At 35.5% G+C, this 72,089-nt stretch overlaps 3 protein-coding genes across 7 annotated transcripts; 2 read left to right on the plus strand and 1 right to left on the minus strand.

Annotated features, from left to right (window-relative positions):
• The first annotated feature begins 11,786 nt into the window (after window positions 1-11,786).
• Window positions 11,787-13,166, plus strand: LOC127137181 (protein ALP1-like). Its single transcript, XM_051063664.1, has 2 exons — window positions 11,787-12,585; window positions 12,688-13,166. Exons 1-2 carry the CDS (start codon window positions 11,787-11,789, stop codon window positions 13,164-13,166), a joined length of 1,278 nt encoding a protein of 425 aa, XP_050919621.1.
• Window positions 13,167-13,895: 729 nt separating this feature from the next.
• Window positions 13,896-29,649, plus strand: LOC127075198 (probable LRR receptor-like serine/threonine-protein kinase At3g47570). 5 transcript variants are annotated; one of them, XM_051016681.1, is made up of 5 exons: window positions 13,896-14,592; window positions 14,818-14,961; window positions 15,387-15,530; window positions 27,241-28,998; window positions 29,086-29,649. In XM_051016681.1, the coding sequence occupies exons 1-5, from the start codon at window positions 13,899-13,901 to the stop codon at window positions 29,439-29,441; spliced, it is 3,096 nt and encodes a 1,031-aa protein (XP_050872638.1). In that variant the 5' UTR covers window positions 13,896-13,898; the 3' UTR covers window positions 29,442-29,649. The 5 variants fall into 5 exon arrangements, with proteins under 5 accessions (XP_050872638.1, XP_050872637.1, XP_050872636.1 ...); XM_051016680.1 differs by lacking the exon at window positions 15,387-15,530 and having other exon boundaries at window positions 27,016-28,998; XM_051016679.1 differs by lacking the exons at window positions 14,818-14,961; window positions 15,387-15,530 and adding an exon at window positions 24,780-24,923 and having other exon boundaries at window positions 27,016-28,998.
• Window positions 29,650-50,530: 20,881 nt separating this feature from the next.
• Window positions 50,531-51,979, minus strand: LOC127075204 (disease resistance protein RPV1). Its single transcript, XM_051016686.1, has 2 exons — window positions 51,133-51,979; window positions 50,531-50,937 (listed from the first exon to the last, which is right to left on the minus strand). The coding sequence occupies exons 1-2, from the start codon at window positions 51,627-51,629 to the stop codon at window positions 50,652-50,654; spliced, it is 783 nt and encodes a 260-aa protein (XP_050872643.1). The 5' UTR covers window positions 51,630-51,979; the 3' UTR covers window positions 50,531-50,651.
• Window positions 51,980-72,089: the final 20,110 nt, after the last annotated feature.

Raw genomic sequence — 72,089 nt, forward strand, 5'->3', positions numbered from 1 at the left:
ACAAGTATGAGGTTTTTCTTGGCCACTTGAATTATATTTCCAGATTTATATCCCACATGACTCCCAGATGTGCGCCAATATTCAAGCTCCTCCGGAAAGATCAACGTCATGATTGGACCGAGGACTGCCAGAAGGCCTTCGATAGTATTAAAGAGTATCTGTCCGAGCCTCCGATTCTGTCTCCACCTGTGGAAGGGAGACCCTTGATTATGTATCTGACAATTCTTGAAGACTCTATGGGTTGTGTCATAGGTCAGCAAGATGAATCAGGGAAGAAAGAGTATGCCATATACTATCTGAGTAAGAAGTTCACTGATTGTGAGTCTCGATACTCAATGCTTGAGAAGACATGATGTGCTTTGGCTTGGGCTGCTAAGCGCTTACGCCAGTATATGTTGAATCATACTACTTGGTTGATATCCAAAATGGATCCAATCAAGTATATCTTTGAGAAGCCTGCTTTAACTGGGAGGATTGTCCGTTGGCAGATGCTGTTGTCTGAGTATGATATTGAGTATCGAGCTCAGAAGGCCATTAAAGGTAGTATCTTGGCTGACCACTTGGCACATCAACCAATTGAGGATTATCAGTCAGTTCAGTACGACTTCCAGATGAGGAGATTCTGTATTTGAAAATGAAAGATTGTGATGAGCCTACGCTCGATGAAGGGCCAGAGCCTGGTTCCTGTTGGAGCATGGTGTTTGATGGCGCTGTAAATCAATATGGAAATGGTATCGGGGCAGTGATTATTACTCCTCAGGGCACACATTTTCCTTTTACAGCAAGGCTAATTTTCAAATGCACGAATAATATGGCGGAGTATGAGGTCTGTATTATGGGATTGGAAGAATGTATTGATCTTAGGATCAAGCATCTTGATCATTATGGTGATTCGGCCCTTGTTGTTAATCAGATTATGGGTGAATGGGAGACGAATCGGCCTGGCCTCATCCCATATAGAGATTATGCGAGGAGGATTTCAACTTTCTTTACTGAGGTTGACTTCCATCATATTCCTCGAGATGAGAATCGGATGGCAGATGTGCTTGCTACACTTGCTTCGATGATTGTGGTGAAATTCTGGAATAAAGTCCCCAATATTACTGTGATGCACTTGGATATACCAACTCATGTATTTGCAGTAGAAGAAGTAAAAGACGATAAGCCATGGTATTATGACATCAAGTGTTTTCTTCAAAGTCAGATTTACCCGCCTGGGGCATCTGTTAAAGATAAGAAGACTTTGAGAAGATTATCTGGCAGTTTCTACCTCAATGGCGATATGCTTTATAAGAGGAATTTTGACATGGTTCTGCTCAGATGCGTGGATAGACACGAAGCAAACCTGTTGATGACTGAAGCCCATGAGGGTTCATTTGGTACTCATTCCAATGGACATGCCATGGCTAAGAAGATGTTGAGAGCAGGCTACTATTGGCTGACAATGGAGTCTGACTGCTGCAAATATGTGAAGAAATGCCATAAGTGTCAGATTTACGCGGATAAGATTCATATTCCCCCGACACTTCTGAATGTGATTTCATCACCATGGCATTTCTCTATGTGGGAAATTGACATGATTGGCATGATAGAGCCGAAAGCGTCCAACGGTCACAGATTTATTCTCGTAGCAATTGATTACTTCACTAAGTGGGTTGAAGCAGCGTCACATGCAAACATGACCAGGAAGGTGGTTGTGAAGTTTATCAAGAATCAACTCATATGCCGTTATGGTGTTCCAGATAAGATCATTACTGATAATGGATCTAACTTGAACAACAAAATGATGAAAGAGCTGTGTAGTGAGTTCAAGATAACACATCATAATTCTTCTCCTTATAGACCCAAGATGAATGGGGCTGTTGAAGCTGCTAATAAGAATATCAAGAAGATTATCCAGAAGATGGTTGTTACGTACAAAGATTGGCATGGGATGCTGCCATTTGCTTTGCATGGCTATCGTACATCTGTCCGCACTTCAACAGGGGAAACCCTTTCTCCCTTGTTTATGGCATGGAGGCTGTGCTCCCCGTGGAGGTTGAGATCCCATCAATGAGAGTCTTGATGGAAGCCAAGTTGACTGAGGCTGAATGGGTTCAAAGTCGTTATGACCAATTGAATTTGATAGAAGAGAAGAGATTAACTGCCATGTGCCATGGTCAGTTATATCAGCAAAGGATGAAGAAATCCTTTGATAAGAAGGTCAAGCCTCGTGTGTTCCGAGAAGGCGACCTTGTGCTCAAGAAAGTTTTGTCTTTCGCGCCCGATTCAAGGGGCAAGTGGACTCCAAACTATGAAGGTCCATATTTTGTTAAGAAAGCTTTTTCAGGCGGTGCTTTGATACTTACAACTATGGATGGGGAGGATTTCACTCGTCCTGTGAATTCAGATGCAGTCAAGAAATACTTCGCCTAAAATAAAAACAGAATAGCTCGCTAAGTTGAAAACTCGAAAGGGTGGCTTAGGCAAAAATGAGCGTCTCGGTGGATTGAAAACCCGAAAGGGCGATCCAGGCAAAAGTTAGAGACATGAAAAAATAATACATATCCCGCTAGATTGAGTACCTCACCCTGGGGCAATCTAGGCAAAAATTAGGGATTTGGCAAGTAACTGCATCCTGACAAGATTTTGCTTTCCAGCTGTCTTCTGTCAGAGATTCTCGGTCAGTCATCGTCAACTGAAGCTTTAAATAAATTGGATTCAGAGTTGGTGGAGAAATGGTCATTATGTTCAATGTAGCCATTTTCCAATATATATCACCAATTTCAAATTTGTAAAGATCCATGGAGTCTTGCCATTTGCAGACTACCATTCCATCAAATAAATTTGAGCCTTTATCCAATTCTTTGCACTCTTATTTGTTTCTATTCAACAAATATTTGCATGTTTTAATTGATAAATATCATTGTTTTAAATAAATAAAGTTTTTTATAAACTGTTTTTAAACAAAGTGAACATTCACAATGACTAAAAAGGATAATTGGGACGTCTTCAGTGCTCTCCCAAGGATAGTATGATCTCCAAAAGGGTAAGACATTTGTTCATTATTCCTAGCATACTTGTATCCTGTTCATTATATTTCAGGTTGTCTCCTCTGTGAGCGCAGAAGAAGGTTAAGCATCACCAAATTCTCCAAAGAGCCTAGAGCTTTGGTCCTATTTTGTTTACAGGAATATATCTCTAATCCCCTCAACTCCCCAAAGAGTCTAGATTTGGAGTTTGGCCTTGGTCTTCTAGCTCCCCAATTAAGTTGGGATTTAGCATTTGTGTTATCAATTATATGGTTGTCATCCCTTGTGTGGATTGACCTAAAATCCCTTATAAATTGATAAATTGACATGCTATCTTTTCGCAGAGTGAGCAGGAAAATCCCCAACATGAGTAGAATTTTCAACAAGTGGGTTCGTAGCTTATCCTCAGCAGACTCACGTACAGTGATATCCAGCAGGTTTGCTTCCCATCCATACTCAGCAGGGTTATTCATTTTAGACTTCCCCAATTTGGTCGCCAACAGTTTATCTCCAGCTGATCGCCTTCAGGTTATCCTCGGTTTGATCACCAATGGTCTTCTCCCCAGGAGAGTTTCCTGATCGGAGCCTTATTACTGTTATCTCCTCCTTCTCGGATGATTTCCTCCTCCTAGCAGAGCGGGTGATGAAAATGTCTATTTATATCCCCAGTGGAGTGTTGTCTTTCCCCTTCCTCAGCAGAGACTTTTTCTCCAGCAGTATGAGGAATTGTGGTGGTTTTTGAAACTTCTAATTGGTGGTTGTTCCCCACAGAGTTTCCTATCTCGTCCTGATAAGTTCCCCAGTAGAGTTTCTTCTACGAAGGAATCTTATCCGTAGTTCTCTCCAGCCGAGACTCTGTCTGATCCTGATTTGGCGTTAGAACTTCTGAGGAAGATATTTTCTTTTCCTTCCCCAGTGGAGCGACTGGTTCTCCTTCTCCGCAACAAAGATTTTCGTCTGTGGCTAGAAGTGATTTGTTGATGTGCTTCTGTTTGGTGGTTGTTCCCCACAGAATTCTACATCACCTCCTGATAAGATCCTCGGTGGATTTCTTCTCTGACTGATCTTATCATGTTCTTTGCGTAATGTTGGAAGATCCCCAACTTTGGTAATTGTGATCCCTTGTTTATTCCCAACAGCAGTCTCTGATTCCCGGCGATCCTCTTTGTTCCCCTAGTAGTGATTTTTGTCCCTGGCAGCGACATTGCTCGATTCTCAGCATTGGTCTTTATCCCCTGCAGAGATTTGGTGTTTCCTGGTATTGGTTGCCCCCACCAGATTGGATTTTCTCCAGTGGGCCTGGCTTTCTCTTTTGAGATGTAGTACCGGATGTCCTGTCCATTGATTCCTGGACCTGTTGTGTTAGATATGTCTGTTTGTCAGCATTCATCATACATAAACCATGCATATACATGCAAAATTATAACATTCAGATATTCATGTTGCATTCTTTGCCATATATCTTTGTTTGTTGTCTCCTGCTATTCGGTGATACATATTTCCCCAAGTAGATGTTGGTGTCTGATCTCTTCATATAGAGTCAGCCCCATAGGCAAAAAGTGTTTATCCTTTCTTCCATATTCCCCACTGAGTTATGACCTCGTGGATGATTGTTGTTTCAGTTTCCTCCCAAAATATGTATTGGGATGGAATTACTCCCCTGAGTTATATCCTCATTGGGTTGAGTCTTGTTTCTCTGTGTCTCTCTAGTTTGTTCCTAGATTAACTACTCTTGTTATTTCCCCTGCACTTCCCAGTAGTTTAGATGAACGATTGCTCAGTAACCAGTAATTGTCCATCTTTTCCCCGACGGAGTTTTATGGCCTTCTACCCAGTAACCGATAGTTGTAAGTCCTTTTTCTGTGGCTTTCTACCCAGTAACTGGTAGTTGTAAACCCCATTTTATCCCCTTTGCAGAGTTAACCCTTGATTTTGTTCATCCTAACAGATGACGGTTACTCTCTTCTGTGGTTTTCCACCCAGTAACTGGTAGATGTAATCCCCTATTTGTTGGTTATCTTTATCCAATATTCGGTATTGATATTCCTTCGTGTTGAGTATATCTCCCAGTAACCGGTGATATATCTCCCGGATCATTGCTTTTGTCAATGTATCCCCAGCGAGTCATCGTTCATTTACCCTCGTCCAGTAATGATCGTTTCTCCCCTTGGTTTGGTCATCAGTTTATACCCAGTAGTCGGTATTCCGATGTCCTTTCTTTTCGGTCGATTTATCCTTTATTAAACCAGTAACCGATTGTGGATAATCTTCCATGCGAGTATGTTATCTACGTTCTGACGGTAATATATAATATATCTCATGCGCTCTTCAGTCGAAGTCTTTTTCTTCCCCAATCGAGTAAGATTCGTTTTTCCTTATAGAATCGAATGTCCATCCTGTAATCGAGTTTACTTTTTCAGCCCTCCTTTAGGATGATGAGTGTTTTGGAAATATTCCCCAATTCACGCCTTGGTTGGTCACCTATTATATGCCCAGTAACCGGTATCCCTGGTGTTCCTTCCTTTCTTCTCCCTATTATGACTTTTGTCCCCTGTGGAGTCAGATTTTCCTGAGTTGAAACATACCTTTTTAGGTCTTCCTCAGATGTTTTGGATGATTGATATCTCTCACCCTTATACCGGTCAGATATTCGTTCTCCCCGAGCGTGTTGTTCTCTCACCCTTATACTGGTGTTTTGATCACACGTCTCTTTGAGCTTATTACCCAGTAACCGATAATACCTCATTTTTTGTTGTTTCCTCAGTTGAATCCTCTTTGGACATTCCCCATCGGAGTCCCTTAGTGGATTTTCCCCACCTGAGTCCGGATTTTTATCCGAAATATCCTTTGTGGATAGTTTTGCTGTATTGGCATATTCCCCAATATATGCATCTTTGCGTCAGCTCGAGTCTTTCCATTGATTTATTTTAATGGAATCCCTTCGTGTCTCTCAGCATATTTCAAGTCGTGACCTGCTCACGCATTTTATCCCCTTTATTCCCCAATAAAGTCCCGGAGTCTCTGTCCCATTTATGAGTGTATCACTCGTATGGATTTTCAGTTTCTCCTGATTTCTTTTTTCCTTTGTGGACATATATCCCCACAGAGTATTGCCTTTTGCATACATACATTTGCATCATGAGGTCTCTTAGGGACCAAAATTCGTCTCTTTGTTATTATTTAAGCCCATTCTACCTCGTCGAGACGAAGATTTTAACCTTCATATTTCTGGCTAGAATGACCTTAAATAGGGGCATCTGTAAGATCCTAATTTTGACCCTAAGATGCCTCATGGCATCATATCATTGCGCATTGCATTTGCCTCAAAGATCATAGCATCTTGGCTCCTTACCCTAGGGTTGGGACTTGTGTGAGTTGGTTTGAGACCACCAAGCATACTTGAATTGTATATTATTGCTTTTCTTATTTTGTTTACTAACCAAAAGCACAAAAATATGTCACTAACTTTGTTTGTTTTGAAGCTTGAGCAATCATGTGATCCAAGACTCCTAGGAGGCCCCTATGCTCAATGATATGGCCAGGTGAAGATGAAAGCAAGCATGGCAATGGTTCACAAAGCTCTCAATCATCATATATGCCTCCCAAGTATCTCAATTTGTCAATTTGATCAAGATAAACCAAAGGGCTTGAGGCTTGTTTCCCAAGGAAACCCTATTTCATATGTGCATCAATTGTGCCTTGCTCATGAAGCAACCTCAACCCATGATCAAATACAATCAAGAGAAGTTCTTTCATTCATCATTTCATGCATATTTGAGCCTATGTGAGTTTCCTCAATCATCAATTCATCAAGATTTGAAGTTTTGACTTGAGAAGTTGATCAGTCAATTCACCTGACTATTTTGAAATCCACTGAGACCTAACTTTTAATGTGTTTGTCAAATGACGATGACCCCAAGAGAAACAATGTTCTTAATAACCATATGAACAACTTTTATGTTCATCAAAAATTTATTTTAAGCTTGGAAGGTCATCATCCATTTCAAAACATTATAGGTCATTTTGACTGAAACCCTAATTTTGGGTCAACTTCCCAAGGACCTAACTCACTCATTTTTCAGGATTTTCATATGGGATCAAATGCATTGTAAATTTTAAGATGTCTACTTCATTTTTTATGTTGAACAAATTTTCATAATCCCAAAATAAACACATCTAATAATGCAAAACATTATAGGTCACTTTGGACCAAAGTCATTGAAATGTGAAAAAGTCCAACTTCAAGTGCCCATAACTTTCTCATCAAAAATCCATATGATGCAAAATTTAAGTCCAAATTGATTTTCTTCAAAATATCTTCAACTTTGATGTTTATGGTTTTGTCATTTGAGGCTTACATCATTGAAAAATAAGGGCTTGAAGTTGGTCCATTTTGGCAAAATTCACATATGCATGTTTTGCACCTTGAACTTTATGACCAATTTTCATTAATTTCCCAATTCCAAATGGATTTTTGTTCAACATAACAATTGTTCCTCATGTCAAGACCTTTCCAACCATTACCCACAAGGCCATGTTTCATTTTGGTAAGAGGTATTTTCGAAGAGGAGAAGATTCATGTGCATTTTTGGAAACTTTGTTCAAACTTCATGCACAATCCAATTCCATCACATCTGGACGTCCAAAATCATTTTACTGATGTTAAGCTTGCATTTCCAATTGCATTTGGGCCCTCCATGCGCCTGTACAGGCCCATGCATGGAGGCCCTCATCACACATGCACATGAAATTCCCATGCTTTGCATCAGCTTCCACTATAAATAAGCATGCTCAGCTTCATTCCAATCCAACCTCAAGGCGCCTTATATGCTGCAGAACTCAATCCAAACCTCACTCAAAAGGAATTTTGCACTTTCATTTCAATTTTTCAGATCCAATTTTCAACTTCCTTGGTTGATTATTGGACTCTAATTCCTTAGCCTAGCCCTATTTTCATCTCAAGAACAAGCTGCTATCAAGAATTGGGAGAGCTCGTGCTTCATAGATCTGCATTTCAAAGGTGGATATCCAAACTTTTTCAATTCGAAACTCATTGATTATAGCTCATTTCTTGTGGTTATTGGCTCCTCTAAAGTCCTTTCATAAGAGGCAATTAAATTGTGCATTTAATTTTGTAAATCCATTAAGTTCAGATTGAACACCATTATTTTCCATCTCTGATTTCTCTTCCTATGAGGATCTAGAGTGAAAACCAATGGCACAGGGGTGATGTACATCACCCCAGCTTTCCAATGATATGAGGATCGCTCATTTTCATTAAGATTTTTGGACCTGCAACTTCCACCGGCGCTGGTATGCTCGCCGGAGAAGACGGTGGTGTACACCACCGTCTCTTTGCCAGATTGAATCCAGGTCGTGTGATCATGTTTCCAGATCTAATCAAAGCCATCAATTGTTATGACTTTCATTAATTCAATGTGTTGCTCAGTTGACTAGAGCCTTTCGTGCGTGCGCATCTCTCCTCCCTTGGATGTGCCACCTCAATTAATGAGGTTGATCCAACGCGCCTGGATTTTTTGCTTTTCTGATTTTTCTATTTTTATTTTCATTATTTCATTTTATTTCAAAAAATCGTAACTCTTTCATTTTAAATCCAAAAAATATGGGACCAATTGCATTATTTCCCTTTTAAATTCTAATTTCTAAAAACGATTTTTAATATTTTTTATTTTGTCATTTGATATTTTTTGTGGATTTTCTATTTTCTGGTTATTTTTAATTCACTTTAAATAGTTTCCAATATTCAAAAAATACAAAAATATTTTCTTAACCTCTTTGAATGATGATGAATCTATGAAAAATATTCTCATCAATTTATTAATTAATTTGAGATTTATTTGAGATTTTAGTTCAATTAGGTTATTTTTTATTCATTTTTAAATGTTTAAAAATAGTTTCTGGTTTCTAAAAATGCTGAAAGTTTTTGTCAAACTTTGTTTGACCTTGTTGAACTTAGGAGGATCCATTTGGACTTTTCAAAGTTGATTTGAAATGGATTTGAAGTTTGACCTTTAATTGTTTATTTTAATTCAAGTATTATTTCAATTCTCTAAAATACCAAAAATATTTTATTTGTTTCTTGACTTCTAAGTTTCATTTTTCTTCTGTTTACCATTGATTGACTTTGATTCTATTCATGTTTGATCAATGTGTGTTGGATATCTCATTTGAATTCCATTCATGTACATTCTTATTCATCTTCTTCTTCATCTTTTTTCCTTTTGATCAATGAGTTAAAGATTGGTGGTTAGCCTTGACATATGGGAGGCTTAACCTTCCTTGATTCAAATCTAATTCATCTTGATCATAGATCAAGTGAATGACTTTGCATTAAGGATAGGTTGCTTCTTGGTCAAGCATAAAACCTAAATCAATACAAGATCATTCTTCTTTTCTTTTGGCATGGCAAGTTCTAGGAGCTTGGCTTAATAGTCAAGGTCTCTAACTTGTGTTTGTTGCCTATATTTTTATTGACCGACCTCAGATAGGTGTGACTACTACATTAGTCCACTTATGATTGCTTAACATAGTGCTAAATTGCCTTATGGCACACTAACACTAGCTATTGACCATTAACTTTTAATTCAAGTCATTTAATTCTTGCAATTTACTTTTATGCAATTTAATATCTTGTTCATTAATTCATTTGCTTTTGCCCTTTGCTCACTTGAGCTCATGTTTATGTTAATGCAATTTGCCTTTTGCTCACTTGAGCACATAATTGTGTATATACTATTGTGCTTGTTTTGTTTTGATTGTGTGAACCAAATGCAAATGGACAAAAGGACTTAGACTTTAGGACATTCCCTATGCAAAATAGAGTCAAAGAGCAACTAGGTCTCATGCCTTTAGAATGCTATAAAAGAAGAAAAATGTCAAAGAGCAACTAGGCCTCATGCCTTTAGAATGCTTAATCTTGAAGAGGACTTTGAAAGGACCAAATTCTAAACTCACTCTTGTCCATTCTTTCTATTGCATTGTGGAACTTTTTTATTTGTGTGTTCTTGTGCTAGGGATCCCAAACATTGAGCCAGTTAGAAGAACCATTGTCATGAGCATCCAAAGTGAGAGATACAAAAGCCAATTTGAAGATTCCTAGGAGCTTGCTTGTTTGCTTGATTGCTTGAGTTATTTGATTATTACTTGCTATTCCAAAGGAAAGGGAACAACGTGGATCATCACTATGATCTCAAGAAGGGAACTCCAATTGTGGTCTTATTTCTTTTCCTTCATCTTTGTATGTTTAGGACTTAGCCATTCTTATTCTTCCCTCCACTCTAACCCAAGCCAAACTTTTGTGCAAACATTAACATTTGTTTTCAAAATTAGAAACCTAAGCACCATGCTTTTGATTTTCCAAACTTCTTTTCATAACACTTATTTTGAATTGAATTCTAAGTCCACTTTGACCTTCTTTGTAAATACTTTTCATTGGTAAATACAACTCACTCAATTGTTTTGTGGTTTCAATGGCCACTTCTTACCAATTTTTTTTTCATAAACATTAGCTATTAGGTTTGAGTTATCTTAGTGGATGATATAATACTCACCTGTATCCTTAGTGATGGACCATAAGACTTCCATGCTTATTATAGGGTTAACCCCTCACTAGCATGTTGAAGCTCTCCTCACATGGTGGATTTGTGGTTTTAGGTTGAGTTTTCTCCCTTAGATAATAAAAGACCTTAAGGCTTTTGACCAATCAATTCACCAACTTCTTTTGAGATTTTTACCCTGAACTACGAGGTTTTGACCCTAATCTTTTTTAATATGGTACGTAGGCAATGGGTTTATCCATTCAAACACAAAATTGTAAATAATTTGTACATTCTTCTCTCCTCTCCCCAATCATGTTTGCACAAATAATTTTTTACAAATACCAACCTACCTTACAACAAATTGTGAAAAGGGCTCCCTTAGAGTACTAAGGATGTTTTGGGTGCTTAAAACCTTCCCATTGCATAACCAACCCCCTTACCCAGATCTCTGACATTTTTATTAGTTTTTGATTTGATAAAACTTCTCAGTTTTTGTTCGCTTTCTAACATTTCCTTTGGATAAATAGAAGTGCGGTGGCGACTCGAATTGTATGATTTACTTTTGATTTAGTCAATAAATCTAAAGGTAACGAATACCCCGCTACACAACCCAACCCAACACCAAGTTCTTCCAAAAAGAGAAAGGTTTTAGGGAAAGGAAAGAAAATCGGGGCAACAGAGAAACTTCAACGATCTCTTGATCGTATACTAGATGGGTTTGGGCCAAGCCAACAAGGACTCCCAGAAGATAACATTAGTTATGCTAAATGTTTGAAAATGTTGGATGAAATCCCATCCTTGATAAAAGGATCACATTTACACTTTAAGGATGTTAGAGTCCTTGCAAATAAAGAAAATAGGACAGCATTTTCTTACTTCATGAATACCTCCACTACTGATATGGCTCTTGATTGGATAGCCACTTGTCCCGAAAAAAATATCCGCATGATCGTTGATAGGATTGCATGCTTCTTAGAAAAAAACCATTAACAGTTTGAACTATTATGTTTTTATTAGCTTTATGTAATATGATATTTTTCATAATTACTTTGTTGTTTTGGTACCAAATGGAAATTTCATTATTGACTTGTTAGAATATGTGATTTTGGATTCTTAAATTTCATTCTTGTGTTCTTACTTTCTTGCTTTAAGGATTTAAGGTGTCATGATCTTTAACTATCCAAACATTTATAATTTTACATTTTTGTGTAACAGGATGGGTGACAATTCAAATAAGAGTTTGGATGAGAGTTCAGATGATAGTTCATATGAGAGTGACAATACTTCTGAAATAGATATTGAAGTCCAACATGTTAATCGAAGTCAATATCATATTGCAACGGTGATGGCTGCTTTTATGGTTACAAACCATGTTTTGAAATACATTGTCAAAGAAAAGAAAACTACGTCAATTCTCTCCGGCCAACTATGGTTTATAGAGTTGATAACAGGAAATGATAACAGGTTTTTTGAGCAACTTCGAATGAGGAAACAAGTCTTTCAGGATTTGGTATGCGAGTTAACTAATAATTGTGGGTTGACACCTCCTAAACACATTGGAGTTGAGGAAAGTGTTGGGATATTCTTATATATGATAGGGCAACCTTCCTCATATAGAAATGCGCAAGAGCGATTTCAACATTCTAGTGAGACCATTCATAAACATTTCAACAAAGTTTTAGAAGTTGTATGCAAGTTGGGGAAAAAAGTCATAAAACATGTTGATCTTGTTGACTCTTCTCAATATATCAGAGATGATAATCGATATTGGCCTTACTTCAAAGACTGTATAGGGGCAATAGATGGCACACATATTAAAATACATGTCCCAACAGAGAAACAAAAATCGTTTTTCAATAGGAAAGGACATACAAGTACTAATGTGATGGTTGTGTGTGACTTCAATATGTGCTTTACTTTTGCATTGTGTGGATGGGAAAGATCTGTTCATGATGCAAAGATTCTTATGGATACTCTTCGTAAACCTAATTTACGATTTCCTTATCCCACAAAAGGTTAGTTTTTGGTACTTCAAATATTTTATTAGTATAATTAATATTTTTATATTCTTATCTGATATATTTTGTTTATATTTACAAGTAAATACTATCTTGTAGATTCAGGATACCCGTCACTTAAAGGTTTCTTGGCACCATACAAGAATGCAAGGTATCATCTTACACATTTTAGACTTGCTCCAGGATTCAGATCAAGAAATGAAAATTTTAATTATTATCATTCTAGTTTGAGAAGTGTGATTGAAAGAACTTTTGGCGTGGTAAAAGCAAGATGGAAAGTATTACAAGAAATGCCTAATTTCAAGCTTCAAACTCAAATGACTATTATTTGGGCTTGTTTTGCACTTCATAACATTTTAAGAAGAACAGACTCAAGTGACTTGGATATTCTTGAAAGTTTAGAGAACATCAATGGTTTACAAGACAATGAGCAAGATTTCCATGAAGGAGATGGAAATGGTGTACCTACTCATGGTGAATGGCAAGCTCCAACTCAAGCTGATGTTAGATATATTGAAGAAATAAGAAACACTATCAGAGACCAATTGCCAAGAAACATGGGGCGACAACGACAATAATTTTATTTTTATGTTTGACGGCTTTAGAAAAATTAGAATGAGACTTAAAAAAGATGTAGTTTTATTTTTATGTTTGATGACTATAAAAAAACTAGAATGAGTCTTTAAGAAAATGTAGTTTTATTTTTATGTGTTTGTTTTATAATGCTTTAAAAATATTTCTATGGAGAAACTAGCATTAGAGGTCTTATCCCAAATATATATATATATATATATATATATATATATATATATATATATATATATATATATATATATATATATATATATATATATATATATATATATATATATATATATATATATATATATATATATATATATATATATATATATATATATATATATATATAATTGCTATTTAAAAGCGTTATTAATTTTTAATCGTAAAGTAACAGAAATATTTTTAAAAATTATATAATAATTATTAGTTCATTATCATGTATAATCATCTATTCATATATTTAACACTAATTTGTATGTCCTTTTTAGTAATTTATATTTAAAATATCATTTTTACGTTTAAATTGCCAAACAAGAAAAAAAATGATTTTTAAAAAAATGATTTTAATGAAAGAAAACAAATACAAATTAACTTCTACTTTTTTTAAAAAATCTCTAAAAAAAATCTCAAATTAAAAAAAAAAAAATCTATTTTATTTAATCTAAAACATACGGGTCCATAATATTCTCACGACTCCCTTGCCTCATCTCTCATTCATACACCACAAAATGAAGAATCTATTCTCTTATCTCTTTCTCTTTTGGTTCTCACTGTATTGTTTCATTGCTTGTACAGCTTCAAATATAAAAAATATTAGAACAGATGAATCTGCTCTTCTAGCATTTAAATCACTCATTACTTCAGACCCATATGGTATGTTGGCTAATAATTGGTCTACCTCCTATTCTGTATGCAACTGGGTTGGTGTCAGTTATGATAAGAAACACAATAGAGTCCACAGTTTGAATCTCAGAAACATGGGTCTTAGAGGCACTCTTTCTCCAACTTTAGGAAATTTGTCCTTTCTTGTTAAACTTGTTCTCTCCAACAATAGTTTTGGTGGCCAACTTCCCAAAGAGATAGGTTGGTTGCGACCATTAAAGGTTCTATCTTTCGACACTAACGAGTTTGTTGGAGCAATTCCTATGGCTTTAGGAGATTTATCTCAGCTTCAACATTTAGATCTCAACACTAACCATTTCAGTAGTTTTATCCCTCAATCAATATACAACTTGTCTAAGTTAGAGTATATGGATTGTGGATATAACTCCCTTGAAGGAACCATTCTACCAATGATCGGACGACTTCATCGGTTGAATAGTTTTTCTATTAATGACAACAAGATGTCCGGCCTCATACCTAAAGAAATCTCAAACATATCTTCACTTGACAATTTACATTTACCTTTTAATAATTTTTCAGGTTTTCCTCTTTCTCTTTTAAATAGTTTAATTGTTATATGAAAAATATTCATGTACCTGTTTTTTAAAACTACAGTAACATATCAAATATATCCTTTTAAAAAAAAAGAGAATATCAAAGAAGTAACCGTGGCTTACAAATATGAGGGCCCTATTGATAGAGTCATATTAATTTCACTACTAAAAAGTTGATTATAATTCATTATTATTACTTATTTATTTTCAGGTCCAATACCCGAGGAGATCGGTTATCTTGACAAACTTGAGTTCCTAATATTACTAAACAACAGTTTTAGTGGATCTATTCCTTTAAATTTATTCAACATATCATCACTCAGATACTTGCAGCTTGAACAAAATCGCCTCTCAGGTAAAATTCTATCTAATATGGAATAGAATCTTTCTCGCATGCAATCTCTACACTTGAATCAAAACAATTTTGTTGAAAATATTCCAAATTCCAAACTATTGTTCTGCTGACTGTTGCTTTCCGCCTTGAAATCATATCTTACTGTATTGTGCAACGTTATAGGACATCTCGTTTTGTGGTTCAAGATTTGGCTCTTAACATATAGGACACAAATTAAGATTAACTAAATTTAATAAATAGTGAATAAATGAAGTTATAATTATAGAAGATGGATAAGTCTAGGAGTTTCTCCATAATGAACAAAGAATTTATTGATACAATTAAATTCTAATTCTAATTCACAAACCTAAAGAGGATGTCAAATTTGCTCCAACTTCAAAAAAAAATTGTATAATTCATCAACGCTACTTCTTATTCATTTTCAGGTCCAATACCTGAGGAGATTGGTTATCTTAATCAACCTGAGGATATAGCATTATCAAACAACAACTTTAATGGGTCTATTCCTTTCAGACTCCTCAACATGTCAAGACTCATTTTCTTGTATCTTGAACAGAATCATCTCTCCGGTATAATTCCATTTACTACGAACCTTCCTAGACTACAAGTACTACACTTGGATAATAACAATTTTGTTGGAAATATTCCACCGAGCATATTCAACGCTTCTAAGCTTGTCCAATTACAATTGAGTTACAACTCATTCAGTGGAACTTTGCCCAATCATCCTTTTGAAAATTTGAAGTTCCTCAAAGCATTTATTATAGATCACAATGATTTGACCATTAATGATTCTCTTCGATTCTTTACTTCATTAACAAGTTGTAGATATTTGGAATATCTACTCCTATCAGAGAATCAAATATTACCCAATCTTCCAAAGTCAATTGGAAACATAACTTCCGAATACTTTGAGGCAAATTCATGTGGAATTGACGGTAATATTCCCTTAGAGATTGGAAACATGAGCAATTTGTTAGGTTTTTCTCTAATTGGGAATAATATAAGTGGAATAATACCTGGTACATTCAAAGGGTTACAAAAACTTCAGGTATTGAACCTTGGCTACAATGGACTACAAGGATCATTTATTAAGGAGCTATGTGAAATGGAGAGTTTGAGTGAGTTGTATCTAGATCATAATAGCCTTTCTGGTTCTTTACCATCTTGTTTGGGAAATATGACTTTTCTTAGAACTTTAAACATAGGATATAATATTTTTACCTCTAAGATCCCTTCCTCTCTTTGGAGTCTCAAAGATATCTTAAAGATAAATTTGTCCTCTAATGCTTTCATCGGTAATCTTCCATCTGAGATTGGAAATTTGAGAGCAATTGTATTATTAGATCTTTCAAAAAATCATATTTCAAGCAAAATTCCTACAACCATTACTTTCTTAAAAACATTGCAGAATCTCTCTTTCGCGCACAACCAATTCTATGGGCCAATTCCCACATCACTTGGTGACATGGTAAGCTTGATCTCCTTGGACTTATCCCAAAATATGCTAACTGGTGTTATTCCAAAATCTTTAACATCACTTTTGTATCTTCAAAACATCAACTTTTCATACAATAGTTTACAAGGAGAGATTCCTGATGGTGGACCTTTCAAGAATTTCACATCCCAATCTTTTATGCATAATGAAGCACTTTGCGGAAATCCTCGCCTACAAGTTCCTCCATGTGGTGGTAAACATGTTAAGAAAAGTTCAACGACAAAGAAGCTATTAATGAAATGCATACTTCCCATAGTATTGTCAACCATTTTGGTTGTTGCAAGCATAATACTTTTAAAACATAAACGGAAAAAGGCTAAAAATAATCTTGAAAGGGGTTTATCTACTTTAGGAGCTCCAAGAAGAATTTCTTATTATGAACTTGTGCAAGCAACAAATGGATTCAATGAGGATAATTTACTTGGAAGGGGTGGCTTTGGCTCTGTGTATCACGGAAAGCTTCCCGATGGTGAGATGATTGTAGTTAAAGTAATTGATTTGCAGTCAGAGGAAAAATCAAGAACCTTTGATGCAGAATGCAATGCAATGAGAAATCTACGACATCGAAATCTGGTTAAGATTATTAGCAGTTGTTCAAATCTTGATTTCAAATCATTGGTGATGGAATTCATGCCAAATGGAAGTGTGGACAAATGGTTATATTCAAATAACTATTGTTTGAATTTCATGCAAAGGTTAAATATAATGATAGATGTTGCATCTGCATTGGAAAGGGAAATAAAAGAGAAAACCCATAAAGCCCTTCAAAACACCAAATAAATGGCCAAGAAAATTATGGAAGGTTGGAAATAAAATAAGAAGAATACAATAAATTTTTCAGAATTTTAAAATGCATAAAAGTATTTTTAAACCAATCAAAACAAAAGAAAAAAGAGAAAATCCATAAAAAAATATAGAAAATCAAGAAAACAAAATATTGAAAAATAAAAATCAGATGAAGAAAAATAAAATTAGTTTTTAGAAATTATTTTGGTATTTTTTGGATGCAAAATGACTTTTCTATGAATTTTAAAAGAAAAACCAATTTAAAATGAAAAAGAAAAATAAATAAAATAAGAAAAAACACGGAGCATTGGATCTAGACTCATTAATTGACGTGGCAAATCCAACAATCCTCTGCCTATGGCGCACGATGGAAATTAGAAAAATTAAACACGAAATCTAATTCAAAACGGACCAATTAGAACATTTCAAATTGCCAACGTGTATGGTCAAACTCAGATGACCTGAAATACTCCAGTCATCTTTCCCAATGATCCCTCACCGGAGTTTTATCGTTTGGTAAATTCAAAATATAAGACTAACACCAATGTGATCTCCTCCTCATCACGAATTCGACCTTATGCTCAAAATTCATTTATCTAAACTGAGCATGGAGAATTTTAGAGAAGTTTCAGAAGCAAACAAGCCACAAAAAATTAAATTAAATGATGAACACGATCAATCAACCCCAGATAAGTTAGGGGAAAGCATCAGAGAGTGAAGAACTACATTGTGGTAACTAACTTGAGTTCAAATGATGCTCATAACTACCTTGTCCAAATGATGATCAGAAGTTGATGAAGCTCGATCTGGTCAGGGAACTTCAGACGGTCTTAGAGATTGTGAATTGTTTCAAAATCTTCGGAGAAGATCGAAGATGCTAATGAAGTCAATAAATTGAATTGTAGCAAGTTGGAATTCAAAACGCGATAGTTCAATTTTATGAAAAAAATTCAGATTGAAGCAGAGATTTCTTAGCTCTCAAAAGCTTGGAAATGAATGCAATATATTGCTCTATTTATAGGGAATGTGTTGGGATCCAAATACGTGTGGAATGACGCTCAATTCGTGCAAAACAAATTTGATCAGAATGTGTGGAAAGTTTGACTTGCCATCCATAGAAACTTAGCCAAATGATGTGCGTTAAGAGTCAATTAACTTCTGGAGACTTGGTTAAACATGTTTAGATCCAAAACACGTGGTAATTTGACTTTCCATTAAGATTAGTGAAGTTCAAAATTCGGATCATGGTGACTTCTTCAATTTCAAGTCACCATGTTCAACTCAATGAGGAATCTTTGTCAGGAGCCTTTTTGATCTCATTCTTCTTCCAATGTGTTGACATCATATCAAAGATTACAATGTGTCAAGAAATGTTGTATTTTGATGCTTGAGCATAAATTTATGGCATGTTGAAGTTGGCACGAAAATCTAGTAATGTAACTTAGAAAATTCGAAATTCTAAGTGGCTAAAAATGATCTGTAATGTTTCAAAGAACTCCATGGCATTACAAGTTTAATTTGACTTTGATTCTTAAAGAAAAATTGTAGATGGCATCTCAAATGATATTCTGCAAAAAGAATCAGCCTCAAACGTTCAAAATTGAAGAAGTTATAATCCTTGAAAGTTGAGAAAAAAGTCAGTTGAAAATAGGTCAAATTTTACTAAGTCCACATATGACCTATAATATCTCCAGACTTTTGATGATTCTCCAAGCACAATTGGATCTTGTCATGTAAAGAGAAGTTGTAGAGGATGTCGAGAAGAGTCATATTCGAAAAGAAGCATTAAAAAATATTGAGAATTGAAGAAGTTGTGATTCTTTAAACTTTGACTTCAAATATTGACTTTATGGTCAAACCTCTTGAAATAAACTTGTGCAACTTGGATTTTTCTTGCATTTCAAGGTACATGGATGATCATATGAACTCAAAATAAGGTTTTCTTGAATGTCTTTTGATTAGATTGCTCAAAGTTTGAAGTAATTTGTTGAAGAAGACGTGTAAATAAACACAAGAACCTTTGACTTTTGGCCTTATTTTCGTCTCTACGAGATTGAAGAGACTTAAATACATAAAACCCAAATTTTGACCCTAAAATACTATACAAATGCTTATGATATGAACCACATACAAAGTGAAGAGGGACAACCAGATAGGAAATTAGTCATACGAGACATCCAGCCAATCTAAAATAAACACATCTGTGAGTTTTTCTACACGTCTAATACAATTTTGTTTATTTGTTGATGTGTTCCTCGCAACTTATTTTCCAAACAAAAATGTCAATATAGCATAGCAGTGCCTTTAATGTTCCCTTTTAAGATTGAAAGCTAAGTCTTATTATTTCAGTAGCTTGGGACATTTAACCATGATATTTAAAGATGGATGGGGTCTTGCATGGAAAAGTCTTGTTTGGAAGTGACGAAAGTTCAACATTAAACCAAATTCAACCACAACATTTAAAGGTTTGTCTCTCAAATGAAATTTTATTTGTTTCCTTTTACTATTGAAACTTCAATCTCAAAAACTGCAGAGAGAGATTTTAGATCTCAAATTCTGTTTTCTGTTTTTCATTGTATCATTTTGCTTTTCACTTATAAAAAATAATATAAAGGACTTTATTTTGAATCAAAATATTACTTTATTTTATTTTATTTTTCTTCTCAAATCACTCTTGTACACAATAATGGCGAAAAACCAAATAGAAAACTAAAATAAAAAGGACTCTCTTGTTCTTTATTCTTTTGATGAATGAAAATGAATTTTCTAAATTAATACATAATATATATTAGATTATTAATTTATAAATGGAAGTTTTAAGTCTACCTAACCTATAATTCATTACTTTTAATTTTAAATTTTGATTAACTTCTTGTTAAAGTTTTATAAATTATATTTTTTGAAAATAAAAAGAGGTTCAAAATTTTTTAAATACTTTTGTGTTATTTTATTGATAATTTTTAAATATTTTCAAATAATAAAAATTGAATTTTAAATATATTAAAAGCTATACAAATTTAAATAAAAACTATTAAGTATTAATTATTATGAAATTAATAATAAATTTTGCATACCATTTTAAAAATATAGTTATTCTCGTGCATTATTAATATTATATAAGTAATAAATATTTATTTACCTATATAACCTGTTCGATGAGGTCCAACTCCAATCTAACGTGCATTATTAATATTATATAAGTAATAAATATTTATTTACCTATAACCTGTTCGATGAGGTCCAACTCCAATCTAACATTAAAACTTTGAACCATAGGTAAACCGATTTAATTTCTGATCTAATTTTAATTACCTTGATATGAACTCAAGGATATTAAATCCAAACCCTATCAACATTTATTTTGTATTTCATATAACTTAGTAATGTAATTAAGTTTCTGATACTTATAAATTATACTTTAAAAAATTATAAATTATAATTTTAAAAAAATGATTAATTTTTTTATGAATAAAGAATTACATTTCCATTTTCAAATAACATATATTATATCAGTTTGAATTAAGAATTTAATTAATTTTGCTTTATATTCCGTCGTTCAGAAAATAAATAATCCGTTTGCAAAAGATGATACACTCATTTCAATTTTAAATATAATATTAGATGTGTTTTTTCAACCCACCTATTAATGCTTCTTCCCTTCCTTCAAATTAAATATATTTTAATTTAATTTAATTTATAATAAAGATAAATACTTGATATACAATAGAAAAAATAATAAATATATTTGTTTATTAATCTGAATGAATCAATCAATTATATAAATTATTAAGAAACAAGGAAATTAATAGAATTTCATTGTTATAGAGATGACATGATTAAATACCTTGCCAGAAAGTAAAAGACTAAAAAGGATAATCATAACAATTTCTTAGCAATTTAGAATGAATAAGTCAATTATATCAATTATTATGAAACAAATAGATTAATTGACTTTTCATCATTATAGTTAGTCACTAAGAAGGACAGGGCTCTAGTTGGCACATAGTTAGATAGAAATCGATAAACACGGGCCTTATCACTTTAATTTTTGAAGAAATTGAAATTCAACGCACTTACAAAAATATGATATTTAGACACATTTTATACAGAAAAGCAACACTTTTTAAACATAACACGATAAGATACTATATTTAAATTACAAAATTATTTTTATTAAATAATTACATAACACACTTTTACAGAAAAGCAACACTTTCTAAAGATAAAAGATACTATATTTAAATTACAAAAAAAAAATTTATTAAAGAATTACATATAAGGAAGTTATAAGAAAACTGTCGAGTACTACCTATTGGCAAGAGATAGGTCGAGAAGAGTCATCAAGCCATCTCAAAGATTTGGATATGCAGATCTCATAGCTTATGTCTTAATCTTTGCAAGTGAGGTTCTAGATGAAAAACCTAGAGACTATAAGGAAGTTATGAGGAGTCGAAATAAGACTGAATGGCCGAAGGCCATGGATGATGAAATGAAGTCTCTCCATGATAACCACTGTATGCAATTGATAAAACGACATGGAGAAATCTAGTTTGTTCTTTTGATGTTATAGAGTTTTTTCTCAAAGATGAAGATTTGTGAGATATTAGATTGAACTTCAGTAAGATCGAAGGGTAACTTCTTAGTTCGACCGGATCATTAGCATGTTGTCGAAGTTTCTTCAAATGTTGTAGTCGAAGTATGCTAGGATTGTTAGCATGTCGAATTTGACATGTTTTTTATGCTCAATTGTTTAAGTTACTTTATTCTCTAAGTTAGCTTGTGTAATGGGTCTGTGTGTAAAAGACTCTTAGTTTAATATGTTAGTTTTCTTATAAATAACATATTAATCTCTCATTATTGTATAACGCAAATCCTAATTAGGACGAGAGGGATTATTTGCTATTCTGTAACACTTGTAATGTTGTCTCAAAGAGAAAATAAAGAATAACAGTTTATAACCAATTTTATTGCGTTCTTATTGTTTTCTTTATCCTTTAACACAACGTTCATGGCTGTGTCTCCCTTCAACGCTTTTAAACAATCCTGTTGAACCAGTAATACTTCCATCTTCAAGAATCATAGACCGAAATCGTTCACTTCGGTGAACTTTTCAATCTCATACTTTGTTGTTTCCAAGCAATACAAATCTACCATCTTGATCTCATAATAATAAATCTTTTTGCTAAAATTGATTTACTCAGTTTCAACTTTTAATACAAAATTAAGAGGTTTTTTTCTTGCCACCCCCTTGATTATACATGGCACACCGCTATATTTTAATAATATCTATGTTGTCTTTGTCAAAATTTTATCAAAATATTGGAACAAATAATTTGATAGAACCAATGAAATTGCGGTAAAATTCGAAAAATCTGATAGTGTATACCAAAAGTCTGGTATAATTTTTACTAGTTTTTTTTAGAAAAACGAATTAAACTCGTTCCGGATTTTTCGATACATCCGATATCTTTGATAATTTTATGGGCTTTTGAAAAATTTGATAATTCATTTTTTATAAGAAAAAAATTTAACACTATTGAATTTTTTGAAAAATCCGATATAGACGGTAATATTTAGGCATATTTGAAAAAACCGATAAAACTCATAGTTTTTCTAGGAAATTATGATTTTATACTGTATAATTGAAAAATCTAATGTAAAAAAGTTTGATGTTTTAATGGATTTTTCAAAGATCGGATATAAAATCATAGTTTTCTGAAATACTATATGATTTCACACCTGTTTTTTTATAAAATACATAAGTAAAAAATATGCTTTTTACACCCACTTTTAAAAAAATCCGATAAAAATTTATATACATCACATAAAATTTCGGTAACACGAAATTCTTTTACAAATAGTAAAATTCGCAAAAGATATTAAATTAAAAATACTACTCTTTTGGTCTTATAAAAAATATTTTATTTGGACTTTTTACATGTCTTAAAATAAATGTATTTTTAGAAAACCAATACAATATTTATTATTTAAATCCCTATTTATAAATTTTTACTTTTTTTTAATTACTCTATTAATTATAATAAATAAGGATATTTTAATAAATGATACTAATTTTATTATTAAAATCAACTCATCTAAATATTTATTTAAGGACAGCGTAGAGGTGAAATTAGAGGATTGAAGTATTAATAGGAGGTGTATGGTGAAATTCGCAAAGGCTATTAAATGTATGTTTTTCAACCCTTTAATTAATACGCTCTCAACTATTTTCAACTTCTTTCATTATTATGGAGCCGGCATGATGAGTGTTTCCACGTCGAGTACCTTCAAATTTATTTTCTCCCGTAGTCTTTCCTTATCCAATGAAAACATATCTTACTTTTCCTTTGTATTTGTCTGGTGACTCTGATGCCCTTCTGTTAAGTTCCATGTGCTCCACGAAATTTTCTTTTCTATTAAATTTGATATTCAAAGTTTCGATAAAATTATGAAATATTTAAAATAATATTTTAAGAATAATTATTTAAACCAAATTTTTATTTAAAGTTTTTATGAAAAAATTTTTTGTAAATTTTTTTTATACAAAAATATATAACACTATAAAAATTATTTTTAAAACCTTAATATAATATCCTCAGGAGTCCCTTGCCTCATCTCTCAATCATACACTACAAAATGAGGAATCTATTCTCTTATCTCTTTCTCTTTTGGTTCTCACTGTATTGTTTCATTGCTTGCACAACTTCAAATATAAAAAATATTAGAACCGATGAATCTGCTCTTCTAGCATTTAAATCCCTCATTACTTCAGACCCATATGGTATGTTGGCTAATAATTGGTCTACCTCCTATTCTGTATGCAATTGGGTTGGTGTGAGTTGTGATAAGAAACACAATAGAGTCAACAGTTTGAATCTCACAAACATGGGTCTTAGAGGCACTCTTTCTCCAAATTTAGGGAATTTGTCCTTTCTTGTTAAACTTGTTCTCTCCAACAATAGTTTTGGTGGCCAACTTCCCAAAGAGATAGGTTGGTTGCGACGATTAAAGGTTCTATCTTTCGACACTAACGAGTTTGTTGGAGCAATTCCTCCGGCTTTAGGAGATTTATCTCATCTTCAACATTTAGATCTCAACACTAACCATTTCAGTAGTTTTATCCCTCAGTCAATATACAACTTGTCTAAGTTAGAGCACTTGGATTGTGGACATAACTCCCTTGAAGGAACCATTCCACCAATGATCGGACGACTTCATCAATTGAACAATTTGTCTCTTAATGACAACAAGATGTCCGGCCTCATACCTAAAGAAATCTCAAACATATCTTTACTTGAAACTTTATATTTATCTTCTAACAATTTTTCAGGTTTTCCTCTTTCTCTTATATTAATTATTATTCTTATCTTTTATGTAATTTAATTGTTATATGAAAAATATTCATGTACTTTTTTTAAACAACAATTTTCATAGTTAATTCATAGTGTTAATGTGGCCTAGTTGATACTGTCATATTAAATTCACTACTAAAAAGTTATATAATTCATTATCATTACTTCTTATTTATTTTCAGGTCCAATACCCGAGGAGATTGCTTATCTTGACAAACTTGAGTTCCTAATACTACTAGAGAACAATTTTAGTGGATCTATTCCTTTAAAATTATTCAACATATCATCACTCAAATACTTGCTGCTTGAACAAAATCGCCTCTCAGGTAAAATTCCATCTAATACGGAATATAATCTTTCTCGCATGCAATCTCTACACTTGAATCAAATTTTTTTTTGTTGAAAATGATTTCAAATTGTATATTGAATGCTTCTAACCTCATTGCATTACAATTAAGTAACGATGCATTAATTAAAACTTTGCCCAGTTATGCTTTTGGAAATTTAAAGTTCCTAGAGATGTTGCTCATGTACATCTCAGACTTTTTTACTTCTAAGTGAATTCCAACCCTTTTCTAATTTCAAATCAATCGCTAACTTTATATGCTCCCTTGATTCCAACCTAACATTGCAAACACCATCCGCGTAAGAGGAACTTTTCCAAATTCCAAACTATTGTTCTGCTGACTGTTGCTTTCCGCCTTAAAATCAAGCATCGAAACCCCCACCTGAAGAGAGGTTCTCGATTTGAGGTGCTTCTTGGCCATAAGAATAATCCTCAAGGGGCCAAGAGCATCCTCTACCACCTTAGTATTGTAAACTTACATTGAGAACTTCATTTCAGTTTGCATTCTAGTATAATCATTCACACAGATATAACAACTAAAAAGTTTTGAAAGAAAATCAAAGAAATTAATGTTCCATGCATGGCATGGAATTCTAAAGATTCTCGACCAAGTTACCCTTCCCTGATCCACATCATTATGCTCCCACCTCATAATCTCCTTGAACCATTGACTCAGCCACGAAGCTTTTGTTTCGACCAACTCAGCTAGTTCTCCCTCTTCCCTGTCTTTTAAGAAGCAAAGATTTGCTCCAAAGGAGATACCCCTCCGATCCTTTATTGTGCAACGTGTTGTTAGCGTTATGGATCTCTTTCTTGAGTGCATTTGCGTATGAACATTCTCCAACCCTAACTTCATATTTATTTTCTCCCGTAGCCTTTCCTTATCCAATTGTCCGGTAAATCTGATGTCCTTCCGTTAAGCTCCATGTGCTCCACGTAACCTTCTTTTCTATTAAATATTACAAGATTAACAAAGAGCTGGTCATTTCCAAAAAAAAAAAATATTGTCCATCTAAGTTGCCAACATCTATGCATCCAAAACACCATAAAATCTAACAAATCCATACCTACGCCCTCAAACGTCCCTATTTGAAGGTATTAAATTCTTCATACATGTTTCTCTTTAAAATGATTTTGAAGTGTTTCATTCTTATAAAGTAAAATTAATTCTGCCTCTTAAATTGATTGTGCATATAACTAAAATTTGTAACTTAATATTTTAAACATGATTTTTATATTAAAATTTTGTGTTAAATTTATTTAAAAATAAATAATTTTATCTTCAACTCACATTTAATTAAAATCAATTTAACATCAGATAATTCAAAATCAATTTTTTTCAATATAAAACCAACCACACACTAATTCTTTAAAACATATCATCCTTTATCTAATTAGAGATGAAGAACTCAAAAATCGTCTCTAAATTAATTTAAACAAAAATGAGTGGTATGATGCGTTTTAGAAACTTAAAGAACCAATATAAAAATATTTTAAGTTAAGGGATTGAAATCAACCATGTGATTAACAAACGAGACAAAAACATTAATATTAAACCTAAAATTTATTTGGTCAATAAACAAAATTAATAGCGCTAATGATTTGTAGAGGAGATGTTGGGTAGTTAATTGATAGTATTATTGTCTCCTAATAAAAGGTGTCTTTGAGTAGCCGCCACCGAGTACGTATACATAATTTTTTGGAGAAAAATATATGTTTTTCTTTATTTGATGATACACTTCTTTTGCTTTTATCTAGAGAGAGCTAATGTCCTAGGGAACAAAGAATATTATGACAAAAATAATAGGACATCTAGTTTTGTGGTTCAAGATTCGGCTCTTAACATATAGGACACAAATTAAGATTAACTAAATTTAATAAATAATGAATAAATGAAGTTATAATTATAGAGGATGGATAAGTCTAGGAGTTTCTCCATAATGAACAAAGAATTTATTGATACAATTAAATCCTAATTCTAATTCACAAACCTAAAGAGGATGTCAAATTTGCTCCCACTTCAATTTTTTTTTTTTTATAATTCATCAACATTACTTCTTATTCATTTTCAGGTCCAATACCTGAGGAGATTGGTTATCTTAATCAACCTGAGGCTATAGCATTATCAAACAACAACTTTAATGGCTCTATTCCTTTCAGACTCTTCAACATGTCAAGACTCATTTTCTTGTATCTTGAACAGAATCATCTCTCCGGTATAATACCATTTATTACAAATCTTCCTAGACTTCAAGTACTACACTTGAATAATAACAATTTTGTTGGAAATATTCCAGTGAGCATATTCAACGCTTCTAAGCTTCTGGAATTACAATTGAGTTACAACTCTTTCAGTGGAACTTTGTCCAATCATCCTTTTGAAAATTTGAAGTTCCTCAACACATTTATTATAGATCACAATGATTTGACCATTAATGATTCTCTTGGATTCTTTACTTCATTGACAAGTTGTAGATATTTGGAATATCTACTCTTATCGGAGAATCAAATATTACCCAATCTTCCTCGGTCAATTGGAAACATAACTTCAGAATACTTTGTTGCAGATTCATGCGGAATTGACGGTAATATTCCCTTAGAGATTGGAAACATGAGCAATTTGTTAAGTTTTTCTCTGATTGGGAATAATTTAAATGGACCAATACCTAGTACATTCAAAGGGTTACAAAAACTTCAGGTATTGAACCTTGGCTACAATGGACTACAAGGATCATTTATTAAGGAGCTATGTGAAATGGAGAGTTTGAGTGAGTTGTATCTAGATCATAATAGCCTTTCTAGTTCTTTACCATCTTGTTTGGGAAATATGACTTCTCTTAGAACTTTAAACATAGGATATAATATTTTTACCTCTAAGATCCCTTCCTCTCTTTGGAGTCTCAAAGATATCTTAAAGATAAATTTGTCCTCTAATGCTTTCATTGGTAATCTTCCATCTGAGATTGGGAATTTGAGAGCAATTGTATTATTAGATCTTTCAAAAAATCATATTTCAAGCAAAATTCCTACAACCATCACTTTCTTAAAAACATTGCAGAATCTCTCTTTCGCGCACAACCAATTCTATGGGCCAATTCCCACATTACTTGGTGACATGGTAGGCTTGATCTCCTTGGACTTATCCCAAAATATGCTAACTGGTGTTATTCCAAAATCTTTAACATCACTTTTGTATCTTCAAAACATCAACTTTTCATACAATAGTTTACAAGGAGAGATTCCTGATGGTGGACCTTTCAAGAATTTCACATCCCAGTCTTTTATGCATAATGAAGCACTTTGCGGAAATCCTCGCCTACAAGTTCCTCCATGTGGTGGTAAACATGTTAAGAAAAGTTCAACGACAAAGAAGCTATTAATGAAATGCATACTTCCCATAGTACTGTCAACCATTTTGGTTGTTGCAAGCATAATACTTTTAAAACATAAACGGAAAAAGGTTGAAAATAATCTTGAAAAGGGTTTATCTACTTTAGGAGCTCCAAGAAGAATTTCTTATTATGAACTTGTGCAAGCAACAAATGGTTTCAATGAGGATAATTTACTTGGAAGGGGTGGCTTTGGCTCTGTGTATCACGGAAAGCTTCCCGATGGTGAGATGATTGCAGTTAAAGTAATTGATTTGCAGTCAGAGGAAAAATCAAGAACCTTTGATGCAGAATGCAATGCAATGAGAAATCTACGACATCGAAATCTGGTTAAGATTATTAGCAGTTGTTCAAATCTTGATTTCAAATCATTGGTGATGGAGTTCATGCCAAATGGAAGTGTGGACAAATGGTTATATTCAAATAACTATTGTTTGAATTTCATGCAAAGGTTAAATATAATGATAGATGTTGCATCTGCATTGGAATATCTCCATCATGGTTCTCCAATACCAGTGGTTCATTGTGACCTAAAGCCTACAAATGTGTTGCTGGATGAAGATATGGTTGCACATGTTAGTGATTTCGGTATTGCGAAGCTCATGGATGAAGGACAATCTAAAACTCATACAGATACTTTGGCTACTATTGGATACCTTGCACCAGGTCATTTCTTGATCCCTTCTACTTAGCATTTTCTTTTGTTATATTTTTAATCCTAACAAATCTATCTATATATATACACACACGCAGAATATGGATCCGAAGGAATTGTTTCTATCAGAGGAGATGTGTACAGCTATGGGATAATGCTATTGGAAATTTTCACAAGAAGAAAACCAACTGATGATATATTTGTTGGAGATCTAAGTTTGAAAACATGGATCAGTGGATCATTGCCTAATTCAATTTTGGAAGTCTTGGATTCTAATTTAATCCAACAGAACGGAGAACAACAAATGGATAAGATATTGACACACATGTCATCTATTTTTGGTTTAGCCCTGAATTGTTGTGAACATTCACCTGAAGCAAGAATCAATATGATAGATGTTAAATCAACGCTTATCAAAATCAAGACTTTGATTTTTGGCAGAAGTGTGGTCTAGTTATTTTCATTTGTACAATTGGTTTGTTATTTTACTAGAATGTATTTTATTTCTTTTCTAATGTTTGTTAGTTCATTCGAATGCTTCTTTAGGTTTTTGTTTTTATTTTCTAATGTTTGTGTGGGATGCTTTCAATATTGTTTTGGATTGATATTTTGTACCTTCTGATTTGTCCTTTCAAATTTCTACATTATTGTATTTGAATGAAGTACATCATACCATATTATATAGCAGTGCCAAAAATTATTTTGTTTATTTGTGAAACTCAAATCCCACAAACTGCTGAGAGAGATTCTAGATCTCAAATTCTATTTTCTGTTATTCACTGTATAAGTTTGTTACAACAATCAGCTTATATACAAGCTGGGAAGTGACATGCTATAAAAGGTTCTAACCAAATCTTATTTAGAAATTAACATATCATTGCTGGATTTTGTAAAGCTACTGGAAGGGATAAAGATGTAGTCTGCTTCTTAACAACTAACTTTATAACTCTCACATTTTATTTTTCGATGGAATTTAAGTTATTTAGAAGGAAGGTTGATGATACTTTAAAGTTTCTCCATACAATCCTCTTTTGTAGGCATTTATCATTGAAAACAAAACATCAAGGAAAATTTACGACGGTTTACCGTCGCAAATAACGGTTTTACTAACCGTCATAAATAGTAACGACAATTAGGGTGACGGTTTCAAACCATCGCAGATCATGCACGATTTTGTGGCTGAACAAAAACCGTCGGAACTCAACTATTGCAACTTTTCAAAATAACTGTCGTAACTTGCCTTTTTTTTTGGGTAGTGAATCAAGTTTTATTTCTCTAAATAGAGTCATTTTCATGGATCCAATTTCGCCATAATGTTATATCAATGATGATATTTCTATTCAACTCGTTAATCTCGATATCTTTATTAATTGTTTCTCTTATAGTTTTTTTGAGAAAATTACACTCACATCCCTTAAGGTATATTAAAACGGCACTGAAACCCTCAATAATTTTAAAATTTGCACTAACCTCATGGGAGGTGAGTGTAATTTTCCCTATTCTTTTTTAGGTCTTTCTTAAACCTCTAGTTATTTGACTTTTCTCCCTATTTGGCAAAATTACCTAAGTCGATTTTCTATTATCTTTTCTACTATGAATATTACTAAACACTCTTTTTAATATTATCATTTCTTAGCTTGTCTAGTCTTACCTCACAACCAACACAACACCCTCAGATTTGCTACACTTACTTTATGCTCATGTTGATTCTTAAGCATCCAAAATTATGGCTTTTATGACATTTTAGGTCTTACCCCAGATCAATAAAATTGTTCTCTCGCTTAAGAGGTACTTTTATGACATATAAAACCCTTGAGACCCTCCTCCATTTCAACCACTCAACTTGAACTCGATGGTTTACATACCCTTCTATTTTTCTATTATTTTTTCGTTATCAACCTAAGATATTTAAACTATCTGACTTGTGATATGATATAGTCTCCAATTTTTGCCTCAAGGTTATAAACATTTATCCTCATGCTAAAATTACATTTTATATTCTCCGTCTTACTTCTTCTTATACCAAAGCCATTTGTTTCTAAGACTTGTCTCCAAGTCTTCAACCTGTCATTTAAATCCTCTTTAGACTCTTCAAGTAGGCCTATATCTATTTCAAATGAATACATCTCAGTGCTAGCTCTCTGACATGTTATGTGAGTACATCCAAAATTAAAGTAAAAAGTTAAGCATTAGGATTAAACCTTGTTTCAATCTTATTGTAATGGGAAAATTCCTTATCTCTCTATTTTGTGTTTGCACACTAGTTGATATCCCTTCATGCATATCTTAAATAAATTGAATATATGCAATCATTACCCATTCAAGTATAGACCAATAGGTTAAATATCATACATTTATCTCTTCAAATACAAACACACACCCAGTTACACAATCAACAACCACATACACTCACACCCTTCACAATAACATGTACACATTCACATCCAATCATCAACATCATGAAAAATCAACTACATATGTAGTTATGTATGCATATGTACTTCATAACTGACTCATTATACATGTGGTACCATTCATGAACACTTAGGTTCATCTCGCTCCTGATCCCCACCATAGGACCAGAGCACACCAAATTGTTACCATCACCATAGTTAATGTTTCACCGATTCTCATATAAAACCGGCTACTCGCTATCGATCCCCACCATAGGACCAGAGCACACCAAAGTTCGTTACCATCACCAAATGTAACGATTCACCAGCTCCCACCTGGGACCGGCTACTCGTTCTTGATCCATACCACCGGACCAGAGCATACAAAAATTAGTCTGAAGTCAATACACCATGATGCATGACTCTTAACAACGTGCATTTTCACCTAAAAGTTTACAAAAAGAATCACCATGAACATCTCACCATTTATGCACCACATCCACTACAAACATTTGTGTGAATTATGGTGGTTTAGTTTAAAACGCCGTAATCTACGGTTGATTATTAGTAACTAAATGGCGGTTTTAACTGCCACGATTTACTTAATTGTTTTTAAATTCACGCACAGGTGTCAAGCGCGTTTTTGTCACTCTTCATTCCCTTTTTAAAAATTATATTATTATTATTATTATTATTATTATTATTATTATTATCATACGCAACAATTATTCAATCTTACGACCTCAGTAAACACAACAAGCACAAAATAGCAGCAGCTCAACAAATGTAAATTCATAGGCATTTATTCATGTTAATTCTCCTGAACAACAATACATCATTGGGTGATCGGAGAAATAGCAAATGTACTATTTTGCTTGTATATTAATAATGAGGAAAGTTCCACGAATTTCGATCTCAATGACTACTCGCAAATATTGAGTTTGAATTGTTGTTCAATTAAACAAAAACTTATGTTGGGAGTTTTAGATTCAAAATTATAAAAATAATTGAAAATAAAATAAATAATGTTGTAAAAGGGTTTTCAAGATAAAGGAACATGTTAGGGAAGATGTGTGATTCGTCCCTATAACAACTTTGAGTCATTATTGCATCAACAAATATCAATTAATTACTATCAGGTCTCAAGGGTATTTTCTCCCAAGGCCTTGGTGATAAAACCTGTAATCATTCAGCCACAATCTCTATGTCCATAGAAAATTATCGGTGAAATTAAGCCTTAATATATCAAGAACAATTTGGTTCCTATAGGGTATCCCTAGTCCTAGGTGATATCTACTACAGAATAATCTTATGAAAGCATTATCAATGACGGTCCAGCCTAATTGACAATCATACAACAATTTCAATTATTCTGAAAGAGAAAGCATTAAGCACATCAGAAGATTAAAGTAATTCTGAAAAACAATATTGTTATTACAAATATAAACTCAAAGTCATTATAGATTCAAATCAGGGACACCCCCATAGTATCAGAGGGTTTAGCTACTCATAATATTCAAGCAAATCAAAATATAAAACGGATACATTACAAAAATATTCAGATGAATTTTGATCTTCAATTGCTTCCACACATGAAATATCTCGTTTCTCCCAAAACCTTGATTTATCTAATTCTGAATCGTATTAATTCTTGATCTTTTCCAAGGTCTCCTTTTTTGTCTGACAACTTGCCTTCTTATAAAAAAGTATTTTCTTCCTTCAAACAAATCCACAAAAATCCATCACATATGCCTCGCAATTGACCAAAATACCCCTCACTTAGGAATGACAACAGAAAATTCAAAATTGGACTTTTTCACGCATGTCTGCTACGGCCCGTAGCCAGTGCTATGGGTGGCCGTAGCAGACCACTGTTTTCATGGTCATGTCCCGAGTCCCCTGGTACGGCCCGTAGCAGGTGCTATGGGTGGCCGTAGCAGGCCACTACTTTGGTGGATATTTTGCTTCTATGCCAGACCCCCTACTACGACCCATAGTCGGTTGTACGGGTGGCTGTAGTAGGTCTTTGTTTGAATTGGTTTCTTCTAGGCAAATAGGGCCTCCTGCTACGTCCCGTAGCAGGTGCTATGGGTGGTCGTAGCAGGCCTATTGGACCGTGAAATCCTTTACCCGATTTTGTTTGCTTTTCCTTGGTTTTCACATTTGGTCTTGCTTGATTTCTTATTTGAACCTGAAACGCAGAAAGTGCACACATCCAAAGCGTAAAATACGACAAAAAAATAGAAATGACACTAATAACGATGAAATAGTAAAATAAGCTATTAGTGAAGGAAATAAACTCAACAAAACACAAAGTAATACAAGTTACCTGGATTTTCGCCAAATAAGTGAGATAATACATTGCATAAATGGTGACTGATCACAACCCCAAACTTATCTCATTGTTTGTCCTCAAGCAATTTTCAAGACAATTTTTTTTACCCCAAGTCACCCAAAAAAATAGTTGAAGATTCAACTTTTACCACAATACTACTGAGATCTTTCACAACTTACTCATTCTTCTTCTTTCAGGGTCCCCAGCTTTCTGCAATTATTTGTTTCGCCGCACTTCCACATAAAAGTACTACTTCACTTGTCAGCTTGTTTAACACATTTTCCTAGACTCTCAGGGCTATAGTGTTTGCACTCATGATTTCATAGTATGCAATACCAACTCGTAAGTTTGAATGAATTCTTCTTTCATCTCACATGCACAATACACACACTTTCGAGGTCTTTCAGGCTACAGCAGGGCTTGGGTTAAGGTGGGATATGAAGTGGATAGTAATGGTTTTTGGTTTCAGAGTCAATGTCATTATTCTTTTCACTGTGCTTGTTCTAATATACCATTGATATTTCTTTTTCTTTTTTAGCTCAGTTACTCAGTTCTTTTTGTTTTTGGTTTTATACCCAACTGAGTGTTTCCCATTTAGTGAGTGTTTTTCTTCGTTCCATCAAATTTCTCTTTTCTTTTCTATTTCCTTTGTTTCCTTTTTTTTATGGTCATTTTTCTTATTTTCTCCGCACTCACCTTACTTTCAGTTTCTTATGGGGCTACCCCAAACTTAGAATTAAACACAGCTTAAAGAACATAACAATTTGTCTGAATAAGGTAAGAAAGTTTGTAGGTTGCGGGTTACATTCATGTGGTGATATATACAAACAAAGGGATACATGCTCAAATTTGATGAACGAAGGGTAATAATTAATAAGGTTGGCTTGAAAGGCTTATGGTTAAAAGAATAAAACCTGCCTCAGTGTGTATACTAATGCAATGAAATTCGAAGAGAACTTACGCAAACTATGAGTGATAGAGACATACCTGAATTATCTCTCATGATGATTCTTTGTTTTTGGAGTTTTTATTCTCACCATGTTTGGCAAATCTAACAGAACTCGTATTACCTCTAGTGTGATGCGGATTCCGTCTTAAGTTGGGATGTATAGGGTTCCTCTGTTGGTCGAGCTCAAGGAAGTTGTGTCTGATCATCTTCAACAGTATCAACATTTTTGGGGGTAATTCCTTCGCCGTAACAAATCACTTATTTCTACTAACCTTCGTCACTTATTTAAACACTGAAATCCAGTAACTATGTATTACTTGAAAACACTTTATCAAAATAAACAAATAAAATAGTAACGAAAGTAATAATATCAAAACAATAGTAAAAAGAGACTAGTAAACCTCCCCCAAACCTGAATTAAACATTGGCCTCAATGTTTTAGAACAAGAAAGAGAGAGGGTGACTTATAGTGTCCTCATTGAGGAGGTGGAGGAAAATGCAACATCAGTTACTGCATCATGGACTGCATGTCCTCCAACATGGCTCCTTGCCGAATCTTCTCAACTCCTTTCAGTGTTTGCTCTGCTTTCAAATCCTCGACCCTCGTCTGCATCCATATCCATCTATCCTGATTCATAGAGAATGATACGGGACCTTGTTGAGTTGGCTCTTGAGTTGGAGGTACAAATTGTGGCTGGTAGGTGGCATCTTCCTCCATTGTGTCACCTGCAGCAAAATCATCCATATTGTGGCCGTCCTCCTCATCGGGAGAGGCAATCACATATAACCAGTTAGAATGATCAAGAATACTCACAATTGTAAGGGTAGGTAATGCTTGAACAAACTGGACTCGACTCATTAGTGAGTAACTGTTATGAGTAACAACAATCATCCCTTGGTGAATGAGGGATTCCATGTCAATTTTTTCTTTACTTGCAACAGGCATCAGATGACAACTTGAATTTATACCCGAGATGCTCTAAAATTTGGGTAATCATACCCCCACGGAAATGCCTCCGATGGGTGCACAGGCAACTCTTCCCAAATAATTAGCTGCAAAGGCAACAACATTAATAACCTCATTATTAGCCATTGTGTGTAGAAAAAATAACTTCCTCTGGGTGGCCACCCCGGTATTATCACCCTGGCCAAAAAGAGTGTAAGTGAGGCCCTTTTGGGCGTACCGGAAGTAGGGGTTCTGAATCATCGATGTCTTGGAGGTTGCGGAGCCGTACTGAGTTCTACTTGTAATTTCGAACCAAAAATGTTTCATCGGAAAGTCATCTGGCACATCGCCAGGATCGTAGATGGGAAGCTTAAGGATGTTTCCGAACTCCTCAATAGTTAATTCATGATTTTCATTAAAAGGGAGAAATTTGAGGGTACCAAAGTAGTACCTCACATTTCCGATCCATTTTATCTATAGTTGAAAATCAAGTGTACTCAGAAACTCAAGAGTTAGGCACTTAAAAGTCGGCGCTTCAAAATGCATGAACTCTAATAATCCAATTACATGAAACATTCTATGAACCTCATATTTTAACCTTAAAGCAGTAAGAGTGTGTTCACACATATACCTGGAGGGCGTAATTTTACGTCGTGCGAGCACCGCATACCTTTTAGCTTGCCCCTCGTCCTCGAAGACAATGTTGTGAGGGTTTGAGTTGTGGGTACTGCATTTTTTTTGTTCTGGATGATTCTGCAACATTAGTTCTTTTTGGAGGCATCTTTGAAAGGATTGTCGATTGAAATTTTGATTTGTAGAGAAATTTGTATCCAGAATAATATTGAGGATGGGATTTTATGAAGGTTTGATGAAGGGATTTTGAGGTTTTGAGTGGTTTTGTGGAGAAAGTTGAGAGTTTTAGGTGATGGCAACAATGGGGTTTTTGTGAGAAGTTGGAGAGAGAAATGATAAAGATGGAAGGTTTTGAATTAGAAATAAAATATGAAAGTAATGATTTTGGGTAATGATGAGATAATTGTTGGTTAAAGGGATATAATGAGATATGATGGAAGTTGACTGGGTAATGAATGCTTAGTGGGCCCAAGGTGAGATAAGGTGGAGGGTTCAACTTGAAACTCTCAAAATTTTAAAAATTTTGCATTTTTACTCGCAGACTTGCTACGGGCCGTAGCAACTGTTGTGGGTGCCCGTAGTATGCTTCTAACTTTTCACCACGTTCAATATGTTGCCTGCTACGGGCCGTAGCCTTTGCTACGGGCGCATGTAGAAGGAATTTGTTTCAACCCAGCTTTTGGATGTTCTATCTGCTACGGGACATATTCATTTCTATGGCCGCCTGTTGTAGGTTTTTGTTCCCATGTTTCTTGATTAATTTTCTAGAGGATTTGTTATGCCTGCTATGGGGTCGTAGCCACTGCTATGGGCAGCCGTAGTAGGCCTCTGGTACTTCCTCCAAAACTCCTTTTTCTGACTGCATGGTTTTTCTATTTCGGGTACCTTTCTCTGTATCGATTCTTCTTTAATTGCATGTATCTCCTTCTGCTTCCCCGTATTGAGGGACTGTATATGACCTGACTATGAAACAAAACAAATAACAAAAATGAAAATTCATTAGTAAGTAAAAGTGTGAGTTGCCTCCCACGAAGCGCTTCGTTTAACGTCGCATGGCTCGATGGTTTACCATACTATCCATGTAGATGAACATTATTCACCAGGCCAATTCCTCGTCCTTGAGGATAAGGCCTCTCCTTCTTTCTTTTTTCTTCTGGATTGGAACCAGGATTTTTTTTTCATTCGGAGTTGCTAATGGAGGTGGTAGTAGTTGAGAAGGCCTTTTTGCGTCTTTTTCTGATGTTGGTAACTTAATTTTCCTTTTCACATATGTCCTGATCATGCCTACTTGATAATGTTTTCTTTTTCTACATCTAGCTTCCTGTTTTCAATAAGGTTCAAGGTTATTTCAGCATCATAAACTTTTAAAGTTAATGTGCCCTGGTCCATGTCGAAATTACATCGACTTGTCTGCATGAATGGTCGACCAAGAATGGTAGGTGTCTCTTCATCTTCGGGTATGTCTATGATCAAAAAATCAACAGGAAACCTCAATTCCTCTATTGTCATCAGCACGTCTTCTCCTATCCCATATGCATTCTTTATTGAGTGATTTACAAACTTCAGACTTGTCCTTGTATCATTGACATTTTCAATACCCAGTCTGTGGTAGATTGATAATGGCATTAGACTCACACTAGATCCAGAATCAATTAGTACCTTTTTGAAAGTTCTTTCTTTTATACTGCATGGGATTGTGACCGCTCCAGGATCCTTCTGCTTGTTTGGGATTCTCTTACCTAGTGATATTGCACTACACTTTTCCTTCCAGGCAACTGATCCCTCTCATGTTGGTCTCTTTTCGGTGATTACCTCTTCCACGAATTTTGTGTACATGGGAATTCGCTCGAATACTTAAAAAAAGGCATATGACTCTCTATCTTTTTAAACATTGTCATGAATTTCTCAAAGTTTGTCTCTCTAGGTTCCTTCTTTGATGCTCTCAGAGGATATGGTAACTTAATCACAAGTATAACCTCCTTTTTATTTTTCTCTTCAGTTGGATTTTCGGGTGGTATAACTTTTTCATCTTTAACAGCTTTCTTACTTCTTGTCGTGACAACATTAACATTCTCATGCTTTATTGGATTTTGTACTGTTTCACTTGGTAAGGAACCTGGTATTCAAGAACTTGCTATTTGTTGTGCTATCTGGCCCATCTAAACTTCAAGATTTTTGATAGAAGCGGTCATGTTCCTGTGATTATTTCTTGTTTCCTCTTGGAACTGGGAATTTTGAGCAGCCATCTTTTTAATGGCAAGTTCTCATTCGTCCTTTTTAGGTGCTTGTTGTTGATATTGCTGATGTTGTTGTGGGTATTGTTGTTGATGTTGGTATTGTTGTAGTTCGTTTTGATATTGAATGGGACCCTACTTTGGAACATTCCCTTGCTGATCTTTCCAGGAAAATTTTGGATGATTCTTCCACCTTGGATTATAAGTGTCAGAATAAGGGTTGTTCTGCTTAAGAAATTTTATCTCTTCAATTAGTTACGCAATTGCAACACAGTATACAATCAAATGAGGTCCTGCACAAATTTCACAATTTACATTCTGAACTGGCTGAATTTGAGCTACCTGTTGGGTACCAATATTCATAGCATTTAGTTTCTTCTCCACTTCTACAACAATTGTGTCTTCAATTCTTATTTTATTGGTTTCAAGCTTCGGATCAATAGTTTCTTCAGATTTGCTTGAACACCTATCATATAACTTCAAGTGCTCATTTGCAACTATTGCTTCAATGATCTTTTTAATACATGTGGCTGTTGAAAGATTTGATGAGCCACCGGCTACTATATCAATCAATTATTTAGCTTTCAGTCGAAGACCATTGATAAACATCTGCATTTGCTCCATCTGATCCAAATTGTATGTAGGACAAGCAACAAGTATCCTCTTGAATCGTTTGTATGAATCACCAAGTGATCCGCCTTCTTATTTTGTTTGAAGTTCATGATGTCGTATCTTTTCCTGAGGAAAACTGAAGCTAGAAAATACTCATTCAGAAAAGTCGTTTCCATTTGTTCCCATGTGGTAATACTCCCAACAGGTAATGAGTAGAACCATTCTTATGCATCTTCTGATAGGGTGTACGGAAACATTTGTAGCTTCTTTGCCTCTTTTGTATGTCCCTCTATTTTGAGAGTGTTTCTCTTAGTTAGAAACCTTTTTAAATGCTTTTGGCATCTTCGTCGATCTTTCTAGAAAAAATTTTCCTCTCAAGTTGATTAATAGTGCTGGGATGCAGCTGATATGTTGGCACATTTACCGGTTGGTTTACAATAGTTAGCCTACCGCCTGGTGCATTTGTCATCCCATAGTCACCTAACAGTCTTTCTGGTGGTGGTGGATTTTCACCCATCGTTTCAACCTCTCTTTATGGCTTTTTTTCCGGCTCTGAATCTGACTCTGAATGAATGGTTGGTTATTCTTTGTCTGATTCCTGCTTTCCTAATATAGCTTGTCTGAGTCTTGCACGCAAAGTTCTTCCAATTTCTGCATTAAAAGGAAATTCAGCTGAGGTTCTACCTCGCATAAAATATCTGAGACAGATTAGTTGATAAAAGTCGAAATAAATTAAATGACAGAAAAAAAAATTTAGTTGCAGAGCAACAAAATTTCAATTGAACTAAACTTAAACTCTATATTTTCGTTGTCCCCTGCAACGGCGTCAAAAACTTGATCGGAAAAATAGCAAGTGTACTATTTTGCTTATATAGTAATAATGGGGAAATTTCCCCGAATGTCAATCTCAAGGACTGCTCGTAAATATTGAGTTCGAATTGCTGTTCAATTAAACAAAAACTTCTGTTGGGGGTTTTGAAGGAGAAGAGCAATCCAAATGCAGCGGAATTTAAAAATTTATCCTTTAGTGATCCTTATGAATGAGCGTGATCAGTGATAGAATCGTTACCTCTTGTGGCAATTGTAACCTTTGATGCAGATCTATGGAGCGATCACGAATGTGGAACGATGACAACGCCTCTACTCAGTCCACACGAACAGGTTCTTTCAGTCTCAGTGCTAGCTGCTACGAATGAAGGCTTTGAGTGAGTGAGTGAGTGAGAGAGAGAGAGAGAGAGAAACGAAATTGCAACTGCACAAATGCTTCTGCACAAGGGTTCTATTTATAGAACCACTTGTGTGGGCTGCAAGCTAAAAAACCCACTTAATTGCATGTGACCCATATCTTATAATATGCCAAAATCACTTAAGCGCGTGGTACCTTACCATATTTCGTATTCTACTTAAGTACACCGTACCTTATGATGTTCTACAATTCACTTAAGTGAACCGTACCTTACGGTGTTCCTTAGTTACTCTATCTCTCATCAATATGTCCTTTTGTGTGTGACCCTGTAGGTTTTCGCGGCATTGGCAATTATATTAAATCACGTATTTAACATAATAAATAGTGAGCGGTATCTAGCAACACATCACTGCTACCCAAGACACAAAAATGTCATGTGATCTGAAAAATCCTTTTGTGATAATACTTATGTGTACAATTACCCTTTTGCCCTTATGTCTATATTGAACACAAGGCATAGACCGTGTCATTCTTGTCCAGTTCAATATCGGGCCCATAGACATTTATCCTGTTACGTAGGATGGGAAAATTCCATCTAGGTCACTCATGTCCCTTAGCATGCTTCGTGGAGTACCCATCAACTGTCTTTATGGTCATCCAGTTACGGACAACGTTTGATCAACAATAAGGCACTCGACTCTACATCTAAGGTCCATAGTGGTTTCAGGTCGAAGGGTGGTATACACCATTATCACCATGAGAATAACTTATGACATTTTGCATAACATTCTATATAGTATTCTCATAGCGGGTCAATCCAGTATAAATATTACTCCTAATATTCATACCTATGTTTAAGACTTGATAACTCCTTATCCATGATCCATGAGATGTGATAATCAGTCTACATACATAATAGTCTTAATGCTTTAATGTTATCCCACTTCACAATAAAGCTCGACTACGAATACTTTAAGAATAGTGTCCTTATGTTTAATGTGATCTCATGATTAAGTCACACTTAAATACATTAAACGGATTAGCTATTCTAGGGACTTTATTAAACAAACATAATAAAGAAGAAGCCTTTTATTATTAATGAATAATTCGATACAAGTACCAAAAGTATTGGCCTCTAGGGCTTACCAACAGGTTTTAGATTCAAATTTATAAAAATAATTGCAAATAAAATAAATACCGATGTAAAAGGGTTTTCGAGATAAAGGAACATGCCAAAAAAGGTGTGTGATTCGTCCCTGTAACAATTATGAGTCATTGCCTAATACCTTTAGAAAAGTTTTAAAAGGAAAAGTGCACAAAGGCACAAAATGATTTGAATGATTTATGGATTTTTTAGTCTTTTGAAATTGGTCTAAATATTCTTAAGATGAATTAGCATTTATTGGGAAAAGGTTTTGAAAATCACTTGAGAAAAGTCAAGGTTTATTGAAAAAGTGGTTCAAGTTTAAGAAATAAGAAGGTTTTGAAAAAGAGGGAATATTTGAGAATTAAAGAAGGGGAGGAGAATAAGAGACTATCCTAAAGCATAAAGTAGAAGCTATGGAGGAAAGATCTAACCAAGAGATAGCCAGCTTTATGACATAAGTCAAGCAAGAATTCCCTCCTTTGGATTAAGCCACAAGCAAGCCAAAATAAACAAATAATAATCCACGCATTAGATAAAACCAGAGTAACCAAACCAAGTCTTCACAGAGAAGTCCAAAGTCATAGGTATCAGATGAATTCCCAGGTCTTAAGTCACAAGTTCCAAAGTAAAGGTCAATATCCTAATGCTAAGTCCATAACTCCACAATGATGCCAAGGATAGTAACCACATGTCCATGAGTTAGGAGAAACAAGTTTATTTTTAGGTTTTTCTTATTAGTGTCTTCTTTACAATGATATAAAGGAAATGTCCAAATGGACAAAGAACAAAATGACATAATCACATACAATATGATATGAAAATGCTAAACATAGAGTATAAAGTAAATAACATAAAGTAAAGGCATAAAGTAAATGACATTGAAATAGAAGTTAATACAAATGAAGAGTTAGTGAAGGATGTTAGTGAAGATGAAAGATGTTTTGATCATTTTTTCTAGAACACTCAATTATCCACTCACAAGCATGAAAATATGAACCTACAAATCATTTGTGAGAAAGGCTCCAACTTGGATAAAATTAACAAGTATGCAACTAGCTCTCAAAAATGGAAAAGGAGCAACACTTTCACACAATACCATGAGGAATAAGAGACTTACAATCTCACTTATAAAAATGTCTTTGCTTTTGGGACAAATTTAGTGTTATGTTAAGCAATCGTAATTGGACTAATGTAGAAGTCACAACTATATAAGGTCAGTCAATAATAACGTTTGTGTTAATACATGCTAGAGAAAGGATATGTAAATAATTCTCCTAAAGTCATGCCACAAAAAAAAAGAGGATGATGATCAGGCACAAAGGCTAGGAGGATGGTCAATTACTTCAATCCACACTTCATGACACTTCGGATAAACTTATGCACAAATCCAAAGTACCCTAAATGATCCATGATCAATTAGGAGGTAGATTTGAAATGATGAAAGTTCATCAAGCACCAATCCATACATCATGAACAAGATGGGCACAAACCACCCAAGTGATAAAAGGGAAAAGAAGGAGATGCAGAAGAAAGAAACAAGAGAAGTCACACCCAAATTGGATCAAAAATTTGATTAAGTCATCATCATCCATTTTGGTGGATTAGGATTTGCACCCCATCAACACCCAAGATCCATTGAGTTTGATGAATATTGAAGTCCAAACCATCATGATCCAAGGCCAATAGAAGTTCATAAAATCACACAAATATAAAAATTTAATTAAATGAAATAAAAATGCATCAAAGGTATTTTTAAATGAATTTTAAAATAGAAATAAAATGATATATCGATAAAGTCCTTCAAAACACCAAATAAATGGCCAACAAAATTATGAAAGGTTGAAAATAAAATAAGAAACATATAATAAAATTGTCAGGATTTAAAAATGCATAAAAGTAATTTTTAACCAATTAAAATAAAGGAGAAAAGATAAAATTCATGAAAAATAGAAAATCAGTGAAATAAAAAATGGAAAAATAAAAATCAGATGAAGAAAAATAAAAGAGAATTTTATAAATTATTTTGGGATTTTTTGAAAAAAAAAATGAAATTACTATGAATTTTTAAAGAAAAAGCAATTAAAAGTAATAAAAGAAAAAGAATTAAAATCAGAAAAAACACGGAGCGTTGGATCACACCTCATTAATTGACGTGGCAGATCCAACACTCCAAAGCTTAGGATGCATGGTGGAACGCGCTACAAGCTAAACACAGGATCCAATTTAAATTCAACCAATCAAAACATTTCATTCTGCCAACGTGTATGATTCAAACTCAGATAACCTGAGAAAGCTCTTGTCGTTTTCTCCGGTGAGCTCTCATTGGAGTTTCATCATTTGGTAAATTCAAGTAACGGGACCACAACCTTTGTGATCCTCTTCTTATCCCGAATTCAACCTTATACTTCAAATTCATTTATGTGAACTGAGCAAAGGGAATTTCAGAGAAGTTTCAGAAACAAGCAAGCCACAAAAAATAAAATAAAATTATAAACACGATCAATCAACACCAGATAAGTTAGGGGAAAGTATCAGGAAGTGAAGGACTACATTGTGGTAACTTGTTTGAGTTCAAATGATGCTCAAAAACTACCTTGTCTAGATGGTGATCAGAAGTTGATGAAGCTCGATCTAGTTAGAGCATTTCAAGATGTCCCAGAGCTTGGGAATTGTTGCAAACGTTTCATAGGATGTCGGAGGTGCTAATGGAATCAATAAATTGGATTGAAACAAGTTGAAACTCGAAATATGATAATTGGATTTTCTGGAAAATTTTAAAGTTGCAGCAGGGATTTCTTGGCTCTCCAAAGCTTGCAAATGAAGGCAATAGCTTCCTCTATTTATAGGGAATGTTTTTGGATCCAAATGCGTGTGAAATGATGCAGAATTCGTGCAAAATGAATTTGATCCGAATGTGTGAAAAGTGTGACTTGAAACTCATCAAAACTCAGCCAAATGATGTGTTTCAAGGGTCAATTAACTTCTAGAAACTTGGTTAAACATGTTTAGGACCAAAACACTTGCTAATTTGGTTTGTAGTTGAGATTAGTCGTGTTCAAAACTTGGGAAGTGGTGTTTTCTTCAGTTTCAAGTCACCATGTTCAACTCAATGGGGCATCCTACTCAAGAGGATTTTTCATCCCATTATTTTTGCAATGTGTTAACATCATGTCCAAGATTACAATGTGCCAAGAAACGTTGTATTTGGATGTTTGAGCACAAAGTTATGTCATGTTGAAGTTTGCATGAAAAACTGGTTACATAAATTGGAAAAAAATTGAGTGCTTCATGGCTGAAAATGACCTATAATGTTCCAATGAATTCCATGGCCTTCCAAGCATATTTTGACCTTGATCCTTGAAGAAAACTTGTAGAGGGAATCATAAATGACATTGTGCAAAACGAATCAGCCTCATATGTTTAAAATTAAAGTAGTTATGATTTTTGAAAGTTGGAAAAAAGCCACTTGAAAATAGGTCAAATTTCACTAAGGCCATAAATGACCTATAATGTCTCCAAACTTTTGATAATCCTCCAAGCATAATTGGCTCTTGTCATGTAAAGAGACGTTGTAGAGTATGTTGAGAAGATTCATATCAAAAAACAAGCATTAAAAAATGTTGAGAATTGAAGGAGTTGTGATCCTTGGAACTTTGACTTCAAATTATTGACTTTTAGGTCAAACCACTTGGAACAAGCTTGTGTACTTTGACTTTACTTGCATTTCAAAGCACATGGGTGATCATAAGAACTCAATATAAGGTGTTCTTGATTGTATCTTGATTAAATTTCTAAAATCTTGAAGTTTCTTGTTGAAGAAGGCAAGAAAATAAACACATGAACCTTTGAGTTTCCTTGAGAAGTAAGCAACTAAACTTTGAGATGCTCTTGGTTTGAAAAGCCCTACCTTGCAAAATAAACTTAAGGAAAACAAGACATATTTTTGGTATTTTTATTAGTGGTTAGATAAGCAATGAATCAAATAAACACAAAGGTAAAACACCATCAAAGAGGTGTTTGGTGATCCCTGCAAAAGCAAACCCATATATGGATAAGGGGAAGGACCAAAATGTGACCTTGCTTGTATGCGAAAATTCAAATGAGATGTGGGATCTTAGGATTAAAAATTAGGGTATGACATATTAAGTGTGGAAATGGTTGTTATTTGTAGAAGATCATGATACTCCTTGAAGAAGAAAGAAGAAGGGAAACGTGGATGAGAATAAGTCAAACGAAAACACACTCCCTCTCAATTTTCTTTCTGTTTTTATATTATTGTTATTACTTGATGATTTGGATTAGTTCATGAGAATATGGAGCATTCATGTGAGAGAGGGGGATTAAATGAAATGGAATCCAATGAGAAGAAAAAAAATGTATCAGCCTAACTTCCTTTTCAATATTTTTATTCTTTGTATTTTAATTAAATAATTTTTTTAATTTTGGAAATAAGTTTTAGTAACTCCATTAAAAAATGAAATAAATCAACATAAATTCAAACTTGATGCTCAAATAATTCTAAATAAATATATTGGTTATTTTGGCTAAAAAACAAAAATAAAAGGATTAAAAACCGGGCGCAAAAATGCTTGAAAAATTAAACTGAATGCACCAAAAAGATCAACACAGAATAAACTTCTCGGAAACATATAGATTTTGATCAAATTTTGGAATAAAAATTGACCGGTTAAAAGGCTCAGGTTGACAAAAATGCAACCGCAAAAGTAATCAAAAAATTAAAACGAGCACGCTAGGTTAAACTATGCAAATCGTAGATTAAGAATACTGATGTCTACAAGCTCGACTTTGAAATTTTCCGCCCGCTAATTCGACGTACATTTGAGAAATGATTTGATTGTATGTATGTAGATCTGAAAAATTATTCTGGTTGATATTTTAATCGTTATTCGGAACGAAATGCATGTTCTGATAAGTAGAAAATGCAGGTGAAATGTGAATGCATTGAATTACTGATCGAATAATCATGAATAGACAATCAAATGCAAAGGAATCACTCTTGAACCATTTGCTTCTGATTTTCAATTACAATTAAAATGCTATAAAGATTAAGATGACATCACTACTCTTGATTGTCACCCTCTGAATCTCTGAAACATGATGCAATGGAATGGACGATGCACTGAGATTGAGAAATCAAGTCTTTAGACTTCTTAATCAAACAAAATGACTGAATGAATATCATCAAGATCATATGGAATGCCAGAACCCCTAACTTTCCATCTAAATCTCGATTAATGCTTTTGACTGAAAAAATGTATGACAAAATGAACGATTAGGCTATGTTGATGCAAGTGAAAAAAACTAAGGATAAAATTTAGGGTATGACACTTGGGGATTGTTTTCCTTCACTGCATACATTTCTTCCTGAGATAGAAGATTGTTGGGTGAAGAGACGGGTTTTGTTGTCAACAGTTCTGTGTTTTCTTTCTCGGCGTTTGGTGCAGTCTCCATATCGGGTTGTTTAGTATTAGTTAATGTTTCAACAGTATTGGGTTCTTGGTGAGCATCTCGAGTTGGCTGAGGGTTGTTAGGAGAAATGGGTTGTCTAGGCTCTTTTTGCTCGAAGGTATCCCCTGGAGAAGTTTCATCCATATCCATTTGGTTCTCTGCCTCTTTCGTAAATGTTGAAGAAGTTGATTAAGATGGTGGAGCTTTCACGATCGAGTTGTGAGAGATGTTGTTATCAACTTCTTTAGGTTTATTGACTTCTTCGACAATGTCCGCAGCAAGAGCGGGTTGTTGTGTCAGTGAGCTAGTGGTAGTTTGTGGCGTTATTTGAGTAAAGGTTGGTACAGGTTTGGCCGACGATTTTCCCTACATAAACCAATTGTTAATACTTAGAAAAAATAGGATGCGGAAAGAGTAAAAAATAATAGAATTACCTTTAAGATGTCTGCATCTGGGCTTTAATTAACGCTCTCATTATAAGCGAATTTCCATGCCGTGCCTATCGTCTTTTCAACTTTCCCTGAGGGAGTTTTTGTCCCTTTCTTTGCCTTTGGGGTAGGAGCCACTCTAGGGTAGTTGGGACTTTCTTGGTACCAACGTCGGTGCCTCGTGGTTTTTTCTTTTGTGGGGGAGGCTCGGGAGATGAGTTTTCAACATGGATTAGCTCAGGAATTATCTCCACACATCCTCCTTCTGCATTGTCATCATTAACCTGCATAATAATAAGAATAAAGAGAGTTCAAGTAAAGGAATGTTTAAGCTCAATATGTTGAGCAGTCTGACTTTTAACATCACCATTTAAAGCTTACTTGTGCAGGTTTGGGGGAGGTTACCTCGACCTTCGATTGTTTGAGTGCTACCTTAGCACTAGCAGCATCTCTGGTCCTCTTTCTTTGCTCGACAGTTGTGTGCAGACAAAATTGATTGTGACTACAAAGAAAAAGTGTTTTAGGATTAGTAAATATGAAGACGAGATATTTTGCTTTCACAAAATTGATTGACCCTTACATGATTTATGTCGACATGAAGGTGGCTTTTGAAACTGTATATGTCATGCTTAGTCAAAGTCACACACTGAGCAGGTTTCAGGAATTCGTTCTTATGTACCTTTAAAAATTCCCCATAAATGAACCGTTGTGGAAATAGAGGGGCGAAATCCAGGGCCATTTCACTGGTGGGCAAAGGGGGAAATTTATGAGGGTGATAATTTAGAGCAAAGGTATATTTGCCCTTTACATATTCAGGAATTTTTAAGTTGGGAAGCTTCGCCTGCAATTTTTCTACCATTGTTGATTTTTTGCTGCAAAGAAGAGAAAACGTAAGTTATGTGTTAACTTATTGTTGAAGCATCCATAAATTCTTCGACATAGTAGGCCTTCCACCAAGTATCAAAATCTTGGGTGCGGTAGTAGGACGGTTCAAAATCAAATGGAGTAAGCATGGGGTGATCATGAGCATGTCGAGCTATCCGTTGAAGCTAATCATCTTCAGAATAGTCGACAGTGCTAAGGAAAAACTTTCTTTTTCGTTTGAAGAATGGTCGAGGAACCCTCTGGCTGATTCCAAACTGGCATGATACCAAGTTGGATTGATAACTGGGGATCCTCACATGGTCCTTAGAAGTCCTAAGTCTGGTAGAAAGAAGTTTGAGAGTCAAGAAGACTTCTCATATCCTCTTCGATTCTTTTTCCTGTTCTCTGGTGGCTGGGAACTTAGAGTGAACCATTCAGGTCCATAAGTCCTTTTAGAAAATGAAGCCATTGTCGCATTAAAATGACATTGTTTGGTGAACATTGGGAAGTACGCAAAGAATGCATCTCAATCTGACTTGTTCTTATCAGTCGGGGTCAGAAGGTTCAATCCAGTGCCTTCAATGCGTCTGCCACTAATGGCCACGTTGTTATCATTAGGGTTTTAAACATCTAGAGAAACTTTAAATATGGTGTTGAGCCATAGTTGAAGTAACCAAAACGGTCTAGATAACAGTAAATCGTCTTTGGGTCTGATATTTCTTAAGGTGTCATTAGCTTCCCTTAGGGATTCATAAAGGTATCCTAGGATTAATTGGCTAAGACAAATATTTTTACCCTTGTACAATTGATTGGAAAGAGTTAAATATCTCTTCGCCACCTTTAACGACCCACTACAGAAAATACATCTAGATAGCCACAGTGCAAGAAATCCAATGTGTTCTTCGGCGGTAACTTCAGTGGTGCTAGTAACATGGTAGTCTTTGATGTACCTGACGAAACTGGAACGGTTGATGTCAAAATCGACAGTGTCCTCGTCACTTTTGCTAGGATCGAAATTGTTGCCAATCGGGCGAAGGCCAGTAATTTCCGCCACGTCGAAGAGTGTGGGCGTCAACATTCCATAGGGAATTGGAAGGTATTAGTGGTGCTTCCCAAAAAATATAGGAACGCAACCAACATATTCTGACAGTAAGGTGGACTGATTCTCGATAACTGGATCAAGTCGAATATACCTCTCTCTTTCTAAATATCACTATTTTTTCCTCGACTTTGTTCATCCAGAGGATGTAATCCTCATGTTTTTTGGCAGGGGGAGCTGAATCAAATACGCGCAAAGATGTGGTCATGTACTCTAGGTTCAGAGGTCCTTTAACACTAACTATGGTTTTTGTCATATGGTAAGTGGGGGAAAATCCCAAAGTTTAAAAAGGTTTTCAAAGGGATCATGCATAGGATCCATAAGAGCATGGGTATTTTCATAGATAGTATAAGGAATCATTACCTGAGACTTGTAAATGTGCAGTTTTTCCTCATGGTTGGGAGGCTTCGGAACGTATTCATGGTTCCCAATCACATTGACCCAGGGGAGCACGTTAGCCATGGGGAGAGGACCTTTGGTAACTTTGATGTTCTTGGTTGTGGAAGTCATTGTTGCGAGTTTGGGAGTTCTGGTAGCTTTGGAAGAGGAAAATTTGTTTCAGAGTAGAAGTGTTGAAGAAAAGCGAAGGAAATTCCATTTATAGTGAAGAAGAAAAAAAACTCTTCAATCTTTACACTTGACAAACGACACAAAGTAGGTGGCACGTGTCATTTCCTTAGAGAAATTATCAAAATGATCTGGCGCACGTAGCCATGTCACCCTACAAAGGCGTAGCCATGATAATGAAAGTTATGGGATAATGGAAAACACACGTTTCTGAGGTAAAGATGGACTATTTTACCGCAATGTCATTGAGATAGTTGTAAAGATCTTTATTTCCTTTCTCAATAAATAGCTTTATTTTAAAAATAAATAAAAAATTAGGATGGGGGCAATGTACCTAACCCATCAAAATAAACAAAAGTAATAAACTAAAGCAAAATGGTTTCTAAAATAACTTCTAACTCTTGTTGATTTCATTTTTCTATATAATTATTTTCTATATAATTAATGAACGACCGTATTGTAAAATTAAACATTTTGTTTTTTAAAATTTAAATATTCTCTTTTTATGTAATTAATGAAATGCCAAAAGTCACTTGTAAGTAATTTAGGAGGAAAGGAATGTTAAATAAAAAGTAAGGACAAAAAAAATTAGTCAAATTGAATATTTCTGAAGATTCCTTCCTGCTCACGAGTCGTGACTCTCACTCATTCTAGGAACATAACACCAACAATCATTCAATGTAATGAAAACATAACAACCCGTTCATAGTTTCATGCATTCCACGATACAAAGTTAAATTAATCAAGTTTTCGCAATTGATACATTGACAAATAAATATAAAACGATCTCAGTAATATGCAACTAAAAGAATCTTTCATAGGCTTCTGAACCTTTCATGAATGAAATCATCTCTGGTTCCAAACGAAGCATTCGAATACTTCTTATCATTTTAAGTTCTGTTATGCGTTCAACTGTTGCGTCGTAACTTTCTTCATAAATGGAATCCGATATGCTTTTATAATATTGAAGCTGAAGTTTTGCAAGTTGCCCTAATTTCGTAATTTGCTTGTCTAGATCACTAACATCAACGTGGTTTAGCTTTTGCAGAACATCCTTCGCAATTTCCTCAACAAGTTCAGCTTCTATTCTGTTTGTAGAAACATTCACAAGAGATGCATGATGAAAAAATCTATAGATCCATGTATGGTGTATATTCATGTATTAAATTCTCAAAAAAGAAAACTAAAAGAAAAATCTTATACATCTATCTCTAGCCAGAAAACTAAAACATAATAATGTCAAATTAAATATGTAATCAGAAAATTTAGCAGTAGAAAATTACCCGTTGATGTTGGACAAGGAATCCCATCCAGAAGTATTGGCAGCTTCGCCCAAAGCATCTCTCCATTTTTGCACCATGTTCATTTTATTCGCGTAACGCTCTTCGTGTTTCGCAAATGCTTCAGCATAACTTCCCCTTTGATATCGAACATGGAAAGGATCAACTTCATAGAAAACGGGCAAAATAACTTGACTATTATTTTTCCTACACTCAAGTATCTTCACAACTTCATCCAAACACCATTTTGAGTTCGCATAGTTTTTCGAAAACACGATCACAGATAGTTTCGCTTCCTCGATCGCCTTGAGGAGAGCTTGTGATATTTCATCTCCTCTTTCAAGATTGTCGTCGATGTAGGTCTTTATGTCTAACCTTCTTAATGCGTTATTGAGATGGCTTGTGAATTTCTTGCGAGTATCGTCGCCTCTGAAACTAAGGAACACTTCATGTGTTTCTTTTGGTGTGGCGGAGGAAGAAGAAGATGATGATTTTGGCATAATGTTTAGCTAGATTATGAAACTTGTTAGATATGTTGAAAATTGAAATTCTTTCTCTCTAATTATTCTATAAATACTATACTTTCCTTAATTTAATACATCCAAGCAGCTTCGTCGAAGTTATTGACAAAAAGGGTGATTACAGATGGATCATAAAAAGTCTACTCCATATAACTAGCTAGTGGTTGTTGAAAATATGTACAAAATAATGTCTACAGACAAATTGACAATATTTTAAGTGATGCGAACCGAATTGAGAATAATTCCAGCTAGATCCTATGTATCATATATCATATAAAAAAGATGAACACTCTCATAATCGAGTTTTATACTTTATTTTGTTTTAATAAATTTAAATTTTGAGTTAATTTTCTCTATAAAATTCTGATTTTCAACACACGAAAAAACTATAGTATAGTAGAAACTTTAGGTATAAAAAGTCTATTCCGTTTAAAGACAGAGAGGGAAGTTGACTGAGATTTACTATTAAACATTCAAGTTGATGTTTTTTATTTGTTTTTAAATTTTGAAGGTAATTCCACTAGCTGTTTAATATATATTTGTTCTATTGCAAAGAGGCAATATGAATGAAGGTTGAAATTGAGAATTTTGAATAAATAGAAAATGGGAGAATAGCAAGATTATTATTAGAGAGAAAATGGGAGAATATTAATTCATATCAACAAGAATTAATAATTAAACTAAACATTTGATTATTTTAATAATAATAATATTATTTTATCATTATTATTTAATCTATATTTTCAAAAAAATAAATAATAATTTTCATAATTTTGTTATAACTAAAATGTTTAGTAAAATTATTTAAAATAAAGATAATAAAATAAATTTATCAGATCAGATAGGGACGGGGTGAGTGCGGGAAAGATATGAGTATCCTCCGCTCGGTAATTAAAAATCGAATTTTTCTCGGAGTCGTATCTACTCCCAATTAAATTGGATTTTCTTTATTAAATTTAGCATAGGAGCTGAGGGTCTGGTCTGAAGCGATTTTTTTTGCCATATCTACTCATTATTGTCAAATCTGCCAAGTTACGGTAGTAATTCCAGCTTTATACTAGTTCCAATAGAATACATGATAAGCGAAGATATATTGGATCATAACTAACTATTCTAACAAAATTCAAAACAATTATGACAGTTATGAAAGCTTTAAGTTCAGATTGCTTATGATGCAAGTAATTTGTGACCACCGTGTTCCTTTTCTATATTATGCATCAATTTTCCTCTATGAATTGATCCTCATTTTATTTATTTAACACTCCCCATAGTCTTGAGCATGATCAATGTTCATCATTTCAAACATGGATACAAATGAATTAAAACTTGAAAGAGTCAAAGTCTTTGTTAACACTACTATAGAATATATATTTGTAATATCTTATTACCTCGATCATATAACTAACCCAAATAAAAATTCTTATTTAAACGTCTTAATTTATTAAAACATTTTTCACCACGATCCATACTCCCAACCGTGGTGATAGATAAATTGTCGCACGCTTCGAATCCTAGAATCAACATTTTTCCATTTTTTTCGCTATAAAAAAAGGGTGTGTTCCCTAATGTTTTATTTTTAAACAAAATTAAAATTTTTTTTACCACGATTCAAATTCACAACAGTGGTGAAATAGAATGACAGTTCACCACAGTTCTTTTTATCAACTATGGTGAAACATATTATCTTTATTAACTAATTTATATCACTTCATAACAGACTGCGTTCAAAGTAAACCCTAACATCTCTCGTCTTAACCCAAACTCTCAAAACTCAAACATAACATTTACAACTAGTATGAATCAAGGGAAGGTTACACGAATCCTTGCAAGACGAAACAAGTACCTCATATCTTTGTCTTCATTTTTCACGAATCTTTTCAATGGAAGGTACTTTCGTGAAACATTTTATGAGTCATAATATTGTTCTTGTTCAAAATATTTGTCTTGTTTTTATAGTTTTTCTTGATAAATGTTGAAGTATGTTGACGAATGTTGAAGTATGTTGACGAATGTTGAAGTATGTTAATGTTTTTGTTGATAGATGTTGTTGTTTGTGTTGAAGCACATTGATAAATGTTGAAGTATGTTGATAAATATTGAAGTCTGTTGATGAATGTTGAAGTATATTGATGTTTTTGTTGATAAATGTTGTTGTTTGTGTTACTGTTAATGTTATTCCTTGTACATATTGCAGCTTTCATTTTATTCCTCCAACATGTCCTACAAGATGAGTTTATTATATCATATGTGGTTTGAGTGTTTTATCAATTCTTCACTAAATATATAACCTTCGAATTGAATTAGAAAATATTAATATGAAAAATTAAGTTATACTAGAAAACCACTTACAATAATTAATGTTTTTCGTGATTTATGCAGCCTATTATTTGTATCTTACTCTTTAATGGTTAGAATCTTATTTAATACTTCTAGTTATTCTACTATCACTTCCTTCACTACTCACTACTACAAAAAAACACAAGTAACCTCAAACGCGAACTTGATTTAACCTCGGTTAAAGAGGCGGGTGTCGTACTGTAGCGGTAAATTCATGAACATCAAGTTATGGATAAGCTTAATGTCAATAAAACCAGAGTCGTTACCACGCTTTTATTGTTTCACTACGCCAAAAACTGGAATAGACAGCGCCCCTTAGAGGGCGCTTTATTACAAAAGCGCACTCTAAAGTGAAGAGAAAAAATAAGGAGCATACTACTGGAATAGACAGCGCACTTTAGAGGGCGCTTTTGTAACAAAGCGCACTCTAAAGTGAAGCGAAAAAATAATGAGGAAATGGAGGGACACCAATAGAGGACGCTTTATTGAAAGCGCCCTCTAAAGGTAACCTTAGAGGGCGCTTTTAAAAAAACGCTCTCTATGTCCATGTACATTTCCAGTTTAGAAGGCGCTTATGGAAAGCCTTAGAGAGCGCTTTTAGAAGCGCCCTCTTAGGCCCCCTTTAGAGGGCGCTTTTGTAACAAAGCGCCCTCTAAAGTGAAGCCAAATAAAAAATAATGAGGAAATGGATGGACACCAATAGAGGGCGCTTTAATGAAAGCGCCCTCTAAGGTTACCCTTAGAGGGCGCTTTTAAAAAAGCGCTCTCTAAGTCCATGTACATTTCCAGTTTAGAAGGCGCTTTTGGAAAGCTTTAGAGAGCGCTCTCTTAGGCCCCCTTTAGAGGGCGCTTTTTTTACAAAAGCGCCCTCTAAGGTCCCCTTTAGTAAACATTAAAATTATAACATATACTGCATGTCTCTTTATTTTCCCTCTCTACAAGCTATTTCGTTTACGTAACTGGGTTTTCTCTCTACTGCGATTACTCTCTACTGCGATTACTCTCGTCCTCCGTTCGTTCTCCCTCCCTCACCGTCGTCGTCGCCGTCGCCTTTTTCTGCTGCTGCGTTCACGTTCACTGAGTTATCTGCGTCCACCGTCACTGTTCACTTTCTTCTCCATCGTTACCGTCACCTTGAAGGTATTTCTCTTCTCCATCGTTACCGTTCACTTTCTTCATGTGTTTGATTAGGGCATTTTCTAAACTTAGTTTTACATTTTGTGCATTATGTTGATTAATGTTGTTTAGGGCAAACTGAGTTTTTTATTTCTGATTGAAAACTGATATCATTTGAAGTGTGTTTGAGCTTGTGCTTGGAAGTTTGATGATTATGGATGCAAGTTTGTTCATGTTCCAAACACCATAAGTTTGCATTGGTCTTTTGTATGCAGTAGGTGTGTGTGAGTTTGTATTCAATAATGATAAAAAAAAAAAGAGTTTAGATTGTTGTAACATGAGAGAAATGGAAGGTATATGAATGTGTTTTTTGTGTAGCTTCACGAATATGGTCATTGTCTTACTTGGGTCTTATTGAATCATTTCTATATTACAGATAAAATGGCTAACCAAGACGATACCCATGACGCGAATGGATCACGTAACAATGTTGAAAAAGAAATCAAACGAGGATTGACTGTTATGAAGTCAATCATTCGTGCAAGAGACAAGGGTGTAAAATTTGAAGTACATTGGAGTGCTGAAGACCAACTAATTGAGCCTAACGGTTCAATGTTGGCAAGTTACATTGGTTTCCTTGTTCGACAACATATTCCGATTACATGTGATAATTGGAGAAGTCCGGAATTGAAGGTTGACAAAGAAAAAATATGGTCCGAGATACAGGTACTTACCATATATTGTTATATGTTTTTTTTGTTGACCATATATTGTTATAATATTACTTATAATAACACACTCCATGTGTATGTTTTTTAGAGATCCTTTCACATCGATGAAAGCCTGCAAAAATATTGTATTCAATTGGCCGGAAAAAGACTCCGAGGATTTTGATCCTTTTTGTCCAACAAATTTCTCAAGGATGAGGAAGGAAAATTTGTTGAAGCAGAACGACCAATGAAGTATGCCGAGATTATTTCAGCCGATGAATGGAATAACTTTGTCGCCAAACGAAGAAACGAAAAATTCCATGTAATGTCTATTAATTATGGTATTACACAATTGTTAAGTTACTTGGTTCTAATATGCCTTAAACTTTTTTATCCAGGAAGTAAGCGACAAAAATCGGAAAAGGGCATCAAAACCCGCGTATCCGTACAAAAAAGGGCGTACGGGATATGCACGGTTACAACAAAGAATTGTGAGTATATTCAAATGCTATGAGCTTATACATTGTCACAATATGTTATAATTGATGATCTTATAATCTAATTCAATGTGTAGCTAGCCGAGGAGAAAAGTGACGCAACATCTCTTCCGGAGCACGTATTATGGAAGGCTGCTCGGGTTGGGAAGGATGGGGCTGTCGTTGAAGCGGTCCAAAATGTTTATGACGAATGTGTAAGTATATGTAACATTATTTCTTTAATTATATCGAAAATTTTGTTAGACATATAATTCATTTTTAATCTCCTCTAATAATATTTAAGGAGACTTTATCCCAAACCTTACCTTCAACCGAGGTCCAGGATTGCAGGAGCGTACTTAGTCGAGTACTAAATGTTCCTGAGTATTCCGGTCGTGTGAGGGGTAAGGGTTTTGGTGTGACTCCGTCGTCATTTTATAAAAAACCAAAAACAAAAAATCCTACCAACAAAGAGGTGATGGAGACCTTGGCGGAGTTAAGGGCACAAGTACTCCAACTGCAAAACGAGAATGCAAGGTATAGAGAGGAAAGGTGCGCTTCCGAGGCAAAAGATACTAGTGACCGAGCTAGTATCAATTGTCAACCGAAATTTCCCGAGGTAATTATATATGTTATTATGAAATTAAAATAGCACTTTTTTACTTGACACATATACATGTTAACAATAACATTTATTATTGGTTTAGGGCATTTCACCTTGTCAGCTGTATCTATCGTCACCAACTTATCGCATAGTTGGCAAGGGAAAAGTGCACAATACTTCGGGTGAATTACTTCACCATAATACCCTCCCGGTGGGATATATGAAAGTTTCGGCTGACCTTGTATTAGATACGGACGCCCTTCTACCATTACCTGACGTTGTTTCAGAGACAACGTTGATGCGAGATGCAGTCGGATCCTTTGTTGGTTGGCCGTCAGATCTAATTTTCCCCGATGCCGAGGTATATATGTTCTAAATGATTATGAATATTTAGTATTCACATTTCAATTCAGCTATAATTATGATATTTAATCAATCCTTATTACAAGTTAATGTTAGACTCCTACAAGACCCACACATAAAGCTGGTAAAGGGATTTCAAGACGCATCGAGTCGGTTGCATCTCAAAAAGAGGTACAAATATATATACCCATTTAATTATATACGCAACGATTCTGTTGCATCACAAAAAGTCATGATTTATTTTATATGAATTTTTAGGTTCCCGGTCGAAAGTTGAAAAGCGCTGGTAAGGATATTCCAACGACGTCCGGGACAAAATCTCAAATTATGATGCGTCTTGAGAAAATGGTGGAAGAGTCCGATATTATGCACGGGGCCATTCGTAGTATAGATTTTGATGAAGGTGTTTTCGGAATTGCTCATTTCGAAATAATTGCAAAGGAGGACATGCAACAACTTTTTGAACACGACGAATTGGGCATCGCTGTCATTCATACATACATATGGTACTCCGATCAATCTATAATTTACTTAGTTGAACAATTTATTTACACATTTCAATGAGTAGTCTAATGTTTATTATGTTTCTATTTAAGGTATATGTATGTAACATTGATGCGGGGAACTGAATTGTGTAACCGTTTCAATTTTATTGCTGCTTCCCGTATCAACGCAACGTTAATAACGAAAAATCTAACATCCGTAAAGAATGATCTAGTCGATAGATTCATGGCGGCCGACGATAATACTACACCCAGTTTGTATTTTTTACCGTTTAATTCTGGCAACGGGTTAGATTTTCTTTCTAATAATTTCATTCTAATCTATGTATATCTTTTACGTAGAAAATTTTCATTCATCTAAATTTTTGTTTTATTTTACAGTGGTCACTGGGTGTTGGTTGCTATGGATCTTTCGAGACTCATAGTGTATTATCTGGATTCGTTATCGGGTGATTGGAGTAAATATCCGAGTATGAAGAAGACGGTTGACGCGTAAGTGAAATTCCCCTAAATATTCGTGTGTATTTGTATATTTAATTATGTCTGTCAGATTGATCTCAATATACGTTTTTATTTTGTTAGGGCAATACTAAAATTTAGATCGAAAAAGAATTATCGTAATAGGAAGGACATTACCTGGGTCAGAGTTGAGGTATATATTAAGTATCTTATTTTTGCTTAATTATAATAGTGTTTATTTTTTGCTTATAATAGTGTTTGTAAGAAATTAACTATATATATATTGTTTGTTTTTCTTTGTAGTGTCCTCAGCAAAACAATTCGGTCGATTACGGATTTTTTGTATTGAGATTTATGAGAGATATCATTGCGTTGAATCGTATAGACATCCCAAAAATGGTATGGAATAATAACTTAGGGTTTATTTTAATATTATCGGATATTTCATCTAATTTGTTACTAAATCTTGAATATGTTTTATTCTCTTAATTGTAGTACTTTGACGAATACAAATCTTACTCAAGAGCTCATTTGGATGAAATGAAGGATGAATTGTGTCAATTCATTATTGATCAAAGAATCATATAGCTAGGTTGTATATTGTTGTACATATATGTATGGAATGTTGTTGTTGTTGTATATATGTTGTATATTGTTGTTGTACTAGTTTTACTAAATCATGAATATGTTGTTGTATATTGTTGATCAAAGAATCATATATTAATGTTGTATATATGGAGGATTAATGTTGTATATAAATGGATTCATGTTGTATATATCAATGGATTAATGGTGTATAACATTGGATTAAAGGATGAAATCAATATGAATTTTACACTTTTGCAGCATGCGAACAGGTTCCCAATTAAATACCCACTGCTTTTCAAACAATTTTTTTTAAAATAACTAACACTTTAGAGGGCGCTTTCTGCAGGAAGCGCCCTCTAAACACTTTACATTGACAACTTTAGAGGGCGCTTTATCCAGAAAGCGCCCTCTAAGGTGGCTCTCTAAGGTGGCTTTACATGACAACTTTAGAGGGCGCTTTATCCAGAAAGCGCCCTCTAAGGTGGCTCTCTAAGGTGGCTTTACATGACAACTTTAGAGGGCGCTTTATCCAGAAAGCGCCCTCTAAAGTGGCCCTTTATGGGCCACTTTAGACAGCGCTTATTTATGAAAGCGCACTAGAATGTGGCCCTTAAAGGGCCACTTTAGACAGCGCTTTCTCCAGGAAAACAAAGCGCTGTCTTTACCTATGCCAGCGCCACTTTAGAGGGCGCTTAAAAGCGCTGTTATAGGCCAAAATAAGCGCCCTCTTTTCCCTTATTTGGCGTAGTGTTTACAGAGGAAAAGGGAAAAGTACGAACAAAACCCAAAGATAAGAAGTTTTCAAATCAAAACTAATAAAATGTCAGAGATTACAGGTAAGGGGTTGGTTACACAGAGGGAAGGTGTTAGCACCCAAAGTGTCCTCGGTACTCCTAGGAAGCCCTTTCTTATGTGTGTATGTGTTTTTGGTATAAATGATGTTTGAGAAAAATAGAATGTGGGGATGAGAAAAGAATTCATTGATTATATTTTGTGTTTGACAAGACCTTTGGACTTGTGCCTACGTACCAACATAAAAATGAGGGATCAAAACCTCGTAGTTCGTGGTAACAATTTCAAAGTTGGTGAGTTGCTTTTAACAAAAGGTTAATAAGAAAGGTACAAAGGGCCAAAAGTTTGAATGAAGTTATTAGTTCTCTTTGTCTTTTGAAACTTTAAGTCAATATAATTAAATTTATTTACAAATTTGATTTAAGAAAAAGTTTGAAAATCCATTAGCATAAGGCTAAAGTTTCTATTTAAATCAAGGTCTACGTTTGAAATTACAAGCAAAGAAAGTTTTTTAAAAGGGGGAGAGATTTTGAAATTTAAGAAGTGGGAGGAGATGAAGAGGTTATCCTAAGCTTAAAATTAAAAGTTAAGAGTTGAAAAGATCTGACCAATGAGATGCAATCCAACAAACAAAAATGTCATATAGAAAGCTCATTTTCCCTTTGGACTTTGAATCAAGCATTAATCAAGGAGAAATTAGCAATATCCAGACATAATGAAGATCAAGGAATCAAATAAAGATAGTCACATCCAAGCAAGCAACTCCAATAGCTAGCCATCTTCATTATCTTCCAATGTATCAGATAAAATATTCCTTGATCAACTCAGAACAAAGCACCAGACACAAGATCAAAATAGCAATTATCGCTAAGACAAAGTAGGAGATGAATTCAAACAAAGTCACAGGCTTATATCAGATGAAGGCTCAGTTTACAATAACTTGGTTTCAAAATGTTGGCATTGGTGATCGGAAAAATAGCATGTGTGCTATTTTTACCGATGTAGTAATAAGGAGTTTTATTTCCAAGTATCGATCTCAGGGATTGCGTAGGAAGTACTGATTTTAATTTGATTCTATCAGAACAAAAAGATAATGGTTTGGTTGTTTTGGAATTTATAATAGTAAACACAAAAATAGTAAAAGTAATTGATTAAGATAAAAGATGCTAGGGTGAGTGGTTGATTTAACCAGTTATGAATTCAGTCAAGATTTACTTAATACATATGAAACATTCAATCACCTAACCTCAGAATATTCTCACTTAAGTCCTTAAGGGAGAAACTATTAAACTACCAATTCTTACTCAAATGTCCATTCAATTAATCATTGGTTTTAATCATACATAATATCAAGGTTTACGGTGATTTACGAACGTTACTAGTCCTAGATGATGCATTCATAAATCCAATTGTGTGAAAACCCTAACAATCACAAGCCTGTTATTGAAAGTCATAGATCAATTTGTATTTGTCCGATACAAAAGCATAATAACATCACACAATTGAATTGAAATAAGTAACATAGTAATCAAGAAATCATTTGTTCAAATTCATAACATGCGATAACATCAGGACCACCCCCTAGCATCAGGGGGTTTAGCCTCTCATAGTACTCAAAGAATTCATAATGTAAAGATTAGACATTACAAAGAATTAGGAGATTCTGATCTTCAATGGTTGATGCCCTTGAATCTCGCCGTCTTCAAATCCTTCATAGTCGCTATCTTCTCCAATGCAATGTTTTCTTTCGTCCGTGCAAAAGTGTCTTCTTCTTTCTCTTCCAAGCCTTCTTATAGCTTCAGATGAATCTCTTCCAAGCAAAAGGTCCAAACTACCCTTAATGAGCAGAATCGGTTCACAAAGCAAAAGTTAGGGTTTCCAAGCTGCGTCCAATCAACACGGCCGTGTGTCACGACACGGGTGCCCGTGTTGCTTTCCATTATAATTATTTTCAGCACAAGCTACAGAGGCAACAACACGGGCCGTGTTCCTCCACACGGGTGCCCGTGTTAATGCACTGTTTTAATCAACACGGCCGTGTGGTGACACACGGGTGCCCGTGTTGATCTCTGTTTTTCTTCTCCCATTTTGCTCTGCCTGATCAACAACACGGGCAGTGTTGTGACACACGGGTGCCCGTGTTGACCTGCTGTTTCTTCATCTTTTGCCCTTCTGAGTATCCATAACTTCACCATTATTGCTTTTAAACCTGTGCAATGGCCTGTAACAATGACACTACCAAACAAAGCATAAACGAGATCTTTTTGACATAAACTTGTAATCGAATGCAATGCGATACCAAACCAACAAAACATGATAAATGACTCCAAATCAACTAAAAACAAACATAAATCTTACCAAAGTGATGAAAATATGTCGGATTAACGGTGGGAATTCAATGGAAATGGTGACCGATCACAACCCCAAACTTGTCTCATTGCTTGTCCTCAAGTGATGTATTGAGTCCAAACAAAGGTCACCCCCGAATTCATTTTCCATAATGCAACCTAGTCTTTCACCATTTGTGTCTTCCTTTCCAATCGAGTTTCAGGTCTCTCCGATTCAGGCAGTTTACCACATTTCCACATCAGAAACCTCTTCACCTGCAAGCTTTTCACACACTCACAATATCTCTCGGGGTTAGGTGTGTACACTCACAGCACAATATGCAATACCAAACTCTTAACTTTGAATACATTCTAATGTCACTATCACAGCAGATTCCACACACTTTTCGAGGTCTTTTTAGGTTGTAACGGGGCTTGGGTACGGTGGGATAAACAAAAAAATTTGGATAACAAAGGGTTTTGAACTCGGTAGTCATGTTGTGTGATTTTTCTTTCTCTTTTTCTCGTGCATCACGTATACTCTGGGGGTTAATTTCATTCTTTTGACTCTTTTTCTACTCAAATTTTCTGAGCATTTTATATGTGTTAGAGTCTTAAGTCTCGGCAAGTGCATTTTTCTCTTTTGTTTTTCTTTTCTCTTTTTTTTTTCTCTTTTTTTTTTCTTTTAAAGAAAATACATACTATTTTTCTTTTTGTATGATCTCTTATTATGCACTTGCTTCTCTTTCAAGATTTCCACCCCAAACTTAGTTTTATTGCCCATCTTGCAATTCACACAATCATACCAAGTTAAGGAAAAAAATGAATAATTAAAACTTAACAGGGGGTTTATGATGAATAAAATGGCTAAAAAGTTAACAGGGGGTTTATGATGAATAAAATGGCTAAGGCTCAACGAGGTTCACGAATGGAAACATACAAATAGGGATGGTTAGAAAGGCCCTAGCTAAACAAACAACTTGCCTCAGTGTGTGTTGTCATGCTGTGACGTGTAAACAGGACATACGCAAAATCAGAGTGATAAAGTCATACCTGGCTGAACTCTCATGCTGATATTTAGTGTTTGGCTTTTTGTGATCTCACCATGTTGGTTAGCTTGCAAGCTCTGAAGTCTCCTCGTGTTATGTGGTTCTTTTCTGACTTGGTTTTCCCATACCGCTCTCTTGGTCCGGTGTCCCCAAATTGTGTCTGACTTCTTTTCTCAAAGTTGCATCAACTTCCGGGGTGCCTTATCAGCCTAAGTTTGAGGGGTGTCACTCATCCACTACCATTGATCCCGGGCTCGTCCAACCGTTTCTCATCACTCTGTACACACAGTAGGTCCAAAAGAACAGAAAACAAACAAAACAAACAAACATACTAATATAACGATAACATAACAAAAACAAAACAAATTGCAAAAAAAATAAAAACATGAAAGGAGAAACCCCCCCCCCCCCCCCACACTTGAACTAAACATTGACCTCAATGTTTAAATTCAAACACGAAGGGGACTTACAATGATCACTGTTGTGGAGGAGGCGGGGGATCGTGCGGGAAATGCAACATCAGACGTTGCATCATGGCCTGCATGTCATCCATGACTGTCCCTTTCCGGAACAGTTCCACACTCTGTCTATCTAATTCCGCACCTTGTCTGGTCTGCTCGATGGGGAGAGTTCCCATCTCCGTCTGGATCCAACCCCACTGGTCCTGAGACATAAAAGAGGAGCCTTCACCATGTATGCTCAAATCATGTGGGGGTGGCATATCGTGGGTAGCTTGCCTCGCATCTTCTTCCATGTCCTCACCTGAAAGGTCATGGTCAAACTGCGCATCTTCCCCTACAGCTTGGGCTGAACTTGTGTACAACCAGTTAGCAACATTGGCAATGCTGATGGACCCAGGTGCTGGTAGTGCGAGCACTTCCACATTGTGAATCATCAGAGCGTAATGAGTCGGCCTGATGGCAATCATTTGCTGATTGACTAGCGTGTGCATGTCAATCTTAGTCTTGCCCATTACTGCAGTCTCTTCCATCAAGAGTTGATCATACCCAAAGTGGCCCGCAATCTGCGTGATCATACCACCTACGGAAATATCCCCAGTAGTTGCATGGCCAACTTGTTTCAAATGATTGGCGGCGAAAGCCGCTGCATTGATTCGCTCATTGTGGGCCATGCAATACAGAAAAAATAACTCTCTCTTAGCAGCAACCCCGGTACTATCACCCCGTCCGAACAAGGTGTATGCTAACCCTTTTTGTGCATACCTGAAGCACGGGTTATGAATTCCAGACGCTTTTCCCGAGCTAGGGTTATATCCAGTTTTACCTGTAATAGCCTGCCAGAAATCAATCGCAGAAAAAGTGTCCGGAGGGGTTCCGGGTCCCGATACCGGGAGTCTCAGAATACTCCCAAGTTCCTCAACAGATAATTCATGATCTTCATCAAACAAGCGGAAAGTAATTTGCCTATAAAATTCCATCTCCGAACCTGTCCACCTTCTCCTCATCTTGAACTCAACCGTACTCAAGAAATCAAGGGTGATCCGAGCGAAGGTCGGTGCTTCGAATTGCATGTATTCCAACATACCGATGTTGTGGAACATGCGGTGCACCTCTTCTTTCAAACCTAACTCATCCAGGGTAGCATCACACATATATCGGGTCGGAATAAGCTTACGTTTAGCTAGAATCACATACCTCTCTTGATGATTCGGTTGGTCAAACAAAATGCCATGAGGATTTGTAGAGCGTCTAACCCGTTGCTTTGGTCGAGAAGACGTGGCTACCTCCCTCTCCTTGCTTGTACGCTTTGGGGGCATAATGGTACCTGAAATTTTTTCTCAAAATCCAAAGAACAGGTTAGTGAAAACTACAACCGTCACTGTGTAGAGGACGGCGAGAGGAACAATTTTTGTGAAGGTGAGATGAGGTTAAAGTGAGTGGAGCTATGAGAAAAGTGAAGCTTCAATTGATGGAGGCTAGGTTAACAATGGAGGAAGAGGGAGAGAGAGGTTTCCAAAATCAGAAAAAGTGAGAATAAGTGGTGGGGAAGAGATGTAATAGCAAGTGGGGCCCAACATTGAAAATATCCAAAATCACAAAATTTGAAAATTTTACCCGTTACAAACAACACGGCCGTGTTCCTGCACACGGGCGCCCGTGTTAATCCACTGTTTTAATTAACACGGCCGTGTGTCACCACACGGGCGCCCGTGTTAATCCACTGTTTTAAATAACACGGCCGTGTGTCAGCACACAGGTGGCCGTGTGGATGCCCTGTTTTCCTCAATTTCTGAATTCGGCAATGCTTCTTTGGTCTGGCATCCTTTCGCTGAGAAGTGATTACGACTATCCTCTCCAAGTTCCACTCCTTACCTGCAACAATGTTTCATACCCATACAGAAAAGAAAAGAAAAACAACAAAATAAGTTAACAATCAAACACGTGGGTTGCCTCCCACGAAGCGCTTCGTTTAACGTCGCATGGCTCGACGGTTGTCCACCTCATTAGGCGAGGCGCATATGGTCAATCAATCCCGGTTGTTGGCCTCTGTAATAGGGCTCCAGCCTCTGGCCATTCACCTTGAGTATATCTCCATTCTTTTGGTTCTTAATCTCTATTGCTCCGTGGGGAAAAACTTGATGCACGACAAATGGCCCAGACCATCTTGACTTTAATTTCCCAGGAAACAACTTGAGCCTCAAATTGAACAACAATACCAGTTGTCCTTCCCAGAAATCTTTCCTGATGATTCTCTGATCATGCCACTTCCGTGTTTGCTCCTTGTACATCTTTACATTCTCATATGCCTGATTACGAAATTCTTCTAACTCGTGAAGTTGAAGAATTCGGGATTCACCGACTTTTGCAAGATCACAATTTAAGAACTTGGATGCCCAAAAGGCTTTATGCTCTAATTCCAGAGGAAGATGACAAGCCTTACCATAAATCAGCTGATACGGAGACATTCCAATTGGTGTTTTGAAAGCGGTTCGGTACGCCCATAACGCGTCATCTAATTTGATTGCCCAATCTTTTCGTGAAGCACTCACTGTCTTTTCCAAAATCTTTTTAATTTGCCGATTAGACACTTCAACTTGCCCACTCGTTTGGGGATGATATGGTGTGGCAATCTTGTGCTTCACATTATATTTCTTCAATAAGTTCTCCATGAGCTTATTCAAGAAATGTGTTCCTTCATCACTGATAAGTGCTCTAGGCACACCAAACCTTGAGAAGATGTTTTGTTTAAGGAAGTTTACCACTGTTCTCACGTCATTAGAAGGGAGGGCTATGGCTTCCACCCATTTGGAGACATAGTCCACAGCCACCAGAATATAATTTTTTCCAAATGAGGGTGGAAATGGCCCCATAAAGTCTATTCCCCAAACATCAAATAATTCCACTTCAAGCATGCCCTTTTGAGGCATCTGATTCCTCCTAGAAATATTTCCTGTCCGTTGGCATCTGTCACATTCCTTCACAACCACTTGGGCATCCTTAAACAACATGGGCCAGTACAACCCTAATTGGAGGACTTTTACGGCTGTCCTGTCTCCACTAAAGTGTCCCCCATAATCTGAGTCATGACATGCCTTTAAGACTTCATTTTGTTCTTCCTCAGGAACACATCGACGAATTAGTCCGTCTACCCCTTTCTTATACAAGAATGGTTCGTCCCACAAATAAAACCTGCAATCATGAAGAAACTTTTTCTTTTTGTTATAATCAAAGTCATCAGGAGTTATACCACCCACCAGGTAGTTTGCGTAGTCAGCAAACCAAGGAACACCCACCACCGCGAGGATTCTTTCATCTATAAACTCGTCCTTTATGGGATGTTTCTCTTCCATCTCTTCAATCGGAGACATTCGAGATAGGTGGTCAACAACGGTGTTTTCACACCCCTTTTTGTCTCGAATTTCAAGGTCAAATTCTTGCAACAGCAAGATCCATCTGAGCAGCCTTGGCTTCGAGTCCTTTTTAGAAAAAAGATATTTCAACGCAGCATGGTCAGTATAAACAATTACCTTTGTTCCCAACAAGTATTGCCGAAATTTGTCAAAGGCATAAACCACAGCCAGTAACTCCTTCTCTGTAGTTGCATAATTCATTTGGGCTGGATTCAACACATGGCTAGCATAGTAGATGACGTGGAGGCGTTTGTCTTTTCTTTGCCCCAAGACTGCCCCTACTGCTATATCGCTCGCATCGCACATTATCTCAAAGGGTAGAGACCAGTCAGGCGAGATCACTATAGGAGCAGACACCAATTTATTTTTCAGAGTCTCGAAGGCTTCGTTGCACTTTTTGTCAAACAGAAACGGAGTATCCTTCACAAGCAGGCTAGTCAAAGGTTTTGCGATTTTGGAGAAATCTTTGATGAACCTACGATAGAATCCTGCATGTCCCAAGAAACTCCGTATACCTTTTTCATTCACAGGATGAGGGAGATTGGCGATCACTTCCACTTTTGCCTTGTCAACTTCTATCCCTTGATGGGAAATTTTATGACCTAGTACTATTCCTTCTCTCACCATGAAGTGACACTTTTCCCAATTCAGAATTAGATTGGTTTGTTGACATCTTTCCAGCACAAGTGACAAATTATACAAACAATTTTCGAAAGAAGATCAAAAAACCGAAAAATCATCCATAAAGACCTCCATATGCTTCTCAAGCATGTCGGAAAATATGGATGTCATGCACCTCTGAAATGTCGCAGGTGCGTTGCATAAACCAAACGGCATTCTTCTATAAGCAAAGATTCCATACGGGCATGTGAATGCTGTTTTTTCTTGATCCTCAGGTGCCACAGCAATTTGGTTGTACCCTGAGTACCCATCCAGAAAACAGTAGAAATCATGACCTGCCAATCTTTCCAACATCTGATCGATAAAAGGTAAAGGAAAATGATCCTTCCTTGTAGCAGTGTTCAGTCTTCTATAGTCTATGCAAACTCTCCAACCTGTAACAGTACGGGTGGGGATCAACTCATTTTTCTCATTTTTTATCACAGTTGTCCCTCCCTTCTTTGGTACCACATGAACTGGGCTCACCCATGAACTGTCAGATATTGGGTAAATTAACCCCGCATCTAATAGTTTCACAACCTCCTTGCGAACAACTTCTTTCATAGCTGGATTCAGTCTTCTTTGAGGTTGGACGACCGGTTTCTGATTATCCTCCATCAAAATCTTGTGCATACACATTGTCAGGCTGATTCCTTTCAAATCGTCCATCGCCCACCCAATAGCACCCTTGTATTTCTTTAGGACTTTAATTAGCTCTCCTTCTTGGGTCTCTCTCAAACCTGAATTGATGATTGCTGGACATTTTTCCTCATTGTCAAGAAAGACATATTTGAGATGTTCTGGTAGTTGTTTCAACTCTATCCCCTTTTTTATATCCTGTTTCGATTCTGAAGATGTTTTAGGTCGAAGCTCCTCCCACTGTTGCGGTCGGGAACGAACCCAAGGCGGTTGTTCCTTTAACATTGCTACCACTTCGGATTCTTTCTCATCAATTCCGTCAGTATCCTCAACAATAGATAAACTCAAAACTCTCTCCAAAGGAAGCTTGGGTGTTGTAATCTGCATAGATTGAGCAAAGACTGTATCTAACACTTCAATACTTTTACTCGCCCCTTCGTCATCCTTGAATTTCATAGTATCCCTCACATCGATTTTGAGCTTTTCATCATAAACTTTGAGGGTCATGGTTCCTTCCTCAATATCTATCATGCATCTTCCAGTTTCCAGGAACGGTCTTCCCAATATGAGAGGAATCTCCTCATCTTCCGGCATCTCGAGTATCACAAAATCCACCGGGAATACAAATTTATCAATCTTCACCAGAACATCTGTTGTTATACCATAGGGTCTCTTCATAGAATGATCCGCAAACTGCAGTGTCATGGGAGTATCCTGCACCTCCCCTAACTCAAGTTTTTTGTAAATTGAGAGGGGCATTAGACTCACACTTGCTCCCAAATCGATCAGTGCCTTTTTGAATGATCTATCTCCAATGGTACAAGGAATAGTGACTGCACCTCTATCTTTTTTCTTCATTGGAATTTTTAGGCCCTGCAAAATAGCACTACAAGTTTTAGTTAGCATGACTGGCTCGCTGTCGATCGACCTTTTCTTTGATATGATGTCTTTCATGAATTTGGCGTAGATCGGCATCTGTTCCAGAGCTTCAGCAAAAGGTATGTTGATCTCGAGATTCTTGAATAATTCTAAGAATTTCTCAAAAAAAAATTCATGAAGATCTTTCTTCTTTGTTCTTGTCGGAAAAGGAAGAATGATCTTTGGTTTTTGTTTCTCTTGCTGGCTTGTCGGCTTGACCACCACTTCTTCAGTTTGTTTTGGCTCTTCTCTAATCTCCAAGTCAACTTCCAACAATCCATCTTCTTCAACCTGTTCGTCAACTTGTGGTTCCTTAGCTTTTCCTTTTCTGGTGACCACAACTTTAATGTGACTTTGATCACGGGGATTAACAACTGTCCCACTAGGAAGCATACCAGGTGCATGGGAGTTTGAGGCTAACTGTTGGGCGATTTGACCCATTTGAATTTCAAGATTTTTTATGGATGCTATAGTGTTCTTCTGATTATTTCGAGTCTCCTCTTGGAATTGGATGTTGTGAGCTGCCATCTTTTCAATTGCGATCTCCCAATCTGCCTTCTTAGGTACCTGTTGTTGCTGTTGCTGATATTGATTTTGATATTGACCCTGTGCCTGCTGTTGCACGTTCCCTCTTTGATCTTTCCATGCAAAGTTGGGATGATTTTTCCACCCCGGATTGTATATGTTGGAGTAGGGATTGTTTTGCTTTAAAAATTTTATATCTTCGATCTGTTGCGGTGTTGCAAAGCAATGAACATTATTGTGTGGTCCATTGCAAATGTCACACACTTCACTCGATGCTTGTTTCACTTGAGCCACTTTCTGAGCACCTATGTTTAGTGCTTTCAACCTTTTCTCTACCTCCGCAGCAACAGCTTCTTCAATTTTCACCTGTTTGTTTGTTTCAAGCTTCAAGTTAATAACTGCAGATTTGCTTGATACCCTGTCATATAACTCTAAATGCTCGTTCGAGGCAATAGCTTCAATTATCTTCTTCATATCGGTGGCTGTTGCAAAGTTGGCTGAGCCACCAGCTACTGAATCAAGGATTTGTCTCGTTTGAATTCGAAGACCATTGACAAACATTTGCATTTGTTCAGTTTCATCCATGTTGTGAGTAGGACAAGCCACTAGGATTCTCTTGAATCGTTTGTAGGCATCTCCGAGTGACTCACCCTCCTTCTGTTTGAAGTTTAGGATCTCATATCTTTTCCGCAATGACACAGATGCGGGAATCCTGCAAGAATGTTGTTTCCATGTGGTCCCATGTAGTGATACTACCAGCAGGTAAGGAATAGAACCACTCTTCAGCCTCATCTGCTAAAGTGAATGGGAACATACGAAGTCGGACTGCTTCTTCGCTATGTCCATGCATTTTCTGTGTTGTGCTCATGGTTAAAAATCTTTGCAGATGCTTGTTGGCATCTTCATTCACTCTTCTAGAGAAGGACCGTCTTTCGAGTTGATTAATGGTGCTGGGATGTAGCTGAAATTGTTCCACATTAACCGGTTGGTTGATAATTGTCATACGACCACCCGGGGTGTTGGTTCCACCATAGTCACCGAGGAATCTCTCTGGTGGTGATGGTGGTGGATTAGCAGAGCCATGATTTCAGGAACTGTTTCCGTGTCTGAATCTGAATTCTCTGCGTGCACTGAAACAACTTCTCCCTCCGCTTTCTCTGCTAATTCCAGTTTCTTTCTCTTAGCTTGTCTTAGTCTAGCTCGAAGAGTTCTTTCTGGATCTGCGTCAAAAGGAAAATCCGCTAAGGCCTTACCTCGCATAAACAAGTTAGACAAAGATTAGAATTGAATAACATAATTGTCACAAATAAAATTTGGTTGGCGAGCAACAAGATTTCGATAGAATAGAAATTAAAATATGTAGTTTGGCAATCCCCAGCAACGACGCCAAAAACTTGATCGGAAAAATAGCAAGTGTACTATTTTTACCGATGTAGTAATAAGGAGTTTTATTTCCAAGTATCGATCTCAGGGATTGCGTAGGAAGTGCTGATTTTAATTTGATTCTATCAGAACAAAAAGATAATGGTTTGGTTGTTTTGGAATTTATAATAGTAAACACAAAAATAGTAAAAGTAATTGATTAAGATAAAAGATGCTAGGGTGAGTGGTTGATTTAACCAGTTATGAATTCAGTCAAGATTTACTTAATACATATGAAACATTCAATCACCTAACCTCAGAGTGTTCTCACTTAAGTCCTTAAGGGAGAAACTATTAAACTACCAATTCTTACTCAAATGTCCATTCAATTAATCATTGGTTTTAATCATACATAATATCAAGGTTTACGGTGATTTACGAACGTTACTAGTCCTAGATGATGCATTCATAAACCCAATTGTGTGAAAACCCTAACAATCACAAGCCTGTTATTGAAAGTCATAGATCAATTTGTATTTGTCCGATACAAAAGCATAATAACATCACACAATTGAATTGAAATAAGTAACATAGTAATCAAGAAATCATTTGTTCAAATTCATAACATGCGATAACATCAGGACCACCCCCTAGCATCAGGGGGTTTAGCCTCTCATAGTACTCAAAGAATTCATAATGTAAAGATTAGACATTACAAAGAATTAGGAGATTCTGATCTTCAATGGTTGATGCCCTTGAATCTCGCCGTCTTCAAATCCTTCGTAGTCGCTATCTTCTCCAATGCAATGTTTTCTTTCGTCCGTGCAAAAGTGTCTTCTTCTTTCTCTTCCAAGCCTTCTTATAGCTTCAGATGAATCTCTTCCAAGCAAAAGGTCCAAACTACCCTTAATGAGCAGAATCGGTTCACAAAGCAAAAGTTAGGGTTTCCAAGCTGCGTCCAATCAACACGGCCGTGTGTCACGACACGGGTGCCCGTGTTGCTCTCCATTATAATTATTTTCAACACAAGCTACAGAGGCAACAAAACGGGACATGTTCCTCCACACGGGTGCCCGTGTTAATGCACTGTTTTAATCAACACGGCCATGTGGTGACACACGGGTGCCCGTGTTGATCTCA

This window comes from Lathyrus oleraceus, chromosome 4 (assembly GCF_024323335.1).
Source record: "Lathyrus oleraceus cultivar Zhongwan6 chromosome 4, CAAS_Psat_ZW6_1.0, whole genome shotgun sequence".
Classification (NCBI taxonomy): Eukaryota; Viridiplantae; Streptophyta; class Magnoliopsida; order Fabales; family Fabaceae; genus Lathyrus; species Lathyrus oleraceus.

Coding starts and splice junctions, on each gene's coding strand:
- LOC127075198 (XM_051016680.1), top strand. CDS start 13,899: ATGAAGAATCTATTCTCTTATCTCTTTCTCTTTTGGTTCTCACTGTAT. Junction 14,593..14,817: donor ACCTTTTAATAATTTTTCAG/GTTTTCCTCTTT, acceptor ATTTATTTTCAG/GTCCAATACCCGAGGAGATC. Junction 28,999..29,085: donor TATTGGATACCTTGCACCAG/GTCATTTCTTGA, acceptor ACACACACGCAG/AATATGGATCCGAAGGAATT.
- LOC127137181 (XM_051063664.1), top strand. CDS start 11,787: ATGGGTGACAATTCAAATAAGAGTTTGGATGAGAGTTCAGATGATAGT. Junction 12,586..12,687: donor ATTTCCTTATCCCACAAAAG/GTTAGTTTTTGG, acceptor ACTATCTTGTAG/ATTCAGGATACCCGTCACTT.
- LOC127075204 (XM_051016686.1), bottom strand. CDS start 51,629: ATGCCAAAATCATCATCTTCTTCTTCCTCCGCCACACCAAAAGAAACA. Junction 50,938..51,132: donor TCCTTGTCCAACATCAACGG/GTAATTTTCTAC, acceptor TTCTACAAACAG/AATAGAAGCTGAACTTGTTG.